The sequence below is a fragment of the Ursus arctos genome, unplaced genomic scaffold (genome assembly GCF_023065955.2).
Source record: "Ursus arctos isolate Adak ecotype North America unplaced genomic scaffold, UrsArc2.0 scaffold_13, whole genome shotgun sequence".
Lineage (NCBI taxonomy): Eukaryota > Metazoa > Chordata > Mammalia > Carnivora > Ursidae > Ursus > Ursus arctos.
In genome coordinates, this window is record NW_026622797.1 from 26,562,284 (window position 1) to 26,634,372 (window position 72,089).

General features: G+C 40.9%; 2 protein-coding genes and 1 non-coding gene across 3 annotated transcripts; all 3 read left to right on the forward strand.

Moving 5' to 3' along the window:
• The first annotated feature begins 7,551 nt into the window (after positions 1-7,551).
• IFNGR1 (interferon gamma receptor 1) lies at positions 7,552-30,345 on the forward strand. The gene is made up of 7 exons (XM_026504886.4): positions 7,552-8,004; positions 19,268-19,382; positions 20,483-20,646; positions 22,221-22,390; positions 24,283-24,472; positions 27,115-27,239; positions 28,940-30,345. The coding sequence occupies exons 1-7, from the start codon at positions 7,803-7,805 to the stop codon at positions 29,501-29,503; spliced, it is 1,530 nt and encodes a 509-aa protein (XP_026360671.1). The 5' UTR covers positions 7,552-7,802; the 3' UTR covers positions 29,504-30,345.
• Positions 30,346-41,083: 10,738 nt separating this feature from the next.
• IL22RA2 (interleukin 22 receptor subunit alpha 2) lies at positions 41,084-60,141 on the forward strand. Its single transcript, XM_026504677.3, has 5 exons — positions 41,084-41,428; positions 42,111-42,246; positions 44,571-44,749; positions 57,756-57,925; positions 59,376-60,141. The coding sequence occupies exons 1-5, from the start codon at positions 41,368-41,370 to the stop codon at positions 59,523-59,525; spliced, it is 696 nt and encodes a 231-aa protein (XP_026360462.1). The 5' UTR covers positions 41,084-41,367; the 3' UTR covers positions 59,526-60,141.
• On the forward strand, positions 56,418-56,579 carry LOC113259699 (U1 spliceosomal RNA). Its single transcript, XR_003317675.1, has one exon. It is a non-coding gene; the product is annotated as a U1 spliceosomal RNA (small nuclear RNA).
• Positions 60,142-72,089: the final 11,948 nt, after the last annotated feature.

Here is a 72,089-nt window from a genome sequence, read left to right on the forward strand (position 1 = left end):
CAGAGAGGTTTCCTTGTGTAGAGGGGTGCTTCCCAATATCAAGCAATTCTGTCAGTAGCAGGATGTGACAGTTCAACTAATTGATTCCATTTTGGGGTTGTGGTTTTAACAACCAAATACATAGTTTTCATAAATTGTAATATTGCAAGGTGACACTGTCATTCAGTGTATAGCAAGTAAAAAGAGATTATCCTTTCATTGGTTTGATTTCTAGTCTAAAAAAATCATAAATTCTTCACTTATGCAAACTTTTAATTCTCTTTTTAGAGGTCTGGATGATAGCACTTACACATTCTTTGATCAAACTATTGATTATGAGAGCTTGGCAAGGTATCATTCAAGGTTAATTAAATTAAAAGATGATATGAGGTAGAGGTTCCAAGATGGAGTTGCTTATGCTAGGTCAAGTCACCAAACTGGGGCTTAATACCTAACCTAATTGCAGTTTCAACCTCTGCCAGAAATGTAATTTTACTAATCAGTCAGCAATTTTCTGGTGAGTATCAATGAGGTAATCTTTCACATGGGCTCTCTTCATCCCTCCCAACCCCCCAAGGAAAAAGAGAGAATCCATCTAATAAGATCCCCTGCCCTTTCCCATAAGGGAACTTGACCTTGCCTGAAACAATCCTTTCTTTTCTTTTGCTAATAATTTCCTTGTCCACTCTCCTTCCTACAAAAACCTTCCATTTTATACAATTCCTTGGAGCTCCTCTCTGCTTCCTTGATTCGTGATGCTGCCCGATTCATGAATCACTTCATAGAGCCAATTAGATCTTCACATTTACTGAGTAGAGTGTGAGGTAATTAAGACAGGGGATCTGTGGTTCAACTGGGGAACAGCGGGCTGTAGAGAAAATTTGTATGTTTCTGTAGTTAATTTTCTGAGCAAATTTTATTGACCTTTGAGGTCTGAGCTAAAACAAGTCTGGAGGTAAATTTATGAATGTCTACTTAATGAGTATTCCAGAGAGATTTACCTCTCCAGAGCTTTTTTTCCCCTAATGTCAAAGAGTAGTAAACCCCTTCCAGGATCATGGAGACATCTCCTGGAGTAATCCTGGAGACTCCACTTTTATCCTCCCTGTGGAGGAATTTAGTTATATCCCAAAGGGTGAGAACCCAGGATTCTTTTTCTTTGTGTTCTAAGAGAGACTTAGCTCATAATGAGAAGCAAAAGAGTTCTCTTTGGGGCACCTGGGTGGCTCAATAGGTTAAGCATCAAACTCTTGATTTCAGATCAGGACCTGATCTCAGGGTCCTGAGATAGACCCCCATGTCAGCTGCAGGCTCAATGCTCAGTAGGGAGTCAGCTAGAGATTCTCTCCCGCTATCCCTGTCTCCCTCCCCTACTCATGGGCTCGAGCGCTCTCTCTCTCTCTCTCTCTCTCTCTCTCTCAAGTAAATAAATAAACATTCCCCTTGTTTATCCCTCAGAAGGAGAGGAACATGCAGATTCATTTTGCAGAGAAACTTCCTTCCCTGCGGTAGTCCCTGTTATGACATATGGTTCTCATTACATTGTTCCAGGGGGAAGAATTAAGACAAAGGAGAGGGGCGCCTGGGTGGCGCAGTCGTTAAGCGTCTGCCTACGGCTCAGGGCATGATCCTGGGCGTTCTGGGATCAAGTCCCACAACAGGCTCCTCCGCCAGAAGCCTGCTTCTTCCTCTCCCACTCCCCCTGCCTGTGTTCCCTCTCTCACTGGCTGTCTCTCTCTGTCAAAAAAATAAATAAAATCTTTAAAAAAAAAAAAAGAATTAAGACAAAAGAGAGATGGGATGACTGTTATATATAAATAATAATTTGCTCTGCTCTAGAAACTCTGTGTTGGCATACAGGATAATTTAATAAATATAGGCATTAAAAACTTAAAAGAAATGTATACTCTGCCTAGAGCCAATACAAATAAAACTCTCTGCTGACCAAACAAAACGGGTCCACTGGCTGAATTCAGTCCATGAGCTGCTAGTTTGCAGAAGCTAGTATCAAGTGTGCGCTGTGTTTGGGACGATGGAGTCACAAAGCCCTGAAAGAAGAGCTCTCAGGAACCTGAAGAATCAGTAGGGAAAAAAAAGATAAGAGTTATTTTGACAAGAGAAGACATTTTTCACATAGCTATTTTATGTCCTGCTTTTAAGAAGAAGAAGGGAGGTCCCTCCCTGTTCAGCGACAATGCGCAGACCACCGCTTGCAGCCAATGAGAAACCTTCACAACCTTGAACTCTTGTTCTTCTCCAGTGAACTTTTGTTCGAAACCCTCGCCAATTTCCTCCCAAATCCTAATAAAAGCTGCCCTTCCCTTTGTCTCTTTGGACTTGCCTATGGTTTACCCAAGCTTGCCATTGCAATTCCTTTGCTACTCCCAAATAAACCCGTTCTGCTAGTAAAATAACTGGCTATTTTATTTTTAAGGTTGACAGGAAAATATGCTGTTAGATCATAATTTGAAAGGTACCCAAAAGATCCCCTTTCCCAGAGCAAATATTGTGCTATGTACTTGTCAAGACCTCAAGACCTCCAACATCCCTGTTGCAAATGCATTGTTTTGCTGCTTAGGAACTGTTATAATGCTAAACTATCTAAGGGTGCTAACCCTAAAAAGAGTTGTCAAATACTGATATCTCTATATTAAGCTGTTCATCCATCTTTACCCAAAGGCAGCTAAGAGCATCTGCCTACGTATTATCAAACAGTTTACCTAAATGTTGGTCAGAGATCAAGGTAGAGAGAAGCCTTGAGCCCAAACCTTATGAACCAGGGAAGTTCTAGGCAATTCTCAGGGTGGGAGGTCTCTTAGTATGGAAGGAGCAGCAAGAGCGCACTGGGCATTGGCGTGGTGAGGCAAAGCACTTCAAGAAGAAGAAGCACTGAAAGAGGAAGTGGGAGGAGGCCCTGGGGACAAATTGCATGCTTCTTTAAGTTGCTTGTTAGTTTTGTTTTGTTTTGTTTTGTTTTTTTCCAGCCCCAGTTATGAAGCTAGTGTTTTGTATGATATGGAGAAATGTTTTCTAAAAGAATATGGTAACTGTTCTTTAAGAGGCTGACCACACATGCTGGGAATCATGGTAAGTGAGCTTTTTTAGTTGACAGGTACAGAGACACTCAGCTTACTTTCAGTGACGAGGGATTTTGGTGAGGATGTGCAGCAAAGTCAGAAGAGGAAACAGTCAGCTGCGAGCCAGTCCTCAGGGGCCACAGTAAGGGAGCAGCGTTCAGGGTACACAGCCGTACACAGGGTACACAGAAGCGAGCATGCTTCTGGCTGCTGCTGCCGCTCTCAGACTGGCACCTCTTGTTCTCCCCTCCATGAGGGATCTTCTTTGCTTAGTAGTCTAAAGTTCGACTTTGTCTTTGAGTTTGTTGCTTTTTTTTTTTCTCTCCTTGCCCCCAGCCATTCTCCCTGCCATTGTGGTGTACATTCCAGCTCTCTGAAAGAGATTTAGGTTGGCCTGACAGAGAGTGAGAAAAAATTTCATGTCAGTTAACAGAAAACCAAACTGGCAGTTGCTTAAATACAATTGGGCTTTCTTTTTCCCCCTATAACAAGAGTCCAGAGGTAGATGGTTGCAGACATTGGTTCAGCTGCTCAATGCTTACATTGGCTCCTCAAGCTTTCTATTTTTCTATTCTTCCATTTTTAGCTGTGGGCTTCTTATCCTGGATCATGTTGCCTCATGGTTGCGAGGTCACTGCTGTATCATGCGCCCACATTTAAGGCAGGAAGAATGGGGGAGGGTCAAGGCTAGCAAGTTCTCCTGTTGCACCTATCACATGCTCACACACACACACACACACACACACACACACACACAGACTTCTGCTTATGTCTTATTGACCAGAGCTGTGTCATATGATGACGTGTAGCCACCAGGAAGGTTGGGAAAGTGCGTATTGAGTTTTGACAGCCTCTATTGTGGGAAGGCAGCAAGGCAGAATGATACTGAGAAAGTTGATTCGCAGTCAGGTAGTGAACAAGGTCTGCCACGGTCAACATCTTGCGTGTGGCATCTATCTTAGGCAATGCTCCAAGACAAGTCATCTACTAAAAGACTTCGCAGTCGATGAATCACTGTCCTTGAGTCACAGGTTGACTGATATGATCAGATGTCAGCACAACATCCATTTCCTTGAGAGGCGGCTGGGTTGCAGGGCAAAATTAATAGTCCTTTGGTACCAGTATAATATACAAATGTCTAAATTCTCATCAGTGACCCCATTATAGCTTAATCAACCATAAATTTAATTGTATCTGTCACAATCCCACATCTATTCACAAGCTTGCTTTCATTCATATATTTATTCAATAAATATTAGTGTAATGATAGTGCTTATCTAGATACAGGGGATGTGGCAATGAAGAAAATAAGGAGCTTACTTCCTAGTGGAAGAGAGAGAGAACTTATGCTCCAATAACCTCACTGTTCTCTTCGGTAAAGATTAGCACAATTTCAGTACTTATATATTTGTGGAGAGAGATACATATATCGCTACATATAGGTGGTAATAAGTGCTACGGTGAAAACATAAGTAAGAGGCAGTGTAGAGGCATGGGTAAAGTGTGAGAGGGTAGGGGAACATTAGCCATAACTTATAGAATAATTAGAATTCAGAACTAAATGCTTTGGCCACAGACTTTTCAATCTGCTGCCTTTAGAGGAAAATGAGCAGACATTTCTGCTCTAGTGAAAAAAGGAAGGAAACACGCGGAGCCAGGAGCCAAGGTGCATAGCTTGTACTACACACTCAGTCTCTGTTCTCATTAGATCATTGTGTAATATCTTAAGTTATTTTATTTGGCCTATTAATTTCCTGTGTTGAGTGTGGCCTACAAAATGCAGCCTTAGCTCCTGAGTGGCACTTCAGCTTATACTTGGCTTCGGAATTATCCATCTGTTACTCTACATTGGTTTGTTGTTGTTGTTGTTGTTGTTGTTTGTTTGTTTTTGATTTTAAAAACTCACCAGAGGATATAGAGGGACCACCATATACTTGGATATCCTCCGGTCCTTCGGCGCAAGATTTCTACCGAGGCAACTGCCATTGCTCAATTGGCTTCTGTGTGGCTATATAAAATTATATATTGGAGTTTAAACTATTTTTTATTGATAATCCTCCTACCCTTCTTACTAGCTTGTGAGCCCCAATCCTTCAGTTTTGTCCAGACTAATTCCTTCTTATCCTTCAGGTCATGGCATAATTCTAACTGCCTTAAGAAAGAATTTCCTTAAAACTTAGACTAAGTTTCTGTTTATTCTCCTATAAATCCGTTGTTCTCCTTGATAAGGATTACCACAATTTCAGTATTTATTTACGTAGTAGTTTGATTAATGCTTGTTTAATCTCTCGTAGACTATAAGCACCACGAAGGCAGGGGCCATAGCTCTTATTCAGCTCTATAGCTCAATGTGTAACAGGGTTGTGTATACATAGTGGCACTCAATAATATTCAGTAAATTAATAAACATCCTTAGTCCCCAAGTGACTAGCAAGGTGCCTCAGAAGGGCAGGTGCTATCTTGAATGCTGATCGTGAAGTTCTGCCCATAATCCCCTTTAAGAATAGAACATTTAGCCCTATCCCCTCCTTGCTCTTGGGAGTACCCCTGGCAAAAACCCTTAACTGTCAGCATTCTTTGGATAATGCTTCAGTTAAAGAAATGGACAAGCCCAAATCATGTCCCTTTCCAGGGGTGCTATGTATCCAATGACCAATCAATGTTGGGAGATGAAGGGCCAGCCACTCATATCAACTCATGATACCTCTGAAAAACTATCCCAGTTCCAAGGGGTCAGCTGAAGCCTTTGTTAGGATGACGTCACAGATCTGTCTCTCCTTCTGCTCAATCCTGTTTCTTCCACCTCCTTTCATAGAGGTTAATCTCAAGAGTACACAACAGCATGTCCTCCATGCTAATCTCCCCTGCAGAGACTACATCATGGGTAACCCAACCTGTGATGGCTACTAAAAAATATTTACTGAACTGAATTGAATATTATGTTTTGTCCTTCTCCAGTAAAGATCAGTTCTTATTCATCCACGCATTCTTGCAATGATTGGGCGCCTTTCACATAGTGAGTGCTATTGTTTGAATGTTTGTGTCCCCCCAGAATTCATATGTTGAAATTCTAACTCCCACAGAGGATGGTATTAGGAAATGTGGCCTTTGGGAAATGCTTAAGTTATGATGGAAACCTCATGAATGGGATTAGTGCCCTTATAAAAGAGGCTCAGAGAGCTCACTCCCTCTCCCATCATGTGAGGGCACAACTAGAAGTCTCCAGCCCCCAAGACAGCCCTCACCTGATGATGCTGGCACTTTATCATTGACATCAAAGCCTCCAGACTTTGAGAAATGAAATTCTGTTGCTTATAAGCTTCTCAGTCTGTGGTATTTTGCTAAAGCAGCCTAAAGAGACTAAGACAGTGGGCATAATAAATACCAAAGTATCCCCAAAACTTGGTCTAGATAGAGGTAAACTATCCCTATCTGAAGTGTGGTCTTAGAGCCAATGGCACTGGCATTGTTACAAATTGTTACTGTATATTGTTACAAATGCAGTCTTGAGGCCCAACTGAATCAGACCAATTGAATTAGAATCTGCATTTTAACAAGATCCTCAAATGGTTCATATGTTCATTAAAGTTTCAGAAGTACTGAGCTAAGAGTTTTATTAATATAAATGAAATGATCCTGTTAATAATTCCTTTCTAGTTTGTACAGCATCTTAAGTTTTTTCTCTCTAAAATTTTGCTTAATGCTGGCGCAATCATGCATTCTTTTATTCAACAAGTACCAACCAAGTGCCAAAGATTTCGGGGTGATGGAGCTTACATTCCAGAAGGACGAGAAAATAAACATGGATAAGTGCATATCAGAGCATGTGAGGGAAGGAAAATGCCATGAAAAATAATAGAGCAGGGTATGATAAGGTGAGAAGCTGGGTTGTGATTTCAAATTTCTGCAGAGCATTGATAACAAGATACTTGAAACAGGTGAGGTAGTTAGCCATCTAGGTATCTGAGCATAAGCCTGGGGTGCTCTAGGAAGACAGAGGCCATGTGGCTGAAGAGGAATGTGAGAAATGCAGAGTAATACGGTCAGGGAGGAAGGAGGGCAGATCACATGATTAGAGGCTGCTTAATATATCGCTACGTGATATTTAAATTGCTGAAAAGATAACACAAGTTGCTTTTCCTCCAAGGACGTAGTCATTCTTGGCCAGGCCAATTCTATGCAGGCTGTGGAAATCTGCGCAAACCCTTTCCCCACTTAAGCTTTAGTTTCCTCGAACACAAATGCAGGGATTAGAGAAGGCATTTAGGGCTCTTCCTGTTCTAAACTCTTAGGCTTCCAGACGCCTTGATGGCGAAGTCTAACAGGGTTAAAGTAAGGATCGTGGTTGGGTTGTGGCCTCAGGAAAAGTTCTGCAACCCCAGAACACTGTAAAAACAGGAAGAAGAATCGCGGAAGGTGGTGCCAAATCGAAAGAACCTAACCTTTGGATCCAAGTTCCCCATAAACCTGTGAGCCCTTGTCACGACCACAGACTTCCACGCCCTTAACGCCTTGAGCCCTTGGAGCCGGCCTCTCCTGGCCTCCTCGTCCTACTCTTGCCTCCCAGCCCACACACGGTGTGGCAGTCCCTATCCTGCCTTCGCGCTCGCGTCTCGGTTCTCAGCCTCTATCCAGCCGGGAGAGCAGGCCCTGGCCCCGCCTCACGGCCCTGGCCCCGCCTCACGGCCCTGGCCCCACCTCCCCGCCTTGGCCCCGCCTCTCCGTCCAGGCCCAGCCACTACGTGCATGCCCGGCCTCCCCTTGGAGCGCTGGTCCCCTGGTCCGGAAGTGACGCGACGCTCGGGCTGCGGGCTCAACGCCCGCATTCTCTCAAGGCCGCACCCCGAGTCAGCCCTGAGCGGCATGGCTCTGCAACTTCTGCTCGTCCTCGTCTTGCAGGCCGGGAGCTGGGCTGAGATGAGCCCCGCGGATCTGGAGCTGTCTTCGGGTACGTCGCCTTTGGCGGGGCGGCGGCCGGGTGGGGATGGGACGGGGGAAGGAGTCGCTCGGGTGTGGAAACGCAGCCCTGCGGGGTCGCGTCCTCGTTGTCCCGGGACCTCGCGCGGGGTTCCCGGACGCCCCGAGATGTTTGCGTGGGCGGCCGCCGGGAAGGCCACTCCGGGGCTCCGCGGTCAGCGGACTTCAGTTCCCTTTCTCTTGCCTCTTCCGTTGTGCCTAAACGACAAAAGAGCCTCTCGGTCTTCCAGTTCTTTTAATTCGTTTTTAGCGAAGTGAGTTTCTCGGTCGGCATTTGGACAGTGTGGCCAGAGCTCGTGACTTAAATATTCTTAGAGTAAACCCAAAATCCTTAAGAAAGAGGTGGTTCTTCCCCCATAATGAGAATCCTTAAGTGGCAGTGATAGGTCATGCTGCGTCTAAGTCTGGCAGTCGTGTGGTGCGTGCACTCGGGAACAGATTTGTCAGGCTCTACGTCTCTTAGCTTAGTTCCTCGGAACATGTTATTTCTGCCTGCTCACTGAGATTTCCCTAGAAATAAATGCAGGGAATACGTTTTCCAAAGCTCGGTTGTCATGGTGATTAGGAGCTCCCGTGAAATCAGTGAATTTCTTCTGCAAGAGGGTTAAACCTAAAGTATCAGAAACCCCTCAGTCTTGAGTGTCTGGTCTGTATCCATAGTTAGCAGTTGCCTGGAAGGGGTCGGGGAAGCTCCGCCTTCTGCACCCTTGGCAAAATCCGGTCCGAATCTCTGTATTATGACTTCGTCTGTGATCTCCAGTTAGGGGTGCTGCATTCATATCCACCTGTCCTTTGGCTTGCTCTTTAAGAGGCAAGCAAACAAATAATCAGTCATTCCCCGGGACAGACATTGTTCCCGATGTTGGGAATACAAAAATGGGAGGCACAAGGAGGTCTGCCCAGTTTGTAGAGAGGTCACTGCTCCTCAGTGCAGAGCCTGCAGTTGGGCTTCAGAGTCCAAGTTCTTACCCACCCTGCAGAGACTGCCATTACCTAGGGCAATTACAGTACATTGTGATAAGAGCCTGGACTTTCACACAGGCTACTGGAAAAGCAAGGTAGGGGTACCTGTATGACCAGGGGAATCAGGAAGGACTTCACAGAGAAAGATAATAACCTAGAGGTACAGAGAGATTTGTGTGTGCAGAGGGAGAGTTGTGAAACAGTGTGGTGAGTTAGTGGAATACTTCATTATAGAATATGTGTGTGAGGTTACAAGTGGAGATAAGATAGGTAGAGAGGTAGGAACCCAGTAAATGAAATGCCTTGTCATGTGTATCAGACAACAAAGGATAGCAACATAGCATTGGCTAACTTAGGCAAATGGGGGGATTTATTGGCCTAGAGAATCCAACCAAAAGTTAGAAAGGTAGAGATGCCACATGGGCCTCAGAAAGCTGAACTAGTCACTCAGAAGTGCAAAGACTATTTCTTAATTACCTACTCTGGATGTGGACAGCTTTTCCTGCTTGGCAGGAATCATGGATGTGGACAGCTTTTGGGCTTTGCATCTTGTAGCTTCCGCCATCCTAACAAAATCCCAGGTGAAGGCTCTGATTTACTTGCTTGGGTCAGGCACCAGCTTGCAGGGGAAGGACCATGTTGCAGGGAGTGGCGGGAGGGGAGTTTCCAGAAGAGAAATATTCCTGAAGGAAGTACAGGTGCTAGGTCAACAAAGTAAATATGCTTACTATACCTTACTCTAGTCCGTGGGTGGTCACAGGATTGTTTAAAGAGGAGAAATGATTTTATGCAGGATCAGTTAGGCCATTTAGAAAGACCGTTCATCTTATATAATGGTTTGGAGGTAGACTCGAAGAAAGGAGGCCAGTTAGGGCCCTGCTTAAGTTGGGATGAGTCAATGAAAATGGCAGTTTAATGCAGAAGAGAGGGCAGTTTGAAGAACATTTAAAAGGCAGAGTCAGCAGGAGTTAGTGATTGGATGTGGGAAGAGGATGGCTTGGGTTCTTGGTTTAGGTAAAGCATTAAACCATGAGCCATGCCCTTCTGAGTACAGACAGGGTCCTCCTAAGCCAGGTACCCCGACCTTAACTTCCAGTAGCCTGTGCGAAAGTCCAGGCTCTTATCACAATGTACTGTAATTGCCCTTGTAGATGACTAACTTGCTGTAGGTAATGGCAGTCTCTGCAGAGTGGGTAAGAACTTGGACTCTGGAGCCCAACTGCAGGCTCTGCACTGAGTAGCAGTGACCTCTCTATTAACTGGGCAGGCTTCGATTTCTCATCCATTAATGCAGATACCAGTAGCACCTACTTTATATGGTTGTTGTGAAAATGAGATATGATAAGTTAATAGCGGTGCATAACACTTAGTAACTGTTAGCTCTATAATCATGATCCTTGAAAGCAGAAAGGGTACCTTCCATTTTTGTGTTCCCAACACCTGGAAAAGGTGGGGCCCCTTGTGATTACACAGTTTGCACCACCTTGAGGCCCGCTATGGGAGTATTGCCCCTCTGCTCTGATAGGAACATTTACTATGGCCTTCTGTACTCCAGCATTGTGTAGACACAAGTGCCAGTGACCACCCCCTCCTTCTTTCAGTGCATTTTTGATACATTTGTCTAGATTTTTCAGTGTATCTCTCTAGTTTGTGTTGTGTTCCCTATGCTTTTAAAGTTAGTTTAAAATGTAAAGTCTCCATAGTCTCTCATGGTTCATTCCCCCTTCTGTTTACACCCGCTTCATTCTTCCCTTCCTTCTCCTACCGATCTTCCTGCATTTCTTCTGTTCCATAAATGAGGGAAACCACATGATAATTGTCTTTCTCTGCTTGACTTATTTCACTTAGCATAATCTCCTCCAGTCTCGTCCATGTTGTTGCAAATGTTGGGTAATCGTTCTTTCTGATGGCTGAGTAATATTCCATTGTATATATGGACCACATCTTCTTAATCCAGTCATCGGTTGAAGGGCATCTCGGCTCCTTCCACAATTTAGCTATTGTGGACAGTGCTGCTATGAACATTGGGATGCATATGGCCCTTCTCTTCACTACGTCTGTATCTTTGGGGTAAATACCCAGTAGTGCAATTGCTGGGTCATAGGGTAGCTCAATTTTTAACTTTTTAAGGGACCTCCACACTGTTTTCCAAAGTGACTGTACCAACTTGCATTCCCATCAACAGTGTAAGAGCCATCTCCTTTCTCCACATCCTCTCCAACATTTGTTGTTTCTTGTCTTGTCAATTTTTGCCATTCTAACTGGCATAAGGTGGTATCTCAGTGTGGTTTTGATTTGAATTTCCCTGATGGCTAATGATTTTGAACATTTTTTCATGTGTCGGTTAGCCATTTGTATGTCTTCATTGGAAAACTGTCTGTTCATGTCTTCTGCCCATTTTTTTATTTGATTATTTGTTTCTCGTGTATTGAGTTTGAGAAGTTCTTTGTAGATCTTGGATACCAGTCCTTTATCTGTAGTGTCATTTGCAATTATCTTCTCCCATTCCATGGGCTGCCTCTTAGCTTTTTTGACTGTTTCCAAGAGAGACTGTGGACTGTGGGAAACAAACTGAGGGCTTAGAGGAGAGGGGGGTGGGGAATTGGGATAGGCCAGTGATGGGTATTAAGGAGGGCACATATTGCGTGGTGCACTGGGTGTTATATACAAATAATGAATCATGGAACATTACATCAAAAACTAAGGATATACTGTATGGTGACTCACATAACATAATAAAAAATTATTATAAAAAATAAAATATATGTTTGTGTATATGTATTTGACATAATGTGTAGAACTCCATTGTGAGTATGCCATAATTTATTCATTGTGGACATTCGGATCATTTCCAGCTTATGGCTATTATGAATAAAAGTATATGAATATTCTTTAAAAAATAGAAAAAAAAACGTAAAGTCTCCAGAGAGTAGGAGGAAAACCTACAAGGGCAACCTGCTTCTGGCTCTTGGCTCACTAGTGCCTGACATTTAATAGGCACCCAGTGTGTTACAGTGTGGGGTTTCACTGTATGCTTGATAGTTCGTCTTAGATGAGGGAACCTGTAGGAATAGGGAAGCAGGCAAGAGAAAATAGTCTCTGCAAAATCCAGGTGGTTGGGAATGTATTGTGCAATAGTGATGGGCTTTTGTTAGTATTTCTTAGTGAATGGATAGGGAAAATAAACCCACGTGTGCTGTCTAATAATCGAGTATTTCACTTTTCATCCAGTTTTACCTGTTAAAGCAGTATATATATTTTTAAGTGAAGCAGTGTCTGCCTTCTTGCTGTTTGCTCTTCCACTCTGGGTATTAGTAATACTCAAGAACACACTGTACTTTCTCACATAGACATGGGGCTCTTAATTTGCCTTCTCCACTGATAAAGTGGAGAAAGTCTCTTTTCTGACTTTAGGGTAATGCTCTGGGTATGCTTAAATTTTTCATTATTCTTTTTGGATTCTATTTTTATTTAGAGATTCAAAATACTTAAGACTGCATTTTAATTATATTTATTGAATAGGGTATTCATAATAATTTTTAAATTCTTTCTTTATTCTTTTTTTTCCATTTTATTCTCATTCATGATTCATATGGACTTTGGAAGGTCCTCATTTTAGTTCTATATAGAGGAAAACCTAAGAAAGAAAAATAACACTTGTAAAGAGCTATCTTATAAAATTTGGCAGCATACAGCAATAGAGCAGTTGTTGTATGAACTAGATGAATAATTAATGGTTCCATCTTAATTGGACAGAGAAACAAAATGAGAATTGAACCAGAATTAAATGTATTCCTGACAGGAAGTAATCAGTTTACTTGAAATTTTCTTACTAAGGGAGTCTCTTTATTTTAGATAATCCCAATGCATAGTAATCAGAATGCTGATATCCATTTCAGTCGTGTCCATTCCAAAGAAATGATTTCCTTTAATACATTGTTCAGATTTTGCAGTGGTCATCACATAATTGTGTTAATGTAATAAATCAGGCAAAACTAGTTGATTAGATGCTTGTGAAGTCATCAGAAAATAATCATTTCCAATTCCTATTAATATATGGAGGTCATTTTCTTATTTTGTTAAACTATCACAAAAATGATGCCTGAGTAGCTTTTGTTAACTAAAACCAACAAAACTTTATATATTGCCAAGTCTTTAAATAGTTTTTCTGAGCCTTTGTTCTTTCATTGCTAAAAATATGTATAATAATATCACCTCCCTCATAGAATGGTTTGTGTTGGTGCCTTGAGACAGTGCGTAACAATGTGGAACACATTGCTTGTCTTGTAGTAAATATTTAGTCTACACGTTAGTGATTACCATTCAATAATGTTCACTGTTATGTATTTTAACAAATATATTCTAAAATATTAAATTGTTGTGGTTATATATGAAAGATTGTGTTGCCTTAAAAAAAAAACTCATCCAAATCAGCCTGAGAAATTTAAAGTAGTTCAGCATCTGACTTGTTCTTCTACCTTTTCCCTATTTCTCATAGACTGAAAAATACTCTAGTTTTTCAGTTCCTGTTTCTCAACCATTTCTCAACTTGGAGTGCATTAGTCCAAATGGGAATTAGTCTTGAGAAAGGACTCCTCTCGGAGTAGGTGGGTCTGGTCCAGTTAGAATTTATTGGCATGCCAAGCAAACCCAACTAGATAAAATTGAATAAATAGGAGCACACATAAAAATCCTGTATTTTAGGTCAGAAAGTTTGTTGGATAAGCTATAACTTGGTAGTGGTTTGAGTAAAAGATCTGGGGGATTTTAGTTAATTACAAATTCAGCATAAGCCACTATTTGGTATGTCCCTTCTCTTTAAGAAAGAGGAAGGAAAATATTTCATTCATGTCTGTTGTATTCTGGGCTCCACAACTTAAAAGAGAGAATGAATGATAAAATCAGAATAGACCCTGAAGACCAACAGGACGAAGAGAAGACAGACATATTAACAGTTTTGACCTAGCTAAGGAACTATTATATAGAGAGTAATAATTTTATTATTTGTGTTAATAATTTTATTATTTGAACCCTTAGCTCTGAATCTCTTCTAAAGGTATAAGAAAATAATAGAAGTAGGAAATAGACTTTTTGTATTCATCTCACAAAGTGATAGATGATTCAAAGCCTGAAAATATTGAAGTGTTTCAATGAAAAAACTTTCATGAACATTTTAAACATGTGCAAGAATTCTCAAAATGTCTTCATTCATCTTAAATCTAGAAGACACTGCTGCTTGCTAAGAGAAAAATTTGGAAGGCATTAAGAAAATAAAACCATTCAGAAGGTGTAGTTTGTGATCATAAATATATTCTGAAAAAAATTGCACAAGTCTTGGTTTGATATCTCCCCCTTTTCCTCCGTGGATTTCTTATGCCTTTTCTCAGTTTGCAATGAAAGAAGAAACCTTTGTAAAAACACCCATGGCCCTGCCTGCATCTTTCACTAGGGGAAGGATGTTAGAGCTTTTCTCTGAGTTGTTCATTCACAAAAGCTTCTGGTTGCTTTAATTTGGAGTATTTGTTTTTGAGCTGTAGTGTCAGATGGCTTAAACTCCCCCAAAACAATTTGATTGCTGGCTCCTTTATCCTTACGTCTTTATGCGTCTCAGCTCATCCTTCCCACGGAGAGGTTGGTAAGCATATTGTTGGATGGTGTCCACAGACCCCAGAGCTCTGCTCTGCGGTAGATGTACCCATCTTTTAAGCCGTCTTTGTAGGCGATTATGTTAAAATTGGGGAAGAACTTCTGTGGCTGTCCCTTTTTCTGCAGAGGCACAGATGCCCTTGGTGGTTATGGGATGGAGGACATGTGGCAGCCCGTATCAGGTCATCATCCATGCAGAGGCAGTCTGGAGATGTCTGCAGTTCCTTGCTTCCCCAGCAGTTACAACAGAGCTGTTCTTTCTGGCTGAGGTTTTCTGGTGTTTTCTGACATCCCCGTTGCCCTGTCTTGTGGCACTGCTTCCTCACCTCACATACTGATCTTCATCAGTTGTTCTGTCCTCTTCCTTGCTTTTTTTTCATATCCTGTCTCTCCCAGTTTATCAAGAGGAAACAGTTGGTTGCAACCGGAACTCTCCTTTTTTCCCCCTGCATTGTAGAGTGTTATAAAAAAACTGATTGTTCTTTACTGTGTTTGGTTTTGTTAAATCCTCAGCTGTTCTAGAGGCATTCTCAGAAGCAGATTTGAAAACAGTGAATTTTATTCTAGGTAGCATGCACCAAATAACGGAACTCATTTCCAAACAACATGGGTTACAGAAAATGATCTGTATCGTTTTTAAGAGATGGAGAAATCTGTAAGATTATTTTATTTGATGAGATGCTCTACTAGGATCTTTCCTTAAACTCCACAGATAATCCTTTCTTGCTATTTCTACATATATTTTTGTTGACATAAGGTAAATTTAATTTGAATAGAAGTTTGCTGTAAGCCTTAATTATTTTAATTTGAATATAAAACAATTTAAACTTTAGGTCACAAAATTCGGAAACAATAGAAACGACTCCTGTCTATTTATCATGTGAGTTTGGCAAATAATGACAAAGGCAGATGTGTAATAACCACATGGTTTCTCTTCTGGTACATTAAAACCACAGGCTACATCCTTTGGTGTATATATTCAAAGTTTCTCCTTGAATAGAATGATAAAGTCTGTTAGTATCCATTGAAACCACCTCCTCCCACGACCTGTCTTGACTGCTTTGAAAGCTGTGGTTTAAGCCCTAGTTCTAGTCTAACCAGGTCAAGCTTTAACTTAAATTATGTGAAACATCCTTTGATTCACATTAAAGACTCATCTAATGTGCAGGTCGACTTTGTGGTTTTATAACTATGATTCGGTAGCCTCTTCTTAAACGTGAACGCACTCTATTTAATTCTATGTGTCTTTCCTCAAGCACAGGAATCTCAGCCTGAGTCTCTACCGTTGAAAAGTTATTCCTGTTGGGAATAATTTTTTTTAGGAGACCGAAAAAGGCAGTGAAGAACTCCTCATTGTTGGAAACTGGAGGAAGGCAGGTCCTTGTTACCAGAGGCAGAAAGTTTAGCGACACTGTCGTCTTTTTTTTTTTAAAGATTTTATTTATTTATTCGACAGAGATAGAGACAGACAGTGAGAGAGGGAACACAAGCAGGGGGAGTGGGAGAGGAAGAAGCAGGCTCCTAGCGGAGGAGCCTGATGTGGGGCTCGATCCCATAACGCCGGGATCACGCCCTGAGCCAAAGGCAGACGCTTAACCGCTGTGCCACCCAGGCACCCCGACACTGTCGTCTTTGGTAACAGGAAGAGTAGGAAGTGCGCCTGGCGAGCTTCGCGACCTAGTCAGCGGGGTTGCCAAGCAGTGTGGGAGGTGCCACATGGTCTCTTCTTGCTTCTTGTACTAAAATGCAAGACTAGAAAGAGTAACCAAGAAAAGGACTGTTAAACAGAAAGGAACCAGGACCAGAAGGTTTGAAAAATTCTCAGCCTCTGGAGAGGCAAAAAATGTGAAGTTAAGAGATGGCTTTTTAGAGAAGGTCACATTCATTGTGAGTTTTCTTAGCATCAGGTTCCTTTTTATCTGGTTGAAAGTAATGTTTATATGGTGATTATTATAACTTTTTTATAAAGATTTTATCAGAGAGAGCGTGTGCTCGCTCATGAGCAGTCATGAGCAGGGGGTGGGGCAGAGGGCCATGGGGCTTGATCCCAGGACCTTGGGATCATGACCTGAGCTGAAGGCAGAGGCTTAACAGACTGAGCCACCCAGGTGCCCTTGTGTGAACGTTATTTGATATTAATGTTGACCTGAACCTGGGGGATGAGGGGCTGCCTTGTGTTTCCTCCTCACAGACTGTAAGCTGTTGGAGACTAGGTCGTTTCATGAAGTTGAGGTACAAACATAGGAAAACATATCTAAAGAAACCTAGAAAAAGGAAGCCTCAGTACATCCTGCTATAAGTAAGACCACGGGAGCTCTACCGAAACAAAAAGAGAAGAACTAGGGCTAAATCTGCCAAGACCAATGCTTTCTGGCTCACCTGTAAGGAAATTGCTTAGAGAACCAAAGATGCTAGGTACCAACAGCTGTCAGCAGTATTTCAGGAAGAGGAAATAGAAAACTTGTAGGTGTCTGATCGCTGGCTGCAGAAAGAGCGTATTATAAGCATGTAGTGTTTGAATCTGTGAGACATCCTCCCAGCTTCATAATCTCAACCTTTTGGCACAAATCGGCGTCATATTGCTTTGATAAGTAGTTACAGAAGTCAGACAGTTGGGCAGTAACCAAAGGTATTCATTGTGGGGAAGCCATGAAATATATTGGTTTATTTAAAAAATCTGTTTTTAAGTTAGTTTTCCTCCTAAATAATAATAAAAAATTGCTGAAGTTATGAATATATGAAGCAGGGTTCCTCAGCTTCAGTGCTGTTGGCACTTTGGACTGCCAGAATGGGGAGAGCTGCCCTGCGCATTTACGGAATACGGAGCAACCTTGGCCTCTATTCTGGAGATGCCGGTAGCACTCTCCCACTACCACCCAGTTGTGAGAACCAAAAACGTCTCCAGACAGTGCCAAACGTCCCCTGCGAAACAAAAATCAAAACAACTTCCTGTTGAAAACCACTGATACAAAGGAAAAAAGTAACCGGAAAAGGGAGGGAAAAGGCAGTAGAATTTAGTTGTTCACAAGTCCATATTTTTTACCTAAATAATTCTGGTTCTGTGTTCTGCCTTAAAAAGATAATACAAGTGTTAAATAATTGTAAATTACAGCAACGTACCAGTTTGGGTTTGAATATTGGAATTTTTGCTTTGGGAAAAAATATAGTAGGTGTTTCCTTCAACAGTAAGCAAATACTGATATATGTGAAATTAACACCTCAGATATCAGATTAGGAAATCTGAAATGACTAGTTATATAGCCAGGAAAGAACCCACATTTCTTACTGTCCAACCCAGGGAATATTTTTCTTATTAGAGCAGTCCAGTTTATATGACCCTAAGTAATCATCATCTGGGGAACTTTTATTTTTATTTTTTACTTTTATGTATTTTGCATATTCATTTATTTGAGAGAGAGGGAGAGCACTAGGGAGAAGTGCAGAGGGGGAGAGAGAGAATCTCAAGCAAACTCCCCGCTGAGCACAGAGCCCGATGGAGGGCTCGATCCCAGGACCCTGAGATCATGACGGAGCCGAAATCAAGAGCCGGATGCCTAACCAACTGAGCCACCCAGGCACCCTGTGCTGGGGAGCTTAAAAAAATAATAATAATAAACTTTTGGCTCTCTCAGAGTTTTTGAGGCTGATGATATGTTTGGAAGCCCCATATACCTGACCACATTTCCACTCATTCATTTTAATTGTAATTGTAAATTATGTTTAATGGTTTTCAGATAGGTAGGATTGAATATTGTTAAAATTGGGGTCATATCGCCAACTCTGTATCTTCATGTTCATTCATAAAGAAGGGAAGGAAGGGATGGAAAGGAGGAAGGAGAGAGAGAGAAAAGGAGAAAGGGAGATGTATGTGTGTGATTGTTTTCCAAGGGGTGGTGGACAACAGCCTTTTACATTGAGCAGGGGAATAAATGGGTGCTTTTAATAACTAGTTACGAGATGTTAAAGTGACTTCTGCCTATTCTCTCATGTGACTCACATCTCAATAGACGTTTTCTGAAATGGGTTAAAAGAGCAAAGGCGAGAATATTGACTGTGTTTTGTAAAAAGCCCTGCACACCGCAAAGAGCAAAATGTTAATGAAACTGGCAAGGTGAATGGCCCCTGGAGGCAAGTTAGGCTTCTATTCATGTGTTACAGGAAAGGTGCTAAGGTGTGTGATGATACCAGGCAAAGGGCTGCGAGCCTACATGGTATTTTAGAATGAAACTGACTATCCCTAGGGTAGCCAGTTCTCCTCTAGCCTTTGAAGGCAATCTGTGGTATCAAATACAGGAAATTCTAGTGATTAAATGAATTGACGATTATTATTACAACAGGCAATACATTTATTTATAAAAACTCCTAAAACATAATAGGGATTTATTGCCTTTATTTGTATTTCCCTCATATTACAATGTTGTTTCAGGAATTTAAAATGAATCAGAATGCTATACATTTTCCAATAAAATTAATTTTTATTAGTCTCAATTTAAATAATTATATTATTTGCCCTGGTGAGTTCTACTTCAAAATACATATTTGGCTATCATTGCTTCTTGTAAGGTTTTCTAACGTTAATGTTAGTTTCTTACAATTATCCGTTTTACTTTTTAAATCTCTTACAGTGCCTGTACCAACCAATATTAGATTTGAGGCCCATAATTTTAATACTGTCCTACGCTGGGACTACCCAACCATGCCACAGACCCCTGTTTTTACTGTACAGGTAAAGAACTATGGGTAAGTGTTACTCTTTTATCTTTTTTATTCTGTTTTTGTCTTGGTCTCTGTATTTTCCATAACACTGTGTTTTTTCCCATCATCTTTCTTTCCCATGTAGCAGGACTTCTTAAACTGCTTGTAGACTTCCAGAAGTGCCAAGGATGCAAATCAGTTATTTTCAGAGTACTTCCTGCCTCTTAGGTCTTCTTCCTGTCAGAATTGAAGTAGAGGAGTCTCACTAACTTTCAAGACTTTTTTAAAGATTTATTTATTTGAGAGAGAGTGTGCATGTGTGCATGCTAGCAGGGTGGCGGGAAAGGGAAGGAGAGACAGAGAGTCCTCCAGCAGACTCCCCGCTAAGCGGAGAGCCTGACACAGGACTCCGTCCCAAGACCCTGAGATCACGACCTGCGTCCACGTCAAGAGTCGGACACTGAATCGACTTAGCCACCCAGGCACCCCAGGAATTAGAGAGTTTTTAAAAGCATGACAAATAAAGCTTACAGTTCTGTATTAAAAGTAATGATGACAGGGCTCCTGGGTGGCTCAGGCTGTTGGGCATCCGACTCTTGATTTCGGCTCAGGTCGTGGTTTTAGGGTCCCGGGATCCAGCTCAGCATGGAGTTTGATTGTCCTCCTTCCACTGTTCCTAACCCCCGCCCCCCATAACTAAATAAAAATCTTAAAAAAAAAAAAAATGATGTCCTCTTACTTTCCATAGTGAATGTATTGTTGAGTAGAAAGATAAAAATTTCAAAAAAATTTTTGACAAATGTCAGGAGTCTTTGTAATGTGTTAGATTTTGTAGTCAAGTAATGATTATTTAAGTTAATAGAATCTAGAGTTATTTAAAGATCAGGTTTTTAAAAACTGTATGTGGAATATACTTTGTTCAGGTGTTGTATTTTGAATTGAGCCTCTTTATCGTAGAGGAATTTATAGTTCTTCTAACCAGAGGAAGCCCTTCCTACGTTGTCTGGCTTCTCCGTCCTATTCTTGTTCAGCTCTTTCTGCCAGCTCCATGCCGTAAGTGAAAAGCGAAGCAGAGACAGATGATTCAAGTTTATACATTAACAGTAAAAGTTACCATTGTGCTTCTTCATTCCTCTTCGTTTCAGGGAAGCAATATGGATTGATGCCTGCAATACCTCTCATCATAATTGTGATATCTTTTCCGTAATTAATGATCCGTCACTTTCTCTCTGGGCCAGAATTAAAGCTAGGCTTGGACAAAAAGAATCAGCCTATGTAGAGTCCAAAGAATTTATTTTATGTAAACAAGGTGAGTAGAATTTTTAAATTTGAAATTTTTAAGTTTGAAAATATTTACACAAGTCTTCTGTATGTATTTGTTTTTCTTAGCACTTGCTAAGAATTATCACAATGCCCAAGAAACCTTTGGAGGAATTTAGGGAGTCTGTGTCTTCCTCTTTCCCCAAGCCCCACAAAATAGGGTAAGACGTGCCCATCACTTTGCGCCTTCTGAACCATTACAATTCCACCCCCTGCAAGCGCGGGTCAGTGCTGCCCAGGTGGGCTTTGTGCCAGCCCCCCCCCCCCCCCGCCCCCCTGCTCCATCACTCCCTGCTGAGTACACTCACTGAGGACAGCTCTCCCTCTTCCACCCTGTGCCTCATCCCCAAGGCCTCTGGGATTTTTATATAGCAACTTAATACATGAACAAATTTTAGATTTCTGTAATCTCTCCAACCCCAGTGATGTTTTTAGCCCTTTCTCCCGCCTGCAGCGCATCCCTGCGGGATACCTTATCTTAGTTACCACCTCAGGCTCCAAAATCTTCATTGCCAGTTCCTCTTCTCTGACTGAAACCCTACCTTGTAGCTCTCACACCCTCACTCACGGGTAAAGAAGCGACTGATTAGTCACGTGACTCCTCCCTCGTGTTCCAAGCCTTGTGCCTTACCATGCACCTTCACTTCCTTCCTTGTTCGGCCTCCACGCGTGGTTTCCTCCCCCCGCGGTTTCCTCCCCCCCCCCCCCCCCCCGCGGCCTCGCTTCTGTTCCTGCTCTTCAGACCCTGCCTGCTCTCAGGCCCTTCCTCTGCTTGCCCTTGAAATAATTTTATGTCCCAGAGTCTGTGCCTTTGTCATCTGTTAACTGTGCCGTCTGTATAGCAGATTTTTCCCGTGCAGGTTTATCAAGGGCCTACTGTGTGCTAGAAAGTGTTCCAGGCCCTGAGGATAAATTAGCAAATAAAAACAGACCAGCCTAGCACGTAGTGAGTGTGCCGTAAATACGTGGAGACTAGGTAAATGGTTCACCAACGAAGTCTCAAGCATCAGTGACAACATAACAAATATTTGTTGAATGAATGAATATCTAGTTTTGATTTTCACCATAAAAATTCAGTGTATTTAGCAAACTTTCATAAGAGCCTCCATGCCAGGCATCCATAGGTATTGGCGATACGAGGAGTTTCAGTGGGTGTTCAAAGGTAACTAAAATGCCTTTTCTGAAACTTTTTTTTTGAGAATAGGTTTTCTTTTTAATCTGCAGACCCACAGAAAAAGGAAAAATAACTTAATAGACTTCTGTTATGTCAAGTTTTTTTTAACAGGATACATGACCCAGCTGTTTACCTTTAGCACTAGAAGTGAATTTAAGCTGTGAAAGAGGAGTTTAGATTAGATAAAAATGTTTCCTGCTTGAGATTAATATTTCTTTATTAAGGACATTTAGAATATCTTCTAGATCTTTGTGGAATGGTTTAAACATGGTTCTGCTTTAGAGCAACCGAAACAGTACGTTGATTTTGGCAGTTTTATGTAATGTACTATAAAGTCCCAGGGGCAGTACTAATTCTGCTTTTTTTGTGTCCCTTCCCCCTCACCACAGGGAACATTGGACCACCTGCAGTAGGTATCAGAAAGATGGAAAACCAAATCATCATTGACATATTTCACCCTTTAACTAATATAAGTGGAAGAGAGCCAGTACCCATATATGACGAAAATAATTGTCACATATTCATATACACGGTGAATTTGAGAATAAATGGAAGTGAGGTAGGTGTTTGTTTCCTTTGTGCTGTTCTGTCCTATTTTTCTGTTGCTAGCCTAAGTTGTCTTTATACGTAGTGTAATGAAAGTACAATGCTTATGAACACTCAGGCAGGACTTAGGGATCATAGGCTTTGGTGAGATAAACCACATAAATAAATGTTGTTGAAGGGAGTTGGTATTGGAGTTAATCACTCATGCTGGGCAAGTGTTAAGTTTTGTCTTGGCCTCATTTAATAGCACGGCTCTATTTTAGGATTTTAAACCTGTTTATTCCTGTCTCTCCTCTGGTACGACGAAGATCATTTTACGCTTCCTCACGAGTAGTGATGTAAGATAATAGGCAGCTATAATTGGAATCCTTGTTTTCCAAAGAGAAAGTTAGCGCTTCTGCTGTGGGGATATACTTACATTCTGGCGCTGGTGTGCAGACCACACTGGGGATGGGAATGATTCTAGTCCGTTCATTCTCCACAGCGCTGCCATTGCTTCATTTAATAGTATTTGCCAGGCGCGTGCTCTGTGTGTCCCTGGCACCAGCAGATAGCGGTGCACAGTACGGACAGTGCTCCAGGGCTTCGTGGGATGGAGAGAAACAGCGGGGGGCGGGGGATGGGCAGCGGAGTTGGGGGCAGTGGTGATCTTCAGTTGGGTGGTCAGAGCAAGGAAGGTGGAGCCAGGTCTGGAGGAGGCTAGGAGGTGACCTTCATGGAACTAGACGGGAAGAGTGCTTCAGGCGAAGAATCTAGCAGAAGCACACTGGGCAGAGTGCAGATGCAGATGAGGTCAGAGGTCACCGGGGGCCACATCTCTTGGGGTGCTGGAGAGATTTGACGTTATTCTGATGAAGGCATTACGTCTCTGGAAAGATCTTAGCAGGAAGAGTGACATCTGACTTAGATTTTAAAACATCACTCTGGGCGCTTAGCGGAGTCGTCCTTCTGAAGTGCACATCTAACCTTCCTTCACTCCTTAAACCCTTCGCAAAGCTCTGTGAGCTACGAAATAATACCGACATCCCTTCCACAGCGTGGCCTACCAGGCCTTCGTGATTTGGCCGCTGGTCCTTTCCAGCTTCCTCTCTCCCCGTTCTTTCCAGCCTCAGTCTTACTTGTGCTGTGCTAACTGCTTTTGGTCTTCATTCCATGCAGGGGCTGTGCTGTTTCCCGGAACCCCCTCACCGGACCCTTCTCAGCCTGGGCGAATTTCTGCTCGTTCTTCAGTGTTCAGCTGCCATTTCATCTCCCCTTTGAATTCTCTTCTGACACTTAGACTGCTTGCACCGCTGTGGTTTGATCATTCCTAGCTCCATGTAACAGTCCCCTTGCAGGACTCGTGGCTCACATTTCTTTCTGCTCTGGGGGGTGTTGCGTGAGGTCCGGCCCCACCGTCCTGCCCTCGTGTGTTCGGGCGCTCGCTGGCACAGGGGATGCACATCCTTTGGCTGGTGGAACGAATGATGAACTGCCAGAGACTGCCTCCGTCCCTTCTGTGTACTGCTGCTGAGAGATGACGCAGTCTTCGCAGAACCCCTTCCCTGTTCTTCCTGCGGATGCTTTTCTCTCTCATCAGCTAAGTTTCTAGCACTGTTAGAACAGGACTAATGACCATCGGTTGCTTTAACAACTAACAGTGAACATTCCTGCTATTTGAGTTCTTAAATTTGTAATCCCTACAACGCACATTTTAATGGATACGTAGCGTGACGCTGTGTTGGAATAACAGGTTGACTGCTTATTTGATATCAACACTGTTTGCAGACCTGTTCAACTTTCACCACGTACGTTTCCTTCAGGTGTTTGATCAGGATCAATATGGTGCTTTTTCTCGGGTTTGGTTTTATTTTTGCAGAATAAAAGAAGCCATGCATTTTCGTCGTTGTTGTTTTCCCCATACAGACCATCTATAAAACGACAGTAGAGAATGAAGATGATTGCAATGAGACCCAGTGCCACCTTGTTATCCCGCTGTCCTCCCTGAACTCTGACTACTGTATTTCAGTAGATGGCGTCTCAAAAGATTGGCCCGTTACGACCGAGATGTCCAAAGAACTTTGTATTACCACTTCTGATGATCGCCACATGGAAGGCAAGTTTCTGCTGTTTTTTTCCTAAATACAGGGAGGGACAACTGAAATAGGGTAGTTGGAAAGAGGCAGTTTCAGTAAATCTCTTGTTCTTTTAAAAATATTCAGTGGTTCCATTTCTCAGAGAAGTCCAAAAGTAAAAATAAGCTCCTTTCTCAGGCATTAAGAGTTCTAAAGCAACCAATTTGGAAAGCTGTGTGATGAACTTTTGACCCAGGGAAGAAAAAAAAGATAATACCTAAAAGTGTGCATAAATGTCTGCATGTCAGGATTACATGTAGTGATGTAAAGCAGCTTACTTCCCTATAGCAAGATGTATGTATCCATTAGAATGTTCTCTGTAAGGGTGGCAAGTTTAAAAATTGAATAGCAAAAATGTTCATTGGCATGTGTGATGTGAACTGGACATTAGTATCCGAAAATAAATGTTGATAGGTTACAAGTCATTTTTATAACACTTAAAAACAATTTTGTGTCATTATCTTTCCTTTGTATGTGTAAGGGAGATAGAAATGATAGAACTTTAGAACTGATACTCTCAAGTGGCAGGTACCGTAACAAAAATTTGACCTGTTCTCTGCACTTAACAAAATTTAAATGTTCATTACAGATAACTTATAAAATATAAAAAGCCAGAACAAAATTATCTGTAGTTCTGTCATCCAAATATTTAGTTACAGTTTGGGGTTTTTTCCCTCCTCCTGTTCTCTTTTTCTACATAGTCATGATCATATTGTATAATATATAAAATTTTATGTATTGCTTTAAGTATATATTATAAATATTTTTCCATTATAATTCATATACTTATTAATATTATTTTTCATCTCTGTAGACTGTTTCATCAAGTAGAATTTATATTCTATTTAATGTTCCCCGATTTGGAACTTCTAGATTATTTATGATTTTCTCTATGATAGCATGGTTTGATAACTCTGTGTATATATATTTTTTCCAATTATTAGGCTGTTTTTAGAATATATTTTTTATTTATTTTAAAGATTTATTTATGTATTTTAGAGAGGGAGAAGAGAGCACGAGTGGGAGGGGCAGAGGGAGAGGGAGAGAGAGTCTCCAGCAGATTCCACGCTGACCATGGAGCCTCAAGTGGGGCTCGATCGCACAACCCTGAGATCACGACCTGAGCTAAAACCAAGAGTTGGATGCTTAACTGGCTGGACCACCCAGGCACCCTCTCCCCAAATTTTATAATACAAAGATCTCCTTTTTTTTTTTTTTTTTTTAAAGATTTTATTTATTTATTTATCAGAGAGAGAGCACAAGCAGGGGGAGTGGCAGGCAGAGGGAGAAGCAGGCTCACTGCTAAGCAAGGAGCTGGACATGGGACTCGATCCTAGAACCCTGGGATCATGACCTGAGCCAAAGGCAGATGCTTAACCTGCTGAGCCACCCAGGCATCCCTACAAATATCCTCTTGAAGAATGGGAATCTAGGCTGAAGAATTAGACCAAATGCCTAAAACTTAGTGACTTTTAGGCTCTTACAACGAGGGTGTCAGATAGTATGTAACTTAAGATAATGTAGTGCGTTATTATGCTCTTATTATGCCAGCTTGCATTGGGTTACTTTGAAAAAATAAAATCCTAATTAATACACAAAATTTGAAATAATGCAAATGCCTCAGATTTATTTTTTTTTTAAGTCTGAATTATAAACTGGGCTGGTACTCTGGCCACATGGTGGCAGCACTGTGGCTCAGAAGCGGTATTCCCTGCCTGCCCGTGCCCTGCTTCTAATCACAGTGCTGGCCTTAGGAAGTGATTTTATCTTTACTGTTGAATTAACTTCATTTTTTCCACATCCTGTAGTAGGTGTTATACACCATTCATTTAGTCGTCATCTCCAGAGTGACTATTCCAAAAAGGTAACTTTGGAATAGAAATTAAAGGTAATAAAATGCCAGAAAGAGGCCAAACACCACCATGGCACGTCGAATAGTGTTAATTTGGAAGAGAGGACTGTGAAAATAGAACACTGAAGATTGTGCTTTGAAAATAAAAAGCAGCAGCACGAGAGCAAAATACCCAATAGTGATTATAGATGTATGTGCTCTGAAACGGATCTTTCCTATTTTAAGTTATTATCTCTGGTTTGCATTTAAGGGCACCTAATTCCTGTGCAGCTTTCCTGTCCCTGTGTGCTGTGTGTATGTCTGCATATCTTTACAAATATTTGCGATCTTGAAGTAAATATAAAATGGAACAAAATTCTGAGGAATGGGATTAAATTATTTTAAGAGTTATAGACATTGTCAGAATTTATTTCCGAACGGATGGATTTTTTAAAATTTTCTTTTGCCTTTTTAATGGAGAGAAAAGTGTAACTCTGGAAACACCCCGTGTTGGGGGCTTGAAGGAAGTGGTTGTGAAAGCCCCTGTTAGCCTCTTCGTGTCATGGGGGTAGAGGTGCAGAAGGTTGATTGCAGAGCCGGGAAGAGCCGTCTTAGCATCTAGGGCAGGCGTACCTGAGCTGCTTTCATCTTGCCCGACTTCTGTGGCACATGCTCTTCGCAACTCTGACCGGATTAATTATTAGAGAGCAGCACTGAGACTTTAAAACTGTTTCATGGATACATAGCAGTATTCCATCTTAATTCTAACTTGCAGTTTTTCCCTCTTTTTAGATTCTGTTTGGATTCCGATTGTTGCTGCTCTCCTGTTTCTAGTGCTTATGCTGGTATTTGTATTTTGTTACACTAAGAAGATGAATCCATGTAAGAGAGAAAGCATCATGTTACCCAAGTCCTTGGTAACATATTTAATATTTTTCTTTAATCATATACACTAAAACGTTTATTTGGACCTTTTTGATAATTTTCTTAGATTTTTTTTTTTAAGTAGAATGATGTTCAGCAGCATGTCACCTGTCATAAATCACTCAGTCGACCACACATCCAAACCCATGTGATTTTTACTACACATCATGTACTTTTTATGCGCGGAACAAGAGCATAATTGGATAAGTCTGTTGAGGAGCTTAAAGTCTAGTGGGAGAAGAAGATAAGTATTCAGTGGATGTACAGTGTTCAAACATAGAGGTTCACGTCCGTGCCAGTGAGGACTTTGTCCACCTTTGGAGGGTGGGGCTTCATTGTGGCCTTTCCAGAGGCAGTGATGTTTGAGCGTCTTGAGGGACAGACAGGAGTTTCTCCAGGTACTAAGGAACAGTATGTGCTAAAGGCCGGCATCGAGAAAGCATGGCTTTTGAAAATGTTAAAATACAGAAACACCATTATGGTTGGAGTGTAGAAGGAAAGATGGCCACAAGTGAGACCAGAAGTTTGACATTTTAAAAAAGGATTTATTTATTTGGGAAAGAGAGAGCATGAGCAGGGGGAGGAGCAGAGGGAGAGAAATCCTCACGCAGATTCCCCGCTGAGCGCAGAGCCTGATGCTGGGCTCGATCCCAGGATCCTAAGATCCTGACCTGAGCCAAAATCAAGAGTTGGATGCTTAACTGACTGAGTCACCCAGGCGCCCCAGAAGTTTGAACGTTTTAATGTCTAACATTTAAAAGCCTTTGTATGATGTAAAGAACATTTACAGCTAACAAAATGGTAATTGTTTGAATGAAATAGGACGGGAATAATATCTATAACATGCAAAGGGCACATTGCAATTTGCTTTGAAAACACTACCTTTATGTAAAGTGAATAAGAACTATTAGCAGTAGATAATTCATGTATGAATTATAGCATTTGTCCTTACTAATTAAGGATAAATAAGTAAGTAAGCACAAAGCAGCCTTGCAGTCTGCAACTTCATACCCACTAGAGAAGGGAAAATAAACCCGAACCCCATAGTACTACCCAGTAGTGCCAGTAGTAGTAAAGCTGGTGGATACTGGTAAAAGTAAGATAGCTGTGGTGGGAAGGTTAGCATATAATGGCTATAGGGTGTAGTAGTGCCGTAAACAGTGCCACAGCCCTTGACTTAGTAATTCTACTTTTAAGAATTTGAAAACAAATCTTCATAAATAAAAAGATGTGTAAAGATAATTCAGCATGTTCTATAAATAGTAAAAATTGGAAACACTTCAATATGCACTGTTAGAGAAATTACTTTAATCATCAGTATAAAGAAATTATATGAGGCGTGAAAATTCTAATAAAAATTGTAATTATGAAGGCGAATGGTGCAAATATTACATAAGTAGGTGACTCCCATTACAAATGTAACGTGCATACATGTGGAGGTAATGGAGAAAAGCAACATATTGCTTAGATGGCAGAGGACTTTTTTAAAATTCTAAAAAAGCTTGTCTTAATATGGTATATTTTCATTAACAAGCAAGACAAGGCAACCACTGGATGCTATTATATTGTTACGATCAATCTGCCATTTAGCAGTATATTTCATTGCGCATTACCCTTAGACCGTGTCTTTTTAAGGATATGCACTTAGGTTTAATAATTTATTGTTTTTAATCATTGGTTTCTCTTCCCTTAGCTGTCTGTGGTAAAAAATGCCTCCTCAGAGACAAAATCGGAATCCAAGTGTATATCACCCATCACCTACCAACCGATTGTCCCAGAAAATGAGAAGATGGTCTGGGAAGAGCAGTTGTCTCCAGCAACAGTTGCAGGGACACCCACTGAAGACAACCTAGGAAAAATGGAACACCGAGAAGACGTTTCCAGTGAAATAGAAGTGGTGACCATTGAAGAAAATACTTCTGACATGGCTCCTGGTAGCCCTCCGACCCCAGGAATGAGAGAGAATTCTGTCCATTCAAATAGTAACCAGTCTGAACCCTGTGTCGTCGCCTTCAACTCCTATCACTCCAGAAATGGTTCTGACAGTGGCGTTGTGGAATCTGATGGCTTCTTATCTGACTCAGAATTTCCCCCAAATAACAAAACTGAACAGAAGCCTGAAGTCCAGGAGTGCGTAGTGCTGAGAAACACCATCACCTCCTTTGGTTACGACAAGCCGCACGTGTTAGTGGAGCTGCCTGTGGATGAAGGTGGCAAGGAATCCTTGATTGGTTATAGACTGACGGCAGATTCCTGAGAGTCTTCCTAAGGTCAGCGAAGATGTGCCAGCTTTGAAAGGATCGGCTTTTCCCAGTTTTTCCGCTTTGATTTCATGAAAGGATCATTCTTACAAAAATTGTATCTTTGTTGATACCAACCAAATAGGGGTATCTGGGTTTACATAAAGTGCAACGAGGCTCTTTGGTGCTGTTACATTTGGTCGGAAAACTGCAAAAGCTTTGGAAAAAACAAACCATTGTCACATTTGAAATTTTCCATTTAGTGGACTGTTAGTAACAGTGAAAACTCTTAAGAACCCTGCTTCCTGTGATAGTAGGTGAGATACCCCAGGGTCCTTTCTAATCACTTCCAAGACCTAGAATAGATTTTTTTCTTTTCTGTGCCTCCGCATGGTATTTGTTTTTGGAAGTCTATGTATATAGTATATATAGATATGTATATACGTGTATATAGATATAGATATATAGATATATATATATTTTTTAATAGAGCATGAAAGTGTGAGTGGGGGGATGAGGGGCAGAGGGAGAGCAAGAAAGAATCTTAAGCAGGCTCCATGCCCAGCATCCAATCTGATGCGAGGCTTGATCTCATGAATCCATAACCTAAGCCGAAATCAAGAGTCAGATGCTTAACTCACTGAGCCCCCCGGGGGCCCCGATGTATATGGTGTTTTTTTTATATATAGTATTTTTAAATGCTCACTTTCAGAAGAAGTCCTGAAAGCTTTCCAAAACCGAATATAAAATCTAGTTCAAATCAATAGACTTAATAAAGAATATGTAAATAGAAACATGTATATATTTTTTATGGAACACTGCATTTAGAGACTTGTAAATAAAGTATGTTTAAAATTCATTTTTGTACTCATTTATTCAAGCACTCAGGCAGTTAATCTAGTATTTTTTACCCATTTCCTTGTTTCCATGCATTAAGACTATAGAATTATTTTCTAATTATTCATATCTAATCTTTAAAACAGTCCTAAAAACAATGTAATCTTTAAAAATAGTCCTTTTATGTCTGTATTTCATATTTAGCACTCATTGTACAGAACACTATTCCAAGCTGTTTGGGGAGGGGAAAACCAGATTTTTCTGTAGAGCATGAGAATTGAGGGGTTCTCCAGCATAAAGACAGTGGTCAAAGCCGTTGGAGTAGGTGGGAGCCCTGAGAAGCATGTGGTGTGAGGAGAGAGTCCCCAAAGAGAGGCAAGCCAAGAGTTAATTTCTATAACACAAGGCATTCTTGGGGATTACTAAGAGGATGGTAGTTCTAAGATTCAACTGAATTCATTGATCAAAAAAATTTTTTTAAAAATACAACTTCTGTAAGTTAGCCAGGGAGAAGCATTTCCCTTCACTTAAAAGTCCAAAGTGAGGTGCTCTTTTATTCTGTTAGTGGGGGGGAAATGTAGTAAATACTAGTGAGATTTTGGCGGAACTAGTATACTCACTTATTTGGGGAACAATGTCTTAATGGCTTTTTTAACTAATATATGAGTACTTACAGTCCGTAAAAATACATATCCTTTTCAGATTATTGTATGAAAATTATAAAAAATAAATCCTTAAGACAAAAGCATACAAGTTAGAAAAGGAAAAAGCAAAAAAATGAAAATAATTGAAATAGACAAGTTACTGCTTTCCAAAAGGATTGCGCTAATAATAGACATTCCGGCCACATGTGAATGGAGTACACGGTTTTTGTGCCTAGCTAATTAGGATAACAGTTGTTTTAATGTCCACAAATTGTATAGGTAAGCCATTTTAATACTTCTGTTAGCATTTCTTTAATAATTAGTAAAGTTGAGCATGTTTTATATATTAGGTATTTATACGTAACTCATTGCCTAATCTTGTCCTTTGTGCATTTCTTTGGGGGCTGTTTATTTTTTTTTCTATTGATTGTATCCTTTGCCAGGAGTTACACGTTTATTTTTAAAATTTCTTATCTCTTACCCTGCAGATGTTTAAAATGTTTATAAAGTCAAATTTATTAATCTTTTCCTTCCATTTTAAAGAAACTCCCTAGAAGATACAAACTTTCCCCACATTTTCTTGGGTTATTTGGGGGTCATTGTTCCTTTCTACACTTTATTCTTTATCCCTCTGGGTATTTTTCTTTTTGTATAAGCAGGAAGGTGGGGATCCAGCTTTATTATTTTGGTTTCTAGGGCGGCCATACTAAATTACCACAGCCTCGGGTGGCTTAAAACAATGGAAGTGTATGCCCTCACCTTTCAGATGCAGGTCCACAATATACTGGAAAGCTCTAGAGGGATCCTTTGCCTTTTCCAAGCCTCCGGTGGTAACTGGCAACCCTCAGCTTTCCTTGAATTTTAGCTGTGTTGTTCCACCCTCTGCCTCTTGTCACATGGCATTCTGTCCTGTGTGTCTCTGTGTCCAAATCTTTGTCTCTGTAAAGACACTAGTCATTGGATTGGAGCCTGCTCTAATTCAGTATGACTTCATCTTAATTTGATTAGATCTGCAAAGACACTATTTCCAAATAAGATCGCATTCATAGGTACCAGGGGTTAGGACTTCATATCTTCATATCAAGTCACTTGGCTTCTCTTTGCCTTGGTTTACATGAAGCGTGGATAACAATGGTACTTAGCACACACATGGTTATGAGGTCAGTTCATACGGCCCCTGGTTATGGGGTCAGTTCATACGGCCCCTAGCTCAGTCCTTGCAAGGGCCCTATGCAAGCACTTTAAATCAGCTCCCCAAGTGTGGGAAGGAAAGAAGGAACTCATCACATTCTTAATTACAAACAAGCTGACGAGCGTAGTGAAGGAAAAGCCCAGGGTGCAGTCGCAGCCTAACAAGGGGACCCAGTTGAGATCGGGGATCAGCCTCTTGAGTAAGTGACATTTAAGCATAAATTGGGTGGTGGGTGCAGGGAAAGCAGGTTGGGAAGAAACTTCCAAACCTAAGAAATAACAAATGTAGACTCCTGAGCTGCAAATTTTATTATTTTTTTCATATTTTAATGTACATAAGGGTAGTATTTTAATTCAGCTTCTTTCCCATTTCGAGATGTCCTCTCATCCTCATAGCTGAGCAGTACCATCAAGCAGAGCCAGGACTCTCCCCAGGAAGTGTTGCCCCTTTGAGGCCAACAGTAAATGGCTTTGTGTTGCACTGACCCAAACAAGGAACAAGCAAACCGGGGGTCAGAGCTCCCCCATCTATGTTCCCAATCCACTACTTCAACATTGACGTTTTCTTACTAGTCTCATTTCAGATGCTCTGTGCTTGAAACCTTCCAGTGGCTTCCCCTTCTCTCAGAAAGCATCCAGAATCCTTGCCATGGCTCCCAAGGCCTTTGGCCCCGATCCCTGGACACTCCTGACCTCATTGCCAATACTCTGCCCCTTGCTCCCTCCCCTCCAACCACATGCCTTCTCGCTCTTTCATGTGGACCTTGCTATTGCCTCTCTCAAGTTGTGCTTCCCCCGTGTCTGCACGGCTCCCTACCTCCCCTAGCTCAGACCTCTGTGTACACAGCACCTGGTCAGCGAGGCCTTCCCTCACCCCTGCTCTGCAGTGGCATCTGTCCGGCTTTCTTGCTCCCCGCCCCCTGGTTTGTCTCCACAGCGCTGATGGCCACTGACAAAATAGTCGTGTGACTATTCACTGTCTGCCCTCTCCCCTCCCTGATACACATGCTAGAATGTCAGCTGTCTGTGAACCAGAGCTTGCCTAACCGACCGTATATTTCCAGAATTTAGGACAGTGCCTGACACAGAGCAAGTTCTCAATAATACTTGCTGACTCGCAGAATTGTCTAATTCTCTACACGGCCACTCCCATCTGGCTTATCACTGTGCCCACATCAGAGTTATTCTTTCTGCAACTGTGTGTGTGTGTGTGTGTGTGTGTGTGCGCGCGCACGCGCGCATGTTGAGGAAGAGAGAATATGTCTGTTTCTGATATTCCAGAAAATTTGAAAACTTGCATAGAATTGCAGAACTTCTTGCAAACCAGAACTCACTCAACCAAATATATGAAATATATGGAATAAACGTGGGGGATTATAGGCAGATGATAAAAATTAGACAAGTTGTGAAGAAACCCCAAACCCAGCTCTTTGATTTTGAAGGGCATTAACCTCCCTGTCCTGCAACAGCTTGCCCAATTCAGTGAACTGGTTTTACCTCAATGATTCTACCCGTGTTATGCCATCGATAGAACTGCCTGTTCCCTTCATCTCCATAGCACTCGTGTAGGGCTAGCGTGGAAACCGATCTGACTCCCTCCCTCTCTGGACCTGCAGCCATCCTCTCTTCCCGCGGCAGGATTCCCGCTTGACTCCTGCTTGGATGTTTGGGGAACATTATGGCAGCTGTCCCAACTGACCAAGCCTGGAAGGATATTTGTTTATCACGGCTCCCCTGCAGGCAGATGTTTGGCAGATTTCTCTTACTCTCCTTGTTATCTGGTGAGGCAGGCGTTACACATTTTTTCCAAGTGAGGAAACAAGGGCACAGAAAAGTAGTTGTTTTTTGGTAAACTAGAAAGCAAAGAGGTATATCTTGAGAATACAACAGAGCTGGAACTCAGAATGTATATAAAACCTGGAGGAGGGCAGGGCCCAGTGGAGCCAGGGCAGTAGGGGCGGGGGCGCAGAGCCTGGGGAAAGGTGCACCTCAGAGGCTGAGTCGTCAGCCAAGAGCTGTGACATGGGAAACTGCAGCCTGCAGCCTCGCCCAGGAAGCTCTGCTGGAGTCGTGTTTGGCGGACAGAAGGACAGGGGTGGGGAGCAGGGAGCACTCTGCGTATGAAGGTACAGCCCCCGCCTCGGGGAGTACGGGATTTTAGAAAATTGAAATGTTCTTGACATATAACATTATATTGGTTTCAGGTATGCGACAGAATGATTTGAGGTTTGTACGTATTATGTAATAATCACCACAATACACCTAGTTAACACTCATCACCACACACAGAATTTTTTCCTTGTGGGGCGCCTGGGTGGCACAGCAGTTAAGCGTCTGCCTTCGGCTCAGGGCGTGATCCCGGCGTTATGGGATCGAGACCCACATCAGGCTCCTCCGCTATGAGCCTGCTTCTTCCTCTCCCACTCCCCCTGCTTGTGTTCCCTCTCTCGCTGGCTGTCTCTATCTCTGCCAAATAAATAAAAATAAAAAAATCTTTAAAAAAAAAAGAATTTTTTCCTTGTGATGAGAACTTTTAAGATATATTCTCTTAGCAACTTTCACTTATACAGGATACTATTCTGAACTCCAGTCACCATGGTGTACATGACATCCCCCCGACTTACTTATCTTATAACCTGAAGCTTGTACCTCTTAAATATGGGATGTTTAGATGGGTTCAGGCAAAGAATCTAGAGATCCTAGGAATCAAATGGGCTTAGTCTGTGCTCTAGGTTTGTCCGGGCTTTGGGGGGATAAGCACTGGGCCTTCGAGTACCAGGATGGGAAGCCCATTGCAAGTGGGTGAAGCTGAGACAGATCTGTTTCGAGGGATTCGAACTCAAGCTTTATCCATCTCCAAAGAGCAGGTTCTTCCCGCTCGTCTTTGAATATAAGTCATGCTTTAACTCTGATAACCAGGCAGCTCCCTCCAGAAATAGCTTTAGGTGAAGCTGGAAATACACTCAAATACTAGTACGTTACTTATGGTGGTTACTAACAGTGCTACAGTAAAATAAGACAAGAAGTCGTTATTTTATTTTATTTTTTAAGATTTTATTTATTTATTCGACAGAGATAGAGACAGCCAGCGAGAGAGGGAACACAAGCAGGGGGAGTGGGAGAGGAAGAAGCAGGCTCCCAGCAGAGGAGCCTGATGTGGGGCTCGATCCCATAACGCCGGGATCACGCCCTGAGCCGAAGGCAGACGCCCAACCGCCGTGCCACCCAGGCGCCCCAAGAAGTCGTTATTTTAAAATGTGAAAGGTACTTTCCTTACTCTGAGGTTCATGAGGATTTCTAAATTTTGTTTAGGTGCTCAGTGTACGTCTTGTTCAATAGATATTACACCTAAGCAGTTGTGTGGCCATATTTTATCTTTGTGTGTGGATAATAAATGAATACTAATCCATCCTTCTGCCCTTCGACTCCCAGAAAGCAAAGCAGTAAGAGGGGATTTCCAAACTGCACATGGTTGCGTAAGTCGGCATCTTCTTCTCTTGAAATCATGAAAAAAAACAATGAGAATTAAAATTAAAAAGTTATCCATGGGCCAGAAAAAGCGATCTAAATTGCACAATTGTTAAAGAAAAAAGTAAGGAAAATATCCCACTTCAGAGCAAAAGATGAAGCCCCTGGGATATCTTTCAGAGTTAATTGCTGGTGAATTACTAGAAATTAATTTCTAGTAAATTACTTGTATTGATATAAAATAAAGAATGAAACAAATACAACTGTACTTCAATAATAAAATTTTTTTAAAAGCAGAAAAAGTGATCATGTGAATAAATATCGACTGAAACCTTTATAACCCTATTCAAATATTAGGTTTTTGTTATTAAAGTTTTGGGATCTTTCAAAAAAAAAAGAATAAGACAAATGAAATAAACATCTGACTCCAGGAGTTCTTATAAAAATAAATGACAAATGAAATAGAAGACAGTAGGAAGGAATTTTAAAAGGCAAAAGGAGATATGAATGAAACATGAAATTTTTTTTAAAAAGTAGGTACAACTCATTACAAAATCTGGTTCCTTGAAAAATTTTAAAGATAAATAACTAGCTGACTTAACTAAGAATACAACTTTAGAAAAGGGAGAAAAATATCATTACTCAAAATAAGAAATTACAAAAGAGAAATCACAGAAACAAGGAAAATTGAATATGGATATCATTAAGGAATAATGTGCAAACTCTATGCAAATAAATTTAAAAGCATGAATGAAATGGACAGTCTTCTAAAGAAAATACAATTTGTAGAAACTGAACCTAAAAGAGATAGAACATCTGAACAGACTAATTAGGAGAATTTGAATTAGAAAATTGCCAAAGAAATGCACCCCCCCACCACGTACCCCATGTCCCACCCAGAGAAGCACCCAGACGACTGATCAGGGAAATCTCTCCAACCGTCAAGAAACAGCTACATCCCAGGTCACACAGATTACGCGGTCCCGCTGGAGAGCTGGCGGTGGTGCCGCATGGTGTTGCAAAGCCCGAGTTGTCTGTGTGTGTGTCTGGAGGAACCACAGTGCTCTCGCAGATCCGACAGTCTCAGCCCTGTCTCATCAGGACTCCCACCCTAGACCATAAGAAGCAGAGAAGCATCTTCATGTTCCTTTGGCTTAAATCTCATCAATTCCTGCCAGCTGCTAATACACATTCCTTTTCATTAATTCACTAGCTATGCCTTAAGGGCTTACTATGTGCCCAGCACTGTCCATAGTGAAACAGTGAACACATATGATGTCAGGAGGTCACTCCCGGAGTTTCTGTTCTAGTGGGGGAGATAGACAGCAAGAATAAAACAAACAGTCTATCAAATGATGATAAATGTTATGCAGAAAAATTAAGCAGACAAAGGAGATGCAGACAGATGGCGGGGGGGAGAAGTGCAGCCATGCTGGGTGGTCATGGAAGAATTCACTAAGGTAATATCTGAGTGGACACAGAAAGGAGGTGATGGGTGAGTCTCAACATCTCAGAAAGAGCATGCAAGCAGAGGGGACAGTGAGTAAAAGATCTTAGCATGGGGATGAGCCTGGCATGCCCAAGAAACAGCAAAAAGGCCATTAGGGCCAGAGCACTGTGGGTTAGGAGAAGTATAAGAGGTGAAGTTAGAGGTAATGGGGTCAGATTGCCCACAGCCTTGTAGGTGAATATAAAAATTTTGACTTTTATTTTGAAAGAGATGTGAAGACATTAGAAGGTTCTGAGCACAGGCTATGATTGAACATTTTAAAGGAACACTCCTGCTGGTACAGAGGACAGGGGCAGGGATGGGGAGAATGGACAGGAGGCTACGGCCATGACCTAGACAACAGATGGTAGTGGCAGGGACCCGAGTGGTTGCAGTGGAGGGGGTGGCAACTCGGTGGATCCTGGTTATGCCATGGAAATCTTTCTGGAGTTGAAACAATGTCCAGGTATATGCTAGTGGATGAGCTTAATGATTGGTTATATCCAGTAGGGTTTTCAGGGTCAGTAAAAGACCTTGGTCAAGAACAGTCAAAACAAAATCAATAGCATCTTTTACCCAGAGCAATAGGCATGAAGAGCAGAAAGTTACCCTAAAGAAGCCCTCAGTCCTATGAGTGGAGGTCTCAAATAATGTATTAGTGTTCATGGTCCAAAAATTAATCAAAACTGATCTTTATCAGATTGGTCATTGTGTTTATTGCATGTATTTGAACAATGAAGTTCCTTCTTTTTCTGGATTCAAGTCCATAAATTATTTTGAAATGCATGCCAATTATTTCCAGAATGCAGAAGTGCTTAAAGGTCAGGAGTATTATTCAGAGTTATTGAGGTCCCGGTGCACAGAAAGAACAAGTGGCTTCCCAGTTATTGGTACGACAAGTATACGGCCCTCTCTAGGTCTGAGGAGGAGAAGAGTGGACTTCAAGTTACCATTGTGCTCTGTTAAATTAACTTGAGAAAGAGGCCCTGCTGCCTACCAAATCATAGACTGAGGAAAGAACCTGGAGCAGAAACCCAGTCCATCTTAGATATAGCCCAGTGAGGCAGTTTTTAGACACTTTTCTGAAGGAGAATGAGGAACATGTGGCTGTTCCCTAGCAAGACCTGGCTGAAGAAAAGGAAGCTGGCCCCCTCAGGACCGGCTCTGCCCTCTGGCTCGTTACTGCGTGCCTGACACAGTGCCCGGGGATACGGCGCATGCTCAGTAAACATTCGTTTCAGTGAATCAACAATTAAAGGAACGAATGGCCAAATCTTCATTGGTATCGTTCCATCCCTTTATGGAATAAATATTACAAGTGAAGACCACCACATAGTGATTTTGTAATAGACGCCTCAGGTCAGCCAGACCAGCCTTCATCCCGTGCTTTGTCACTGCACGCCATAGAGCTGGTTAAGTCCTTTGAGTTTATGTCTCGTTTTCTTCATCTGTAATATCAGGATAATAATGCTGACCTCCTGGGCTTGTCCTGAGGATTAACTAAAATAACGCATGAAGAGAATTTAACACAGTGCCCCATAGTTATTAGTCCCTGTTATCAACACTAAAATGGCATTCAAATTACCAAAGACATTTTATAAAGATGGCATCTTGTAGGTAAACTTTTAAAGTCCTTTTCCTTTTGTTATGAGAAAGTTCAAATATATATAAAAGTAGAAAGTATAATGAGTATCCTTGTACACAATACCCAGTTTCAATAATTATCAGCTTGTGGCCGGCTGGTCACCCTCTTCCTGACCCCTTGGATTATTTTGAAGCAAATCCCAGACATCGTGTCATGTTATCTGTAATACTTCAATATGTATTTCTAACAATAATAATAATGATAACCAAAATCCCACATCACACTTAAAAATAAGTAATAATGAGTTCTTAATTAGGTGAATTGTTGGTCTGCGGGAAGCCACAGGGAAAAAGAAGAGAATCCGGTCTGTCCAAGGTAGGGGCTTAGGCAAGTTTTTTCTAGACCCGACATGATGGAGGCACTCTTGTCACTCTCAAGGTGACTCTTCCTGCCAATGAGATGAGGGGGTGAGGGTGGCAGGTGGCAGGGGGCGGGCGGGGAAGGTGGGGAATGAGTTGGAAGCCAGCATTTCATGCTTGAAGCCCAGTAGAGCAGACATCTCCAGTTACCTGTAATTTTCTTACTTCCCAAAGCAAATATATTTTCATTGGAAATAATTCTGTATAAATTCTTCTGCTTCCAAATTGGTAGGATTTTAGAATTTAATTTTACCTTCTCATCTACCTGAGGTGTTGTGGCAGGATTGGCTTTTAGGTTGATTATGATATTACACAACTAGAGAGCTCCTTGAATGCTTACAGGACTGGTTTGGTTTCTGCAATTTAACATAGCACAAAACTTCACACGTCTTTGAGAGAATTCAGTTCTTAGTATATTCTGTGCTCTTCTCCCTTCCCCTCTAACTGTCCCTTCTTTGTTCTACAAAGTCAGTAACCCAGTGGAAACCCCAATTTCATGGTCTGCAGCACTACTTATTAAACCTTGAATTAAAATATTTTTCTTTTTTTCTTAACTGGAACTTGGGGCAATTGGGTTGCTTCAAAACGAGAGCCATTCGCGTGGAAGATATGGAACATCAGTAGTTCAAACACAAGTTTCACTCCTCCTCCCCCACATAAAAGCCAAGATTAATGTGGGTGGCTCAGTCAATTGGGCGTCTGACTCTTGATCTCAGCTCAGGTCTTGATCTCAGGGTTGTGAGTTCAAGCCCCGCATTGGGCTCCATGCTGGGCATGGAGCCTACTTAAAAAACAAACAAAAACAAGTGAATGCTAAGTCTAGAGCTCACTGGGTAGTGTCAGTAAGCAGGTGCTGCTGAGAAGCCTAGAGGACAAGGAACACCAAGAAGTTGCAAAGGGAGCCTAAGATCTGTGGCATGTTTCTTCCTTGAAAGCTTTTGTTCACTTCTGAGCAGTGGAAATCTCACCTGGAGGAGACAAGGGGTCTGGTTCAGAAGTCAGACACAGCGTGGAGGCGCTGGAAAGCCTGGCGTTATCTTCACAGACCCCTCCATACTGCTCTGGCAGTTACGTCTACTCCCCTTTACAAGTGGGCTTTGGAAGGCAGGGGCGATGTGTGTCTTTACCGCGGCTGCACCCTTGCTGCTGGGAGTCATCAGGCAGCCAATGTTTGTTCAATGTTACTGAACGAAGGGCTGAAGGAGAAGCGCTTAGCAGCCCTCCCTAGTACTTACTACAGAGGCTCTTCTACCAAGAACTTAAAAGAGACTACCGAGGTATTTCCTCTTTTGACCTAAAAATCCTCACTTAAAGAATCATGACTCTCTTCTTGTGCTTGAACGTACAATTTTAGTGCCTCTACAAACATGCGGTTAAAAAAATTGGTAAGAAAAATGAATATAATGAATCATAGGCGAAGAACAGATGACCTAGTTCGATCAGATTTCAAAGAAGATACCGAAAAGTCAGAATGTAGCTCAAAATGATTGTCCTCCACATTCAACCTTTTAAGGACTCCTGTAGTTTGACAGCTCAAAATCTTTCTCAGATGGCTGCAAATGGAGGGTGGGAATAGAAAAGGAAGAGCATTAGCTGAGTGGGGCCCTGGGCCACCATGGACTGGGAAGACGGATGAGTAGGGCAGAGAAGCCCTGTGGAGAGCCAGAGGGTATGGAGGGTATGAGGTATACCCAGGAAGTTACTCAGAGAGCTTCCAAGAAGGGAGGAAAAGGAAGAATCAACCAGAGACCCTACCAGCCTGAACCACAGCCAGGAGCCCGGGGATGCTGTAACTGCCAAGTACATTTCTCAGAATCACTCCGCCAGTCACATGCCGGTGGCTGGCAGCTCCTCTGTGTCCCAGGGCTAGACTCCCTGAGGGCCCCACGAGCTGTTTTATTCCCTCACCTTCTAGTGCCTTGCACAATTCCTGCCCTACCCTGCCCTGCAGTCTGCCAATCCTCAGTGTTTTGCCTTTTCAGAGCGAACAAAGTCGCAACAAAAACAAGCTTCCATATTGAAGTGACTTACGACAAATATTTTTTGAAGTGATTTTTATACTTTTATAATAACCTTAAAATAATAAACAACATAGTGTGTTAAAAAAGTGAAATTGTAGTTGCTTCAAGGAACCATGGTTAAACCCAGAGGGGATGTCCAGCATGAGGATTCTTCAGTTTCCTCTTCTGTCCAGAGCTGAGCTCTCAGTGAAGGGACCACTGGTTGCCTGGCCAGTCGCGCTCCAACCATGACGCCTAAACATTGCTTTCTAGGCTTCCTCATCAGTTTCTTCCTGACTGGTGTAGTAGGTAAGTGCTTCACGTCTTTTTAATTGCTCACAACTTTGTCATCTGAGTTTGCTCAAGGGATTGTTGAAAACGGCTCTAGTGCTTTTCCGGGCTTTGTCAAACGCTCAGCTTTCTTCTGACATGAAATGGTGAGAACAGATATGGGGTCAGTTTCTCTCCACAACTTGCATAACTCCAGGTAGACTTAATAAGTAGCTACTAAAGAGGAGACACTTGAGAAACTTCATATCCTGAGAAAGGAGAAACCGAGTGCTGGGCTGAGGGCCTGGAACCAAAATGGATCCCAGGCAAAATTTCGCCTCAGTGTGGCCAGTAATATAATGGCTCCTAGGAAAGTGGGTGAGTGGCCTTGTGTGGGCTTTTCATCTTGATCATTACATTCCATCACCATCACAGAAGGGACTGAGGACGCTATTTCTTCACTGCTATTTACTCCCTCTGGAGCTTGGGAATGGGGTGGGAGGATATCATTTACATTTTACAGTTGTTCTGTAACTTGAACGTGCACAAAAATCCTTCCATTCAAGATTGAAAATGTTGACTTCTGGGCTCCACCTTTCCTATCTGTACTTCTAGCAACTACTTTAGGAAATCCTTCTGCAGGCATCCCACTGCGAAGTACTGCTAAGCACAATGGTGACCATGTTAATGTTCAAAGTTTTTCCTTCTCTTTGTATTTTAGAAACTCAGTCAGCCCCTGAGTCTCTGAAGCCTCAGAGAGTACATTTCCAGTCTCGGAATTTCCACAATATTCTGCACTGGCAGCCTGGGAGAGCTTGCACCAGCAACAGCAGTGTCTATTTTGTGCAGTACAAAATGTAAGTAATTTGAGCTTCCTCCGGGGGATCAAGATGGCCACTGGAATCACATGCTCTAGAATGCGGGGCTCTAGAATGAAAAAGTTAGGCTCTTTTTTCAGTTTCATGGGATTGAGAAGAAGCAGAGGTAGGGATAGGAGTGTCTTGTCTCCTTGAAAGCTGCCTGGGGACACAAAATGCACGAGAATGAGCAGCCTGTTGGGGAGAAGCTTCAGGCCTCAGAGACCCAGTGCCCAGACCTCACCGGCCGAGCCTTTGGCTTCACAGCGGAGCCTGGCACGTGGTGGGATCCCTCCATGTTTATCTAGCGAATGTTGGAAGCGACTTGCTTAGCACATAGTAGGTACTCAACCAAGCTGATGAAGCCCCTGTGGGACACATGGAGATGAGTGTACAACGTATATTTTTAATTCCAAAGTCATTTTTGAAAACTTAGAAAATTCTTTTCAAAAACAAATGGCTGCTTTTGTAACGTGCTGCAGCATGTCTGTGCTCTTCGGGCTGCTTCTGGGGGATCATTGCCAAAACTCAGATAGAATCAATTCCTTTCCTGGATCAAGGCCTGGAAACAGAAGCTCCCAATTTGCAAACGGCATGTTTTTCCCCCCATACATTTCTGGGGGGGGGGGGTTTGAGTCTCCTCCTTCTCTTCCATAGTTTGAGATGCTGGCTGAGAGATACTGAGAGAGCAGATATTACAGTTTCACGTTCACGATTTTTCATTCGAAATTCAGAAAATCAGATGTAGCTGTGAACCAAAATAGCAATTTTTATTCCATACACTCATCCACGTCTCTCTAGCACGGGGGTAGGTTCAAAGTCTGATTTTCCCATTAATTAACCTCTTGTTAATGTCACAAGAACTATTTCCAGAAGTTTTTCAGTCTTTAACTGCTGCTGCATTTCTCAACATATTTTGTATAGCAACTGTAAAATTTTTATGCATCTTTACAATAAAGATTTCTCCATTCTAAAAATAGATTTGTGCGTAGTGGGAGATACTCCAGCATATAGAATGTAGGGATTGGTGGGTTGTTGTTGGGTTTTTTTTTTATACATTCCCCTTAGGCAATATAAATAGGGCCTATTTGTGGTCCAGTGTTAAAAGTGGATTAGAAGTTGTTTCAAGAAGATTAAACTTCTGGACCCCATGGGAGAATTTAATACTTGTAATTATTTTTCTTAAAGAGGGCTCCCAAACTTTGAGATTCAGAAGACTTGGATCCGTTCCTCTCTATACGGTATTTTCAAGAGCACAGTACAATTTTATATTTTTCAAACCTTTCACTTTGGTTCTATTCCATTCACATGGGTCTACCGTTAGTATCTGTCCCACTTAGGAGACGACAAAAGAAATGAGGTATCACATTACAAAGAGAAGCCAGCCACTATAGCTAAATTCAGCTAGCAAAGACCACGTCTCAACAATAAATAACAATTAAAAACATCAAATGGTGCTCCATGTTTGTAACTGGCTCTGCTGTCATGGTATCCTTTGATAAAATGCCACTGCTGCCATCATACAGTTTACAGAGTACAGACACCGAAGTACCCCTCATTATATGGCTGGAGAGCTAGATTTCAAGTCTTTCCACAAATATTTTGGGAAGACTTTTGCCCCAGCTTCTCATCTCTACTCTGTGCCCACATCGTCTTATTGCACCGTTTCTGATTTGTGAGGGAAAACGAACGGAACAATTAATCTTCCCTTCTGCTGTTACACCATCTCATACTCTTGGGCTGAGTCAACTTATCTGTGTCTTTGCCCTTTTTTTCAAGGGCTGCCCTCCCTCACTCCTAGCTCCTGATTATAGGACTCCCTCACTACAACCCTTACTCCATTTTCAACAAAAAGATCGACCAGATGCGTTGGGTAAGCAATACCTGAGATGAAAAGTGGTAACGACTTCTCAGAATCAGCCACATTACTCAACAGCAGGCTGATGAGAAGTGAAGAAAACCACAGGGCTGAAACCTCAGAAACATTAAGGATGTGGGAAGCTAGTACTCAAAACTGGAAGTTGGTTCATATACCAGAAGAAAAACTTCACTAAGTATTAAAAACCCCAAAACCCTTTTGCTACAAATACAGAAGGTGTCAGGCTTGAGTTTATCTTTCAGCAACATAATGCTTTGATTAACAAGAGTAAAAATTTTTTTAAAGATATTTGAGAGTAGTCAGAAGCTTTCATAGGGGTACTGATGTTAGAGGACAAATCCCAACCAGGCTAAAAAATTAATAGACTGAAAAAAATGGAAGGCTCCTTCAATGGGGGGGGGGGGAACCCAACAACCCTCAGACCTTTGTCTTTTCCCTTCTATAGATATGGACAGAGACAATGGAAAAATAAAGAGGACTGTTGGGGTATTCTAGAATTCTTTTGCGACCTTACCAACGAAACATCAGAAATACAGGAACCTTACTATGGGCGGGTGAGGACCACCTCGGCTGGGATCCACTCTGGCTGGACCATGACACAGCGCTTCACTCCCTGGTGGGAAAGTGAGTTCCATGGAGTTTCTTTGTATTTGCTCTTCCTGCCCCTGAGTAGCCCCACAGAGCAGGCCGTGTGCTTTGCTGAACTCTACGGCATCATCTCATTTGACCTAATTCTCAGAACAACCGTAGAAGATGGCTTTTACTGTCCTTATTTTATAGCCCATGAAATCAAGGCCCTGAGGCTCCCGTGGTTGGCCAGGGGTCCTGGCTTGCACAACCCAGGTCGGGATTCACATTCTGCTGCATCTGGCTGCAGAGCCCACAAGCTAGCCTGCTGCCAGACTGCTATCTCCTAGGAAGAAAAGTAGTTTCAGACAGCAGACAAGGAGTCCTAATGCTCTAGTCCTTTCCTGAGCATGGGAGTGAAGTTCCTATTGAGGAAATTAAGACTTTTTGTCATTCCCCTAAACGGGAGACCAAAAGTTTGCTCTTATATCCATTCTTCAATGACATATATTCTTTTTCTAATTTAGTCATAATCCTAGAATAATATAATCTAAAATGTAAATTATAAGATAAACCATTACCATGTAAAAGAGTAGACAAAAGGGGAAGAGAAAAAGAAGAGTGCTTAGTGTGTGTGTGTGTGTGTGTGTGTGTGTGTGTGTGTGTGTATATATATATATATATATATATATATATCTCAAAGCAAGAAAGAAAATCTGGATATTTACTGCAGTCCTCATAATCACCACTAGTCATGAAGGTAGTTAATATTTATAACTTCTGTCAGTGTTAACTCAATGTTCGCTTTCTTTCCAGCCAGTACCTCAGCTCTTCACTCTCATGGAGTTGGGGTCCTTTTGGTCTTTCCTGTATCCGTTTAACAATCTTACATTAATTTTATTATTGAATATAGGAGCTCTAAGGGGCACCCCAGAGGATAGCCAGGAATACTTCTACCTGGTCCTATTGTCTATGTAGCAACTCTTCCCCTTGATACTTGGAACCAGTTGCCCCAGACAACACACAAGGACCTCATTTTCTCCTTATTGGTTAAATGGCATGAAGAGCTCCAAACAGTCAGGAGGCAGCTTCAAGTTCCAACAACCATTGTTAAAATCAAGTGTATGGGAAACAAACCCTTTCATGAGTCGTTCACCGTATTTAATAGTGAGGATCAGCCCTCCCACTTCCACTTCTTACGTCCTAGGCCAGTGAATGCTATCTGTGACAGAAACGGCACCATATACTGGTCACAAGATTAGAGCATATACCAGCTCATATACCACCTCACAAGGTCCTGTCTCTCAAACTGAGTTTTCAGTTAGCTACTTTACCTTCCTACGAAGCCAGGGGTTTCTGAGTGATGGGCTATATCAGAAGACCAAATATTCCTGCGGGTATGAGACTGACCTGACCTCTTCCACATTAAGTTGGTTCTTCTCTCATCACCAATGTATCGTTGAGTATTATGCTCATGAATAAGACAGTTGCTACATTCACTGTGGGGTGGTCAGCGGGACTGCTGATAAAATCATTGAAGTAGAGAAGACAAATCTATCATCAGGAAAGTGTCCATTCCACTGCCTCTTGTCCCCTCACTGTTAGAAGGGATAAAAAAAAATCTATATACAGTGAACTATACTAGGGGTTCAGCATTGGTCCTTACAGAGAAGTTGGACTGTCAGTTGTGTCAGCCTAGCCTTGGCCAAAGGAAGTCCATATTGTTGAGTCTATATATAGTCCCCATCCCTTTCACACAGCCATTTTGTTCATGAGCCTAAGGAGCAAGCATGAGACCCTGGAGAAATAAATTTTCACTGCCTCCACGTAGAGTTTTTAAAACAACTTTATTGAGATATAATTGGCACCCTTTTCAATCACCTATATAGTGTGTACAATTCAGTGGTTTTAGTATATTAATAGATATTACAACCATCATCCTCAGCCAATTTTAGAACATTTTCATTACCTCAAAAAGAAACACCATACCCCTTGGTTATCACCCTCCTAGTTTCTCATTTCTCCAGCCCCTTCGCCCAAGGCAACCACTAATCTACTTTCTGTATCTATAGAGTTAGGAACTCTAATATTCTTGACATTTCACATGAATGGAATATGTGGTCTTTTGTGACTGGCCACTTTCACTTAGCAAAATGTTTTTAAGGTTCATTTACGTAGCATGTATCAGTACTTCTTCCTGTGGCTGAATAATATTTCAGTACATGACTATATCACATTTTGTTTATCTATTACTCAGTTAATAGACATTTGAATTGTTTTTACATTTTGGCTATTATAAATAGTGCACCTATAAACATTCATGTACAAGTTTTGTGTAAACAAATGTTTTTATTTCTCTTAGGTATATACATAGAAGTGAAATCCCTAGGTCTCATGGCAACTCTATGTTTAATCATTTGAGGAACTGCCAGACTATTTTCCAAAGCAGCTGCACCATTGTACATTCCCTTCAGCAGTGTATGAGGGTTCCTATTTCTCCACATCCTTAGCAATACTTACCCGACTTTTTGATTATAGCTGTCTTAGTCGGTATGAAGTGGTATCTCATGTGGGTTGTTTTTTTTTTGTTTGTTTGTTTGTTTGTTTTTTGTTTGAGAGAAAGAAAGCACAACAGCAGGGTGAGAGGAAGAGGGGGAAGCAGACTCCCCACTGAGCAGGGAGCCTGACGCTAGGCTCGATCCCTGGACTCCGGGATCATGACCTGAGCCAAAGGCAGGCACTTAACTGACTGAGCCACTTAGGTGTCCTCCTCATGTGGTTTTTGATTTGCATTTCCCTGATGATTAATAGTGTTGAGTATCTTTTCATATGTTTATTGGCCATTTGTATTTCTCTCTTGGAGATTTATCTATTTAGATCATTCACCCATTTTTAAGTTGGATTATTTGTCTTTTTATTATTAAGTTGTAAGAGTTCTTGATATATTATGGATACCAGACCTTAGTCAGTTATGTGATTTTCAAATATTTTCTCCCATTCTGTGGTTTGTCTTTTCACTTTCTTGATGAAGTGATTTGAAGCACAAAAGTTTTTAATTTTGATGAAATCCAATCTGTTTTTTTCCCTGTTGCTCATGCTTTTGGTAATATCTAAAAATCTTTTGCCAAATCTAAGGCTATGGAGGTTTATCTCAAGTTTTCTCAAAAAGAGTTTTATAGTTTTAGCTCTTACATTTAGGCATTTGATTCATTTTGAGTTTATTTTTGTGTATGGTGTGAGGTAAGGGTCCACCTTCATTCTTTCATAAATGGCTATCCAGTTGTCCAGTGTCATTTGTTGAAAAGGCTATTCTTTTACCCTTGAATGATCTTGGTGCTCTTGGTGAAAACAAGTTGATCATAGACCTGTGGGTTTACTTCTAAATTTTCAATTTGATTCCAATGATCTATGTCTTTCCTCATGCCAGTACCACGCTGTCTTTTGTTTTGTTTTGTTTACGATTTTATCTATTCATTTGAGAGAGAGAGAAAGAGTGGGGTAAAGTGGCAGAGGGAGAGGGAGAGACTTCCTGCTAAGCCGTGAGCCTGATGCCTGGCTCCATCCCAGGACCCGGGATCGTGACCTAAGCTGAAGGCAGGCACTTAACTGACTGAGCCACCCAGGCACCCCCACCCTGTCTTGATTACTGTTGCTTTGTAGCAAGTTTTGAAATTGGAAAGTGTGAGCCCTCATACTTTGTTCTTTTTCAAGATGGTTTTGGCTATTCTGGGCCCCTTGCAATTCTATATCCATCTAGATTTTTGAAAGCTTCCTTTTGGCAGGTGTATTTTGTTTTGCATTCACATGGACACAGAAATATTTGCTTAGGGGTCCATCAATATACTTTTTATCCAGATCTCCTGCAACCAACTGAGTGTGTATAACATTGTAACAGTCCACTTCTGGCCAGTACCATCATGTATGTCATGCAGAACCTTCTGGGAACCAGGCTGCTGCTGCTTTTTTTTTTTCTTCTTAAGTTAAATGGTCATAAGGGACTCTTCTAGATGCCATAACTATAGAGGAGGAAAAAGTAGTTGGTCGGTAGGTGTAGTTGCACTGAGAAGATAAACTAAATTGATGGTAAGACCTGCTAGAGGCTGGATTCCTATAATCTATTTCCACTTAATGTTGGCATGTTTTTGAGCACTTCGTGATGTTCTGTATCAGAGGACACCCAGTTCATGATCGGAAATTCAGGTCACATGTTTCCTTGATATCCCTTGATTCAAGTGTTCAGTTTATATCAGGGCTCAGGAAGTCTAGAACTTTTTCTCAAAAGAAAAATAGCTATTTTCTAAAGAGCGTATAGCTTTGTTCCAAAAATCCGAGGACTTAGAATTGCCACAGTCTCTAAATAGCATCCTGATCTGCCACAGATAATTTGAAGATTGTTGGATTTCCTGGACCATAAAAGACAAGTGGCCAAGCTGCTTGTTTGCAACAGAAACTAGTTGAGAAGTCTGTCATTTCGTCTGGGTCCTTTTCAAAGCTCAAAATCTTATGGGTTACTTTGCAAATGGGTAACACACCTAAATGTGGTATGTGTTTCCGACAAAATGCACAGTGGCCCAACAAACGCAGTGAATCTTTCTTAGTGGTAGAGGATGCAAAGTGAAGCAACTTGCCTTTCACTTGAGAGGAAATATCTCAACAAACCCCAGAGGAAATTTTGCTCCAACACTCTGCTTCAGTGTATCTTACTAAAACATCTACAGTGCGTAGGAATTTAGGTATACAAATTTCAATCAGTATCATGTGAGCAGTTTAGTGGACCAACACGATACCTTGTGGTACAAAGATCAAGGACTCTGTGTATTATATGTGACAGAGACCCAGATGACAACGAAAGCCAAGTGAAAGGAAATTGTTCTGATGCTTTCTAATTATTGGACAGAGGAAAGAAAACACCCTCCAGTCCAGAGCTCTATTGATCGGCTCCAGCACAGAGACACTGTAACTGAATAGCAAGCACACCACGGTCACCACCTGAGTACACTTACAATGATCCCTTTGATTATTCAAGATTATTGTTATTTATCTTTCTGGAAGAGGAGGGTATACTTCAAATAAATGAGTCAAGTGGGGAAGTGATACATCTCACTACCCCTGCATTTTTCAAGGCGTTTTTGATGCACAAATTTTGTTCAAAAGAGAAACTCCGTTGGCTTCCACTTGGCCTTCCATCCCGTAATAACTTCCATGCCACAGATCAGGGAACCAGAATGGAAATGAATCCTGTCAGTTGTTGGGTATATCTCATTAAATTTACTTTCATTACCTGACCACTATAAGAATGCACTGTAAGAGGCATTCTGAGTCTGCGGAGATTATCATCAACTCAGAATCAGGGTCCCATTACTGGCCAGAGTTTGTACTTACTTTCTCCAATTCACAATTATCCTCTAGGGAAGGATGAAAGAAGATTTATCATAAAACTGGTAGCAGTGTTATTTGACTTGCCTTCCAGATCTCACCCTAGTGATCTAACTAGTGCCATATCCAATTAAATCCAAACTAATTAGATCATGTCCAGAATGGTAGATGCATTGGAATTTAGAAAAAGTCATCTTTAGTTTTGCAAGTCTTCAAGTAGTAGAAGAGTGGAATGGGGGTTAAGAAAACTATCCATGGCATCTAGAACAGTATTTCTTGGAACAACTTGAGATTCAAGCCCAATACACCCCACCAATTCTCTGGTTGAGGAAATGGAGACTGCATGACTATGCTGGTATACAGCAAAGAGGGAGTTTGCGGAGTAGTTTAATTACTGTATTTGAGCCTAGTAAAGGGGTCAAGTTCAAATTTGTTCCTCAAATAAGGCTTTCTTGAGTGTGATCCACTAGGTTGATAAGATTAGCCAAAGACATTGGCTGAGATGAGCTTCAACTCAATTACATCTTAATTTAGATAGTGTTGTGTCAAGAAGAGTTTGTGATCTCTCTGTGTGACCTTTCTATGAAGGAAAAACCCCCAAAAACTAAAAAAACCTTCTGCCAGGACCTCTTAAGAAGAAAGCAAAACTGGAGCTCCTCTTGTTGAAGAGATAATGAGAGCCCTTCTCACTTGCCTGTTTCCTTACCTCTAGCTTTGCCTCTCCTGTCACAGGTCCTGAGGCTTTCTGAAGATAATGTTTTGGTTTGTTTTTTTAAGATTTTATTTATTTACTTGACAGAGAGAGAGAGCCAACAAGAGAGGGAACACAAGCAGGGGGAGTGGGAGAGGAAGAAGCAGGCTCCCAGTGGAGGAGCCTGATGCGGGGCTCGATCCCGAAACGCCGGGATCACACCCTGAGCCGAAGGCAGATGCTTAAGGACTGAGCCACTCAGGCGCCCCTGAAGATAATGTTTTAAAAAGCACGTTGCTAAGCTATTAGGACAGCTTGTTCCTAGAGTCTGTGATACAGGCCTAATGAATCAACTGGCTGCATTGACTCGCCTGAGACCTGTTTCTGAACATTGGGGTGTGGTTTTAGGTTAAGGGGTTCTGGCTCCTGATATCTACCTAGGGAAAAAGCAACATCACAAAAAACACAAACAAACAAACAAACACGAAACACTTCTTAAGTTAAGCAGCATTTGAGGCTCAGTATGATTTCAGTTATCTAAAACCATATTTTCTTGAATTAAAAACAGCTGTGGAGTTTTAAACTAGGCCTGATTTTCTAATGGAGTGACTTAAAGTCAGATTAAATAATCACCTTGGCTCCATTCATTCCACAAGTATTTATGAAGCACTTACTATGTTCTGGGCATTATGCTAGGTCCTGGGGAGAAAATAGCAAGCACAGCAGACACAAAGAAGTTTCTTCTTTCATAGAGATTTCTGTTTAATGGAGAAGACAGACTTTAATAAAATAATAATACAAACAAACGTAACACGATACCAATGGCAGACGGTACAAAAGAGACCCACAGTGCTATGGGAGCCTAGTCAAGGAGGGACCTGACCAGGGATGTCAGGAAGAGCATCTCTGGGGAAATGACACTTGAGCTAATATCTAAGATGAATAGAGGTTAACTAGACAAAAATGTTGAAGGATTTCCAGGCAAAGGGAATAGCACTGGCAAAAGCCCTCTGGCAGGAGGAAGTAGGTCAAGTACAAGAGACTGAAAGACAAATGCATGGTGAAGAAGAGTGGGCAGGAGGAATGTGAAATAAGAGGGGACTGGAGAGATAGACCAGGAGTGAAAATTTTCTATTAAGGAGTTATGACTTCTTCCAGAAAAATATAAAGTAATTTTTTTAAAAAGATTTATTTATTTGGGCGCCTGGGTGGCTCAGTTGGTTAATCATCTGCCTTCGGCTCAGGTCATGATCCATGAGTCCCAGGATCGAGCCCTGAATCAGACTCCCTGCTCAGCAGGGAGTCTGCTTCTCCCTCTGCCCTTCACCCAACTTGTGCTCTCTCTAGCTCTCTCTCTGTCTCAAATAAATAAGTAAAATATTTTTAATTAATTAATTAATTAATTAATTAATATTAGAGATAGAGAGTGCATGAGGAGGGATAGAGGCCAAGGGAGAGAATCTCAAGCAGACTCCCCACTGAGCACAGAGATTGACATGGGGCTGGATCTTACCACCTGGAGATCATGACCTGAGCCGAAATCAAGAGTCGGACACTTAATCGACTGAGCCACTCAGGTGCCCCTGGAAAAATATAAATTAATTTTAATCAGGGATGACATGATCAGATTTGTGTATTGAAAAGATGACTTTGGCTATATCTGGAAGTACAGATCAGAAAAAGAAGAGATTGGACACAGGTAATCAAGTCAGTTGAGTTCTTGTAATAGTCTGTAAGAGTTGGGATTTGGCTTGAATTAGGATAATGGAGAGGACTATAGAAAATTTTTCATTGAGGAGGCATTTGGCAGGAAAAAATGGCAAGGCTTGCATATAGAAATAAGGAAGAAGGACATATCAAAGATGACCTCCAAGCTTCCAGCTTGCATAATTGGATGAATCGCTGAAATTTTTTTATGAGGTTTGATGGAAAAAGACCAACGTGATGGGGTACAGAGTATTGGAGATCATAAACCAATTTTGAATATGTTGAGTTTAACATGCTTTTCAGATATCCAAGGGAAATATCTATGCAGATCCCCAACTCTATTAGACACACATTTGCATGTAGTACAATGGGCATTGACAGGACTGCCTAGGCAGGAAGAAGTATTGAGAAGGAGTTTTGAGTAAGGCCAGGTATTGAAAGAATCTCCAGAAAGGATGCCTGAGTTGGGAAGATAAATCTCAAAAGGAGACTGAGAAGTAATAGCCAACAAGGTAGGAGAAACCCAGCGGACTGATATATTTGTGAATACTCTGGGAAGAGAATGTTTCAAGGAAAGAGCAGTTGAGTAAAATGGCCTTGTGAGGTCAAGTACTCTTAAACTGTCCATTGTAACACAATCACAATTCAGTGCATAGGTCAAGAATGGTCACTCAGTTGCAAAGCTCAGCATCCTAGATTATGCACCAGGAGCTCCTGTGATGTCTGCATCCAGGCTCACTGGCATTCTAGGCCAATACTTGAAATACATACTTCACCTGTATTTAAGATGAAGTATCACATTAAGCAACCAAATCTAAGATAATGAAGGTACACATTCAAAAGACAGGTTCTGCATGCATATGATTAAAAGAAAATTCTTCAATAATAATAACTTGGGCCAGAAGAGGCAAAGATTGATCAGCTTACACATAAATATTTTAATGAAAAAAAAAAAACACAACACAGTAGCATTTAATCTTGCCAGTATTCATCTTTAACTAATGTCTACCAATTGAAGTGAGTCTAAACTCTGAGTCACATTATTAGAAAAGGACAGGATTTTTTGGCTTTTGGGTTTGTTTTTTTTTTTTTGGTACTAGATATGTGAAAAGAATGTTAGAAATACGTTTATCCAGGAGAAAATTAAATATACATCAAACTAGCCTACAAAACTAAGCAATAACTCATTCTTCTCAGTTTGCAAGGGATAGACAAGGGGTCTGTGGTCACTGGAATTTGGAGCATGGAAATCACAAAGAGGATTAAATACCAACCACTTCACAAAATTAAAGTGTAAACAAAGGGAAACTCCTTCACCAAGCAATTAGGCAAAATTTCTCATGTTTGAAAAGTGAATTAACAACTTTTGGTTTCAGATTAAATGGGGTAGGGCGGGAAGTTGTGAGGGTAGAAATCATCCTCTCCTAAAATGCTTATAAAGTCTGGATAAAACATTACACATTCTTTTAACTCTACGGAGGAACATGAAAGAAAGGAAGGGAAATCTCCGGGGGCCCGAAACAAAGTGGCTGGAAACCAGAAGGGAAACCAGAGGATAAACAAAGTGAAGCCTTATTGTCCTCAGGGCATTTTCCCAACTTGGTAACTAGACCCTGAGTGGTAACAGCCATTCCTGGAGCAGAAGACGACGTTTCAGGCCCACACAAGGTGGAGAGTTACAACTAGTACCCTCACAAAACCTTGGACACTTGGAGGGGTCCTATAGATTAAAGAGCAGACTAAGAAAAACCCTTCCAAGAAAGAGGAAACAGAAGAGGGCGTATGTTTCAGTTTCGGCTCTGTTAGCAATCAGGTGTTTCCTAAATTCATAAAGGCTTGAGATTCAAATGTACCCAACTTTTGTGTTTCAGAAAACACCAGCTTGCGGTTGAACAAGGTTGATGGTGCCTCAGGACAGCTTGCAGACACAAAACCAAATACCAGAGTTCAGAAGCAATGCGACACACACAGGGTCATTTGATTTGTGTCCACAGTGTAGTTCAGTGGAGTCACTACACTCTAAATGAGACTAAATAAAACAATAAATCTTGTTCCCCTACATGGCCCATTTACAAAATCAAGTCTGGCTGGCTGAAAACAATAAAACTCAGCAGCTGTGGCTTGTGGGCCAAAGTGCCTGCTTCTATTTTTGTAAATAAAATTCTATTGTAATATAATCACCCCCATTCATTTACATTTTGCCTGGAACTGCGTTCATACTACGTACAAGCAAAGGCAAAGTGGAGTAGTTACAACAGGTACACGTACCACCCGAAGGCTGAAGTATTTATTATCTGACCCTTTACAGAAACTGTTTGCGGACTACCATTCCATAAGATAACATGGGAGAATATTTTTCATGACTTTGGGATAAGCAGATCCCCTAAAGTACTAATGCTGTCGGAAATAAATGATAAATTGGATTACACTAAAATTAAGAATTTCTATTTATCAAAATAAACTATTAAAAAGATGAAAATGTAAATCACAGAAGATATTTGTACATTCTGAACATAAAGGACTATGTTCAGAATATACAAAGAACTCTTACAAATTAATAAGAAGAAGACCAGACAGCCAATTAAAGAATGGTCAAAAGACTTGAACGTTTCTTTGCAAAAGAGGACACCCAAATGGCCAATAGACACATGAAATTCCATTAGTCCTCAGGAAAACGCAACTCAGAAACAAAATGAATTGGTACTATACATTTACCAGAATGGCCAAAACTAAAATTTATAAAAATAATAATGTCAAGTGTTACAATGTAAAAAATAGGAACTTTCATATACCACTTAAGGGAATATAAATTGGTGTGTCCGCTGAAACATGGAAACGTCTATAAAAGCTAAACCTATATAAAATAACCTAAGCCTGTGAATAAATTGTGATATTCATACAATTAAATACTACATAGCAGTCAAAAGAACAAACTCTTGATACATGCAATATGGATGGATATATATATATCTATATATGAATATATATAGATATATATGAATATATATAGATATATATGAATATATATCGTTTGCTAGGGCTGCCATGGAATACCACAGAATACCACAGAACCACAGACTGCCTGTTTAAGCAACAGAAATTTCCTTTCCCACAGTTCTGAGGCTACAAGTCCAAGGCCAAAGGGCCGGCAGGTTTGGTTTCTTCTTGGCTTTCTCTCTGTGTCCTCACATAGTCACCTCTCTGTGCTCATGCATATCCATGTCTTCTTATAAGGACACCAGCCATATTGGATTAGGGCCCACTCATACCACCCATGAACTCAGTATGACTTCATTTTACCTTAACTACCTCTTTAAAGGGCCTGTCTCCAAATACAGTCATATTCTGAGGTACTAGGAATTAGAGTTTCATCCTATGAATTCTCAGGGGATACAATTCAGCCCATAATTTCATATATATATATATATATATATATATATATATATATATATATATATATATATATGTTGTATGATTTCAAGAACTAATGTATATGGGGGAGCCTGGGTGGCTCAGTCAGTTCAGAATCCAGCTCTTGATTTTGGCTCAGGTCATGATCTTGGGGCCATGGGATCGAGCCCCACATTGAGCTCCACAGTCAGCATGGAGTCTGCTGAGGTTCTCTCTCTTTCTGCCCCTCCCCTGCTCATGTGCACATGCTTTCTCTCTCTCTCTCTCTCTCAATAAATGAATAAAATCTTAAAAAAAAAAAAACTAATGTGTATGGTGATAGAAGTCAGAACAATTGTGGTTATCTTCTGGGGTTAAGTAATGGGAGAGAACATGAAGGAACTTGCTAATAATGTCCTGTTTTTAATCTGTATAATAGCTATTCAGGAGTGTTTATTTGTAAAGATTTGTTGAGCCATATGATTTATTTATTTATGATTTATTTACCTGTCAATATCTATCTTACAGGTCAACAAAAGTTTATTTAGAATTTAAAAATTCGTACTTACCTGGTGGGGGAGATAGCATGATCACGAAGGAGGTACTCTCAGGGTGAAGCTCGTCCATTCACTCAGGTCATCCTGAGCCCTCGATTTCCCCAAGCACGGGGAACTCGGCTGCACAATTTCTGTTGGTAGGGGACTGTGTACATGCTTTCCTCCGACTTAAAAAAATTTAAAAATTAAATTTAAAAAATTCAAACAAAAACAACAAAAAAGAAAGTATCAATTTAAACATGTGCTTACAATAAAAACACAAGGGAGCAGATCAGTATAAGCAAGTTTGGAACAAACAGTCCTCTCCGGGACTAGCCTTTCAAATATTTATAATAGTGGAAGCAAATAGCAAAGTAAATAAAGACATAACAGAGGAAATAAAAGCGTAATTAAAGTACAAAATATTATTTTTAAGGGCCAAATAGATTGAAAAAAACCCAAATAGAGCTCATCAAAATGAAAAAAAAAAATCATTGAACTAAAAAAAAAAATAATATGAGGACTTAAAGATCAGTTTAGACATGGCTGAATAGTAAATTGGTGCACTGGAAAACAGGTCTGAAAATAACAAATTCTAACAGATGGTGAATTGAAATTCTAGAAGTTAAGCATATATATCTTTCCATGCACCTATCTGTCCAGCTATCTGTCTAGCTATTATCTTTCTTATCTATCAAGAATGGTTAATTTTTGAGAATTATAAAAGATATGAATGTACAAACTGAAAATATATAATGAATACCAAACGAGAGAACAATATCCATCAAATAATTCATTACCCCTAGGATTATTATAGTTAATCTGAGGAAAATTAAAGTGATGATTAATTTATCCAATTTTTTTTCTGAATTCATAATGATCTGGTTAATGATATCAAGATCCAAGGACCAAAAATTCTCACTCTGGATCGTTCCCATGCTATTCCATAGCATAAAACAGAATCCTGTTGAATGAATTTTATAGCAACATGTTCAAATGGTTTTAAAGCTACTTTGAAATTTTGCATCTTTAAGAACCTATGAAATATTTGCCCTACTGTCCTATGATTTCCACCCAAATAACTTTTTAAACTTCATTTCCCAAAACAGTTGCTATGGGCTGGGAAAATGATTGATAAATTTCTCCTTAAAGCTGAATCAGAAGGTATCAGTCTTTGCAAAGAAAAAATTATCTTTAAAGAAACTTCTCAGACATTCATATTTTAGGTGTCAGTAGTATCTCTTCATAATGATTTCTGCCAGATCTCTGAATTTAATCGTGACTTCTTGTTATTTATAATGTGTTCATGTGAAATATTGTTATTTTTTGAATGATTTGTCAAATTTTCCTATTCCTTCTCCAGCAAAAATAGATCCTCCAGTCCTGAATATAACCCAAGTTAATGGATCTTTGTGGGTGATTCTCCATGCTCCAAGTTTACCATACAGAGACCAAAAAGGAAAAAATGTATCAATAGAAAATTACTATGAGCTAGTATACCGAGTCTTTATAATTACTAATTCACTGGAAAAGGTAAGTTCAGGTGAATAGATAAGTTTAGTATTTTTCTTTTGTTTATTTTAGTAATATTTTAGCTCTAAAGTAGGTCCTCTTTTTTGCCACTAGATCCCCTCTTACTTTTCTTAACCTTTCTTAAAGTTCCTTCTCACTTCCACCCTCACTGATAAACAATTAGCTCTTGGCATCACTATTACAACTCTTGTGTTTGTGTATTTACGTTTGTGACTTTGCTCAGCTAGTGTTCACCTATCTTGCTTGCATATTCATAATTGGTGTTAATGATATTTAATTCCATTTAATGACCACACATACTCATTTTTATGGATTTTACACAAACTTTTTTTTTAGTGTTATTGATTCATTAGTTGCATATAACAACCAGTGCTCATCACAACACATGCCCTCCTTAATACGTATCACCCGACTACCCCATCCTCCCACCCCCCTCCCTTCTGTAACCCTTAGTTTGTTTCCCAGAGTCTAGAGTCTCTCATGGTTTGTCTCCTTCTCCGATTTCTTCCCATTCAGTTTTCCTTCCCTTCCTCTGTTGTCTTCCGAGCTATTCCTTATGTTCCACATGTGATGAAACCATATGATAATTATCTTTCTCTGATTGACTTATTTCACTTAGCATAATCCCCTCCAGTTCCATCCATGTCAAAGTAAATGGTAGGTATTCATCCTTTCTGATGGCTGAGTAATATTCTATTGTGTATATGAACCATATCTTCTTTATCCATTCATCTGTTGAAGGGCATCTTGGCTCCTTCCACAGTTTGGCTATTGTGGATGGTGCTGCTATGAACATTGGGGCACAATTTTTAAGTGGTTTTGGATCATGGCATTGTGTCTTTGTGGCAATTTTGCTAGAATATTTTAATCCACCATCAGTGCCTTTATCTTGTTTGATGCTTAATTGAATGTTGCTTTTCAGTGTCATCTAAGGCAGGGTTCCTTTGGTTCTAAGGAACAGAAACGTATTTGAACTGGTTCAAATAAAAAAAGGGGGAGGGGAGGAGTTTCATTAGGAGGTAACAAGTGATCTTAGTGACAGGTCGATGCAGGAAAGAAAGTGCTGCCAGGCTTTGAAGTGACTAGGAAGGACAAATGGAGACGTGGGTCTTGAAGGATCTGAGTTCATCTCTCTGGCCACAGGTTGTGTGTCTACAGTGGTCTCCATGTCTCCTCCATTCTCCTCACTGTACAGTGCAAATTCTTGGAAAAGAGACTCTGGCCACTGGGTCAGCCAGTCTACAGCCCTCATGTTGCACGTACACACCCATGACCTGCCCCGTTTATCAGGCTCTGAATGAGGACTCTGGAGGAGGATGTGTCTGGGAAGAAACCCTATAACCCAACTACTACTGAGACCATGGACAATTTATTAATTTTATCAAAAATAGAGCAAATTAGTGACTAACCAAAAACCATTTATCATCTTATTTTTCCCCTTTTTGTATAGGAGCAAAAGGTATATGAAGGAGCTGGCAGAGTTGTCAAAATTGGAACTCTGGCACCTCATGCGGGTTACTGTGTGGTGGCTGAAATGTACCAGCCCGTGCTAGACCGAAGAAGTCAGAGAAGTAAAGAGCAATGTGTGGAACTTCCTTGAAGGGGTATGGAGTGCTCCACAACACGGAAATCAAAAGCTCTCTAAGAATGGGGGGCTCATGATTGAAGGATCTCACTGAAAGTTGTGTTTATATTTTCTTGATGCAGTGTTCACCATTACATCTTGGGGAGCTCTTTGTTTGTCCATTCTTTCTTCCTTTACATTTTACTTATAAACTAATTTAAGCACCACCTCTCAAAACATTGGAATTTATAGAGGAGACAGAGAATAAAGGGCTCTCTGAAATGCAGAACTTTATTTCTTAATGTAACATCCCAACAACAATCTGCATTGCTCTAAGACAGCTAAGTAAACATTTGAGAGCCAAGGTTAGAGTAGACATTTAATAAAATATTGTTGGATTAATTTTTTTAAGATAACGTTACAGACAGAAACAATTCTGAAGCAATCCTTTTCACTCTCTATTGAAACAGTTAACTTGACATAGATAGGCCAATTTTTACATAAATGGAACTTTTACTTGAATGAATATTTTCCTATATGTTTCCTAGTTCATATGAATATACTTTTTCATACATTTCTATTATAAAATACTTCTACTTAAGAACTGGTATTTTCTTTTAAATTCTATGTAAATAAATAGTATTTGAAAAAACTTCTCATGATCTCTGGATTAATATCTAGATTAATATTGACAATAACATCTAAATACCAAAGGAATCCTATGCAATACAATATCCCTCATTTAATACATACTCACATTAAGGTTCTCTTTTCTGTGTTTGTTTTGTTTTTTAATATTGCCCTAAAATAATTTATCCTTATTCTCAAAATCCAGTAAATATCTTTCAGCAACAAAGTGAAAAGAAACTTTGACTCCAATTAATACCATACTTACTACTCAGTCCCCCAGGCAAAGGGTCTCTTGCTGGGGGCACCTTCATATTCTCTATATGCAAGGATGTTTTGAGTGACATTTTGACTGGGGGACATGGGGGATGGTTGGGGAGCAGGTAGAGAGGTTTGCTTGGAGCTGAAAGCACACAGCGGGAGGTAGGTATATTTGGGAGAGGAACTGAAGTGGGCAGAGATTATAGAGCTAAAGAAAACCATCAGAGACCTCCCAGCAGCTCCGCTGCCCCCCCCCCCAACAAAGGTCTGTGGCCTAAGGCTTAGTGTGGCAACAAAGAGCTGCTTTCTCCACTCTGGGCTTAGTCTTGTATATGTGTTTAAGGCTGTCTTTCTTGTGAAGAGATACATATCAGGGAATATTTGTACAGTTCCTCATGAAAACTGCCCCGAGATGTGATTAAAAATACAGTAAATGCTTCTGGTTATATACAATTACACACAATAATAGATGGATTAAAAATAACCCAGAATTGCTTGGAGGGAGAAAGTAAGAGACAGAGCAAGAGCTAGAGAATTAGTTTCACTGCTTTCCCATATGGTCAGAAAAAATGAATCTGGGCATAGATCTAGAGACAATCTCAGCCCAATACCAAAAACTGACCATAAAAATGGATGAAGGGATGGTCATGTCTCTGGGCACATCCCTCAGCAGGTCCAGGCTTCAGTCCGTACAAGTCTGCATTTGCACATACATTATATCTCTAACCCTCACACCTGCCCACAAGGCAGTCATGATTATCATGGAAGAGATGGTCACTTACTCTACAGGCGAGCCTCCGATAAGTTGTGATTTGACAAGGTCAGAGACCATAGCTATCTGCTACACAGCTTAAGCACTTTTATCAGACCCTCTAGAACTTTCTCTGGGATTTTGTACATACAGATATCCCTTTAGTCTCCTAGTTAAAATTCCTTTAAAAAAAAAAAGATTATTTATTTGAGAGAGAGAGTGTGAGTGGGGTGAGGGACAAAGGGAGAGAATCTTCAAGCGGACTCCCCACTGAGCACCTAGCCCAACACGGGGCTCAATTCCATGACCCATGAGATCACGACCTAAGCCTCAACCAACAGCTGGACACTTAACTGACAGAGCTACCCAGGCGCCCCTAAAACTCCTCTTTTAAATGTTGGTTTTACTCTGTTGAACTTTGGGACTTTTTCTTCTTTAATGTCAGTCGGTATATTAAAGGACAAGTATTGAGTTTTAGGACAAGAAAGCAACGGGGGCAGGAAGATCCAATGGGACAGCTGGGCAACTGGTGGTAGCCATCTGCTTTTAGGGACAAATAGAGCAGCACCAGTAGTACTTGTTTGTCCTGGATGGTTGGAAGGTATGTATTCACTGGAAAGATCTCTTAAGTCTATACAGTTACTGGAAAGATCTCTTAAGTCTATATAATTTTAACAAACATTCTCTAGCTGGTAAATTACATCTCCAAGTTGCCTTGAAGACTAGTATCAATAATTTCTATGGTATCTTGATTTTCAAGAAGAAATTCAGAAATTTATTTTGTAACAGAAGACCCAAAGTTTTCAAGACAAAAACCAAATCCAAAAAACCAAAAACCAAAACCAACAAAAATAGCAATAAAACAACCTGATGAGTTGAAAAAGCTGATTTGCAATAAACTCTAGACAAGCCTTTTAAAATTATAACCATAGCAATTCTTAAATCAAACTATATGATTCCCTTTAATTATATGCCATTTACCCAGAGACATAAGTGAACTTGGAGAGTAGAACATTTTTTATTGTTTCAGTGGATTTTCTTTTGTTTATCATGCTGGTTGGTATCACATTCTCCAGAAAGGAAAGTGGGCCTCTGTGTCTTAACAATAATAAAACTCACTACATAGCCCAGTGCTTGGTGTTGCCCAGACCGAACCACCAAAATTGATCTCCACAGAAGAAGAGTGATCCTGAGAGAGGGACCTTGACCCCAATGCCCCAAAGATGGATTTTTTTTTTTCTTTTTAAAGCTAAAACCTCAATCCCTTTCAGCACTTCAATGATAGCTAGCCTCTCTTTATTTACCTCCTGGGCCTGCTGTGAGCAGGGCCTGGTCCACTGGGTATTCCTTCCCCTGTCTAGGCCTTCCTCCTGTCTGACCCCCCGTTGGTGATGGAAGCAACCATGAGCCAGTTCTGCCAGATATTTGCATTGGGGTTTTTATCTATCAAAGATGAATCTGGAGCAATATACTTTGCCTTGAGTAAAACTAATTCCAGACATACTGTGCAACTAGAAATATACATTTTAGGCAGAAAGGCCCTGTTCCCTGCCCTTGAAATCATACCGAGGCTCATGATTCTGGAGGCGGGTCTATTTAATCCTGTTCGAGGTCTAAGAAGAGGGAGGTGGTAAGAAGAGGCAGCACAGCAGCTGTGGCCATCACTGCAGAGCTGGTCCTATCTTCCCAGTCACCTGTCATGTCATCCACCGACTCCAAGATTGCCGCTTGATGGCCCCCACAGCTCTGCTCTTCTTTTTTGCCTCCGTTAGTCACCTTATCAAGGGGGTTTCCTCACCCCCCCCCATATGCACAGCACCTCCCTCCACCTACCTAGTGACTTAGGTAGGTCAATCAGGGTTCTTCTCAAATATTGAGAGCAGAGGAGAGATGCCTGCTCTTTCCTCTGGGATCATGCACTGTGAGGATCAGTCAAATGTGGAACGGCCAGGGGCCAACTTTCCCACCGGACAGAGAAGCCATTAGTGACGGAAGTGAACACAAAAGGAAAGCAGAGCAGAGATGGAGAGAGAGATTTCTGACAGTATTCAAGTAAATCTGGCTGCACTTTGACTTGAGCGAGGAAATAATTTGCTTTTGCCCCTTACTTTACTTTCACTAAATTTCTATCACTTTCAACCCAGAGATCCTTGACTAGTAGAATAAAATAACAGTTTCTGTGTGGCATGAATTGTGTGCTGTACAACAAAAGTAGACTTTTGCTGTGTCTACTACAACCTTTAAACACTGAGAGGAACATTGCTAGAAAGTGTGTCTTTCTACAGATGATAAAATTAATGCAGTTTGGGCTCTGGAAAGGCATACAAATGTGTATTATTCTGGTCAGGGTGTTATCAAAGATGGGGTCAGCCACAGCCGTATGTGTTCAGCAAATTTTCAACTTGGTTATACCGCTTGGTTCAGTTTGCTAATACCTTGGCACTCAATACATGTGACTTTCATTTCTACTCATTTTTAGAACAGCAAATCAAGGTCTCATGCGATAGTCTTCAGAAATCATATGGCTGTATGAATATTATAACCAAAGAGACAATATCTCCCTCTTGCTCTATTAATATAATCTTCAAGGTCAAAAGTTCCTTTTAGAAGGCTCCAGGTTCAGGCCACAAATATTTGTTGATGTCCCAGTATATGCCCCTCGCAGTACTAGTGACTATATTCCATATACCACACTTACAATATCTCCAGTATTTGTTTCAAACGCTTACAGCTCTCTTGTTCTTTGTCTTACACACACACACACACACACACACACACACACACACACACACAGAGCAGCTGCCATTATAGGCTCCTAGCATGTCATCTCTACTGGTTTGAGAACAGGGCTTTGTAACTCTGTCTAAATTCCAGGCAAGACCTGACTTCACCACTATCTTCCATATTTGCTTAGAGAACAATATTTTGGGTTGTTTAAAATTAATCTGCTATTTTTGGTTTTTCTCAAAATAACTTTAGCAAAGAAGAATGTTTCTGAAAACATTGTTTGTCAACTCCTTAACATAACTCCAGCTTACAAGTGTATTTCTGTTCTTATTTTTGATGTTGTATGGCGCCCCAGGACACAGTCCTAGGCGTCGATAGTGTTGCCACAGTGGCAAGAATGGAGCTATGGAGATAAGACACTGAGAGTCTGCCAAAACCTCCACGGGCTGGGACCCACTGCCATTAATATATAGTGTTCCAGTGGTTCAAGTTCATTATGAAAAGTAATAAATCTCATTCTTTTAAGGAAAAGGTAGTTGAGATCATTATTCTTTTCATAAAAATATAAAAAGAAAAGTGAGTTCACATTGTTCTGGAAAGAAAAGATCTACTACTAAGATCTGAACTTAATCTCTCAGCACCCTCACCCTGAATGGGTGCAAATTCCTTTTCTTTCCTGCCAATAGTGAGAAAAATAATCTAATAGGAAAACAGCCTAAGAATTTCCTTCACTAGCACAATAACTAGTACAACATAGGCACACTTTTAAGTGTTTGTTGACTAATTGAATTACGTCCCCTGCACAGACATTTGTTATTCTTTCAGGATGCTTTATATTGGAACTACTGTCTTATGTTTGAGGAATTCCCCCCTCCCCCAGTTTATGAAATAGTAGCAGATGTTCCCTTACAACTAAAGGCCAAGTACTGAGGCTCTGCCAATCTGACAGCCTGGCCCCAGGCTTTGAATCCCCAAATAGGTTTCAAACAAACAGTCTTGTGAGGAATCCATTCTGGCCAGCGTGGTGAGAGAGTGCACGGAGACGGCCGTGGCTGCAGGTTTGGTGGCAGCACCTGATGACTAGTGTCTGAGCTTTAAGTGGTGTAAGTTGCACCCACTGGTAGCACAGGAAGCTTAGTGGACCAGTCTGCAAGACAACTTGGACATTGCTCCTGGCTGTGCAACCTCCAAACCAGGTTGTCTTCCCTGCCTCACTCCCACACTCCGGAGCCTGTGAGTTATCCAGAGTACACGTATTTCTTTCTATTAAAATCAAGTTATAACTTACATGCCAAAAAGAACACAAGTGTTAGGGATATAGGTCAGTAATTCTTACCTATATATTCTGTATGTATCTCAGACCAAGATATAGACTATTTCCAACATGCCGAAGGCTTCTTTGCATAGCTCTCCCACTTTGTATCCCCAAGGGGTACACACATCCTGATTTCTATCTCAGAGACAAGTTTTTCTGCTTTTGAACTTCATATAAATAGAATCGTACAGTATGTAGTATTGTGTGTCTGCTTTCATTTAATGTTAGTTATGTAAAATCCATCCATGTTGTAGCATGTATCAATAGCTCATTTCTTTAAATTAATGTGTAGACTTCTATTGTATATTTAAAACACAATTTATCTATTGCATCCATAGACATTGGGTTGCTTCTAGTTTGGGGCCATCATTAACAAAGTTTCTAAATTTTTCTTATGTATGTTTCTGGTAGACATACTCACAGATTTCTGTTGGATATATATACCTAGGAGTAGGTCATTAGGTTTAAGTATGTTTAGCTTCAGTGGATTCTACTAACAAACCCATTTTTTCAAAGTATTTTAATTTGTATTCCCACCAGTAATACAAGAGAATTTGAGTTGTTCTATGTCCTTGTAAATATTTGGTATTGTTAATATTTTAAATTTTAGCTATAATGGTGGGTATTTAGTCATATCTCAGCTGTGTGTGTGTGTCTTTAAGTGAGCATGTATTAGGGGGTGCCTGGGTGGCTCTGTCAGTTAAGGTTCTGCCTTTGGCTCAGGTCATGATCCCAGGGTCCTGGGATCGAGACCCACGTCAGGCTCCCTGCTCAGTAGGGAGTCTGCTTCTCCCTCTACCCCCTCCCTGCTTGTGTGTTCTCCCTCTCAGGCTCTCGCTCTCAAATAAATAAATAAATAAAATCTTTTTAAAAAATAAATGAGCACGTATTAGAGATTTAACTCATGAATCAGAGTCCTGGAAGAATGGTAAAGCTTATTCAAAGGACTACAGGAGGGAGAGAAATATTTATAGTCATTGAAAGAAAGAATGTTAGACACAAACCTGGTTAATGTCCTAGAGGTCAATGAAACTATAATCTTCAGGGTTATCTTCTGAAAATCATATACATCTCTACAGGAAGAAAAAGCAAAATAAAATCCCTTTTATCCCTTATTAATTGTTCCTTCATTGCTATCGTCAATAATCATGTATTTCAGCCTGATACACTTACATACATGCAACAAGAATTATTATTTAACATATAGAAGCCAACTGGTGGTATAATCAGCACATCTAGAGTTGCACCTGCTTAAAACCAGAAGATTAACTTCCATCTCAAAATTTTGCAGAAATTGTATTTTCAATAGTCTCCATCTCTCCAAAGATATTTTTTCAATTGTTCTTCTATTCCAAGTTTAGAAAACTAAGCCCAAGAAATTCATCTCCACCAGATTTTACCTACAGGTTCTATAAATGTGGGTGAGTTCTTCTCTCTTCAAGGTCCCCAAAATCTTTTAAAACACCAAGCAAGCTTGGGGATCCTGGCTGGTTCAGCTGGTAGAACATGTGAATTTTGATTTTGGGGCTGTGAGTTCAAACCTTATGTTGGGCATAAAGCCTACTTAAAAACAAACAAACAAACAAACAAACAAATGCTAAGCCCATCAGGAATTGACCTTCCTTAGTATGTAAGAATGGATCTCTGTAAATCAAGGCAGGTACTAAACCATTTTACTAGCGGGCTTTTAGGCATTGGTTCTACATGTGAAGTACCACCCTTGTTCCACAATGGTAGGTTTGTCATACTTATTTTAAGAAACTTATTGACCCCGGGGTGTCTGGGTGGCTCAGTTGAGGGTCTGACTCTTGATTTTGGTTTGGATCATGATCTGGGGATCATGGGATTGAGCTTTGCATGGGGCTCTGCGCTCAGTATCTGCTTCAGATTCTTTCTCTTCCTCTCCTTCTGCCCCTCCCCCTCCTCACGCGTGTGTTCTCTTTCTCTCTCTGAATGCATAAATAAAATCTTTAAAAAAATTATTGACCCTTTAAAAAAATTATGTTGTGCAATCAATTCATCAAATTATATTCTGGTTAAAAGGGCTATTATTGATTCCACGCAAGTAACTACATTGCCACTAAAGGGGGAAAGCTTCACTAGCAATCATTGTTTCTAAATTCCAAGGACTTAGTGAGAATGATAAACTTTCAAAAATATTCTACTTAGGGGCACCTGGGTGGCTCAGTTGTTAAGCGTCTGCCTTCAGCTCAGGGCCCGATCCCAGGGTTCTGGGATCGAGCCCCGCATCAGGCTCCCTGCTCCGCTGGGAGCCTGCTTCTTCCTCTCCCATTCCCCCTGCTTGTGTTCCCTCTCTCGCTGGCTGTCTCTCTCTCTGTCAAATAAATAAATAAAATCTTTAAAAAAAAATGTTCTACTTAACTAGGATTAGAGATGAAAGAGTTTGAGATAGATTAAGTAGCAATATTTATCATATATCTATCAAAATACAACATTACAAATATACATTATTTCAATAAAAAATCAGTTAGATGTTTTTCATCAGTTCCTTGTGTTTTATTTGATTAATTCTGACATCCCTAGATATTGGGGGTGGGTAGTCTGTGCTACATGAGTTCATCTGTTTCTGGACTGAAGAGGGTTCTGGAAATCCTGACAAAGACTCATGGTATAATCTGAAAACTACCTAAACACTATTCACTCAGAAGCTCTGCTATTCTGAGTCTGGTCTTCAAAGTAACAATAGATGCAGAAGTATCTGGTAGAGTCCTTTCCACTAAGTCTCTGAAACCATTTTTTTCTGTTACAGATCCATTTCTAGAGTTTTAGCTTATGGCAGAACCTCTAGGCATATACGAGAGGAAGACTGAAATCATTTGTCTATGAGAAGACAGACTGGCTGCAGTTAATTTGTTATAATTGCTACTAATATTAGAATGGAGGAAACTGAAATTTTCTATCAGGGTATAATACATATTTAATTTGTGAGGATTTTTGTCAATATTTCTCCTGAAGGTAAGAATGGCCTATGGATAGCCAGGGCATTCACAAGTTTCCATGACCTTCCAATCTATCCTATAAAGTTGTCCATGTTCGGAAACACATTTATCAGTAATACTTTATCAACACAGAATTAACCCATGAAAGGCTGAACCTTTCCTTTATTTGACAGCTTTCCCATGCAGCTCTTATAACAGTGTTGAACTAACTAAAAATAATATGGGCCGTACCATACCATACCTACCTACCTACATACACACTTACATCTCTTGCCTGGAGGACCTCCAGGGAACCACAGTTTGTAATAGGTTATTCGTAAAACATCTCGGAAAAAAATCTTTTTGCGCATCCAAGATCTGATCTTGGAAAGACAAAACCAATAGAATTAACACAGAAGGAACTCACTTGGCTCAATAAAGTAGGTGCTAGTGATCAGTGATCAGAGAATGACCATAGTAGGTAGTCTGGCCGCCTACTGTTAAGAGTGATAAGATAGCATTTAAAAATCAACATAACAAAAGGTAACACAATTGCAAGAAAACTTAACTCACCCAGCAGTAACTTTATGACTGACGTTCTTATAAAACTAGGCAAATTTAGACACAGACGCAGGAAAGGCAGCCACATGAAGATGGAAATAGAGTTTGGAGTTATGAAGCCACAAAACAAGGAATGCCTAGGATTGCCAGCAATCACCAAAAGCTTGAAGTGGCAAGGAAGGATCCTCCCCGAGGCCTTCAGAGACAGTATGCCCTTCCAATGCCTTCATTTCAGACATCAGAACAAAGTTCTTGTCTGGACGCAGGTTTTCAGACTGACAAAGTTCCTGCCTTGTAGGTTTGGCACACTTTTCCTCATTTAAATGGCAGGTACCTGGAAGCCACCTGAAAAAAAAAATCAGGTCGGATATGAAGGCAGCACTGTGAATGTGTTCTTTACCAGAGACTTCTCTTTGAGGAGTCTTGACAGGCTTTTGAGAAACCTCTGAGCATTGGTTTATCTCCTACAGTTTGGGATGTAGAATCCGTTGGCTTTTCAAACGTGATAAGCCTCCACTCTCTGGATGCTATTTTCTTCCATCTGTGCTCGCAAACTTGCTGATTCTTACCTTAGTTCATTGCTTTTTTAAAAGCCTTTTTACAAGCAGCAAAAAGCAGTGAACACCATTCCCATTCTGACTCTTTCCAAGAGCTACCTCTGCAGAAACAGAGGAAGGGGTCTGCTCTCCCCATTACTGTAGATCATTTTTCCAAATGTGTGTGTCAACTAGAACAAGGGTCACCAACCTTTGAGCCTGAAATGCCGTGTGGACCCCACCACCTGCTGCTCTCCCATTACACCAAGGCCACATTTTATGTTTTAGTTATGACCGCACCATTTCCCATTTCTGTATTAGGGCAGGGGCTAAGCTGCTGTAAAGAGAATCCAAAACATCCTGGTTGAAGTATGATAGCTCTTAATTTCTTTCTCACATGCAGGGTTGAAAAGTAGGTTCTGCCCCAGGAAATCATTCAGGGACCCACTGGAATGAAGGGGGAGGGGGTAGCAGTAATCTGTAACACATAGCTTTCTAAGGCTGCCACAGAAATAGAAAAAGGAAGAGTGATTCAAAGAAAACATCTCTAAGAAAATGTACTGGCAATTACACACATCGATTGCATTCATTTCCTATTGGTGAGGACTTAGGCACATGGCTACACCCAGTTGCAAGGGAGTTGGACGAATGTCTCAAAGAGCATGGCCCCATTCAATGAAAAGGGAGAGAACGATTTGGGAGGATAATCAATAGTCTGCCACGGTCAGCATACTGCTGTACCTTAGTCTTCATAATGTTTATATAGTATAAGACTGAACAGACAGGGATGTGTGGGTGGCTCAGTTGGGTAAGCGTCTGCCTTCAGCTCAGGTCCTAATCTCAGGGTCCTGAGATCAAGTCCCTCATTGGGCTCCCTGCTCAGTGGGGAGTCTCCTTCTCCCTCTGCCTCTGCCCCTCTCTCCACTTGAGTGCTCTCTCTCTCTCTCTCTAATAAATAAAATCTTAAAAAAAAAAAAAAAGAACAGACATACCAGAATTTTTCAACCATGTCCTTCTTGGTGGGTTTTTACATGGTTCTCAATTTATTGCTATCGTAAACCCTCTTTATACATAATTTCAATAGTTGTGCTTCAACTGCCTTCTGAAGATGGGCTAATTTACCCTCCTACTGAGGGCACTGAGTATACTTGCTCTCCCACAGCCTGACAGAAGTGCATCTTACCTAATCTTTTAGTCTTTGCTAATTTAGTGGGTAAAAGGTGGTGTTCTGTTTCATTCTGCATTTCTTTAATTATATTGCTTTTTTCCTTTATAAAATCATTTTATTTCTTTTTCTTTTTTGTAACTACCTGTTCTAAATTTTTACCAGTTTTCTGTTGGGTTTTAGGAATTTTTTTTTATAAATTTTTACAAGCACTTTATAAAAACATAGTGCTTTTCTGAATACAGTATACTTGGGCCAGGCTCTACATCAGAGATGGGCAAAAAACAGGCTTGTGGACCCAATCCACCCTGTACCTGACGTTTTACTGGAATTCAGCAGTGCTCACTTTCTAACATACTGTCTCCGGCTGGTCGTGCACTGGAATGGCCCTGTTAAGTAGCTGTGATTGTTGGTCGGGAAAACTTCACCTCTGCCCCAGTTTAGGCTTTCAGCTGGCACTCGATAACAAAAAGATTAGCAAGAGAAAAACGAGAAAAAAAAAAGAGAGAAAAAAAGAGAAAAACATTCATTAACACATGCAGCACCTATCAAGAGGGGGGAACCTAAGCAAAGAGTGACTCAGATGGTGGCTTAGTGTGCCTGCTTATCTGGCATCTTCAACAAAGAGCAATACATTTATGGGGACCTGATGGGACACAGGGAGGCGGTTTCAGGCTTCCAAGGGTGGCAAACTGTGCTAAGGTCAATATATGGGAGGAAACGAATGAAAGAAGGTTTGTTTGCAGACTCCTCTGATGCCCTCCTGGGCTGAGAAGTCTGTCTCCAGTTAGAGGAGAACTAAATCCTACCTTTACGCAGAAAAGGGGGAGAGTATCGAGACTTTTCCTGTGTTTGTTCCTTCTTCATTGCCTTCAGCTCACACTATTTTTTTATGTCAAGGAGGCCTGTTTTGGAGTGACATATTCTAGTTTCCTTCATGACAAATTATTTTATGGCCTAGAGTCTAAAATGTTTATTTTCCAACCCTTTACAGAAACAGTTTGTCAATCCTTGCCCTAGGCTCACTGAAAGAATCTCCAGTGTTGGGGGCTATCCCCATGTATTTGGGAAAAGCTTCGCATGGAATTTTAAGTTCACCAAAATTTGAGAAACATGAGTTAGTTAGTAGTAAAATACAGAAAGGCAGAGTTTCTGAGCAGACTTTTTCTTTTTTTTTTTTATTCGACAGAGATAGAGACAGCCAGCGAGAGAGGGAACACAAGCAGGGAGAGTGGGAGAGGAAGAAGCAGGCTGATAGCGGAGGAGCCTGATGTGGGGCTCGATCCCATAACACCGGGATCACGCCCTGAGCCAAAGGCAGACACTTAACCACTGTGCCACCCAGGTGCCCCTCTGAGCAGACTTCTTTTAACCTCTCCTGTATTTCATTTCCTTTTCCTTCCACATTCAACTATCCACAAACCAGTCCTAAGAGAAACATACTGGGATTTCCAAGTGCGTACAACTGATAATAGCCTACGTCTGGTTATTCGGGTACTGTAAAATTCTTTCAAAGTAGTAAAACTTTAAAAAAAAATAGTTAAATTTGGGGGGAAAGCAAAAAATGAAGATTTCTTGAATGTCAAAGAAGAAAACAATTTTTTTTAGGAAATGATTCCAACATGCACGTTTATGTGTATGTATATGCATAGATATGCGTATATTTGCATATGGATTAGTTTATGGGTTAGAATGATGTGGAAGTGTGTGCGTGTACA

Excerpts from the sequence above, each read along its gene's own strand:
- IFNGR1 (XM_026504886.4), top strand. The coding sequence starts at position 7,803 with ATGCCCGGCCTCCCCTTGGAGCGCTGGTCCCCTGGTCCGGAAGTGACG. Across the intron at positions 8,005-19,267 it reads GGATCTGGAGCTGTCTTCGG|TGCCTGTACCAACCAATATT; the intron begins GTACGTCGCCTT and ends AATCTCTTACAG. Across the intron at positions 27,240-28,939 it reads TCATGTTACCCAAGTCCTTG|CTGTCTGTGGTAAAAAATGC; the intron begins GTAACATATTTA and ends CTCTTCCCTTAG.
- IL22RA2 (XM_026504677.3), top strand. The coding sequence starts at position 41,368 with ATGACGCCTAAACATTGCTTTCTAGGCTTCCTCATCAGTTTCTTCCTG. Across the intron at positions 44,750-57,755 it reads CTTCACTCCCTGGTGGGAAA|CAAAAATAGATCCTCCAGTC; the intron begins GTGAGTTCCATG and ends TTCCTTCTCCAG. Across the intron at positions 57,926-59,375 it reads TTACTAATTCACTGGAAAAG|GAGCAAAAGGTATATGAAGG; the intron begins GTAAGTTCAGGT and ends CTTTTTGTATAG.